The 72089-nt window shown below is 43.2% G+C and overlaps 3 protein-coding genes across 4 annotated transcripts in view; 1 reads left to right on the top strand and 2 right to left on the bottom strand.

Moving 5' to 3' along the window:
- Nucleotides 1-2187, bottom strand: part of LOC138947697 (beta-1,3-galactosyltransferase 1-like) — a 54201-nt gene extending 52014 nt beyond the window's left edge. Inside the window, exon 1 of the mRNA XM_070319226.1 lies at nucleotides 1891-2187. The gene's annotated coding sequence lies outside the window, so the exon portion shown is untranslated. The remainder of the gene's footprint in view (nucleotides 1-1890) is intronic.
- Nucleotides 2188-13104: 10917 nt separating this feature from the next.
- Nucleotides 13105-48143, bottom strand: LOC138947705 (tetraspanin-13-like). Of its 2 annotated transcripts, XM_070319239.1 has the most exons (6): nucleotides 48013-48143; nucleotides 45148-45315; nucleotides 41666-41884; nucleotides 31859-32023; nucleotides 28965-29086; nucleotides 13105-15491 (listed from the first exon to the last, which is right to left on the bottom strand). In XM_070319239.1, exons 1-5 carry the CDS (start codon nucleotides 48073-48075, stop codon nucleotides 29012-29014), a joined length of 690 nt encoding a protein of 229 aa, XP_070175340.1. In that variant the 5' UTR covers nucleotides 48076-48143; the 3' UTR covers nucleotides 13105-15491; nucleotides 28965-29011. The 2 variants fall into 2 exon arrangements, with proteins under 2 accessions (XP_070175340.1, XP_070175339.1); XM_070319238.1 differs by lacking the exon at nucleotides 28965-29086.
- A 2237-nt stretch (nucleotides 48144-50380) lies between these two features.
- Nucleotides 50381-68467, top strand: LOC138947700 (mitochondrial glutathione transporter SLC25A40-like). The gene is made up of 9 exons (XM_070319231.1): nucleotides 50381-50582; nucleotides 52381-52571; nucleotides 54380-54447; nucleotides 55359-55486; nucleotides 59793-59966; nucleotides 61424-61533; nucleotides 63118-63199; nucleotides 64166-64243; nucleotides 65858-68467. Exons 1-9 carry the CDS (start codon nucleotides 50477-50479, stop codon nucleotides 66001-66003), a joined length of 1083 nt encoding a protein of 360 aa, XP_070175332.1. The 5' UTR covers nucleotides 50381-50476; the 3' UTR covers nucleotides 66004-68467.
- Nucleotides 68468-72089: the final 3622 nt, after the last annotated feature.

Genomic DNA, 72089 nt, shown 5'->3' with positions numbered 1-72089 from the left:
AGTCCAACCTGCCCTGGCAACCAGTTACAAACACAAAGAACCAACACTAAGACAGTCCAACCTGCCCTGGCAACCAGTTACAAACACAAAGAACCAACACTAAGACAGTCCAACCTGCCCTGGCAACCAGTTACAAACACAAAGAACCAACACTAAGACAGTCCAACCTGCCCTGGCAACCAGTTACAAACACAAAGAACCAACACTAAGACAGTCCAACCTGCCCTGGCAACCAGTTACAAACACAAAGAACCAACACTAAGACAGTCCAACCTGCCCTGGCAACCACCTGCCCTGGCAACCACCTGCCCACAACAACCACCCAAACAGATCTTCAACAAGTTCTTCTCCTTCTACATAATTCACCTTTCCATAGTGAGCACCTGTCTGTAACAGCCACTTTTGGTCATTCCTGTGGGTGGTTGTTAATGTTATAGACCAGTTCGACTGTACCTTTTAAGAGTAATCTAATCAACCATAACTGACAGCTTGTAGGCCTACCAGGGCTACCTACGCAAAACCTTCCTAGCTCTTCTTCGCTCAGTCATCCCCCTTATTAACTTCTAGGCCAAAGCAAATGTCTCAGTTTCAGTTTCATAGAGGTAGTACTGCATGTTTCAAAACATTTCACAACTAATCTGAAAACTATCCCAAGTACTATTGAAACAAAAATCAATGGAATAAAATAATTAGACTGACCATGCAAGATTGTCACAATAGCATTCAGACTAATTGTTATCATGGCCCTTCTGTTGCCACCATTGCTGAAATAGCTCACAAGATACAGAGCTAGAGTTGTGAAAACATTATAATTTGTAGAGACCAGATGGCCTGTGCAGCATTGCAGTAACACATATATATGTTAGCTTGTGTGAGCTAGTGTTTATCTCTGTTATAACTTATCATGAGTATCTGTCTACTTGAGTATGTGCGTGTTTATGTGTGTGAACTATCATTTTGCCTATGGGTGTGTGTGTGTCTCAGTGACTATAGTCATTCATGTTTTATCTCTCTGTCTTAATGAGTGTCTGTCCACTTGAGTTTGGGCTTGTGCGTCTGTGAACTATCATTGTGTGTATGTGTGTTTGTGTGTGACTCAGTTATTGGCTGCCCCTTAAAAATATGAGTGTGTTATCTGTGTATGTGTGTGTGTGTCTCAGTTCTTGACTGTCCCTAAAAAACATGTCTGTGTTATCATTGTATGTGTGTGTGACTAGTGTGTGTGTAATATTGATTGTCTGTCTATTTGAGTATGTGTGTGTGTGACTTGTGTGTGTGTAATATTGATTGTCTGTCTATTTGAGTATGTGTGTGTGTGACTACTGTATAGTGTTTATCTCTCTGTCATACTGAGAGAGAGAGAGAGAGAGAGAGAGAGAGAGAGAGAGAGAGAGAGAGAGAGAGAGAGAAGAGAGAGAGGGTGGAGGGAAGGAGGGAGACAGACATTCAGAGACAGAGTTTGCTATCAGTTTAATTAACTGAAGAAGAGGACCCCCCCCCACACACACACACACACACAGACTGTGTTTTCGATTTTCACTCCATGTATTTTCGATAAATAGTTTCTTTCTTTTTTTGTTCTTCACTGCGCCTGAACAGTCACTCGGTTGTTAGCGAAAGCACAGACCACACTGTTAGCAAAACTGACAGACAACATACCGGTATATGTCATCACTCGGAAATTAAACCTCGCTTCCATCTTCAACACCACGGCAATCCCCATCTATTTTTAGAATCCAATACCTCACACTCCGCTCCCGGCATTGTGCAGTACAGCAAGGCTGACCGTGCCAGTGTTTATAACGTTCCCACTGGACAGTGTGTTAGTTCCTTGGCATTCAGTTTCAGAGAGGAAAGATGTGAAAGCGAAATGAAGGAAAAGTCACTCACCAAGTCAGTCGAATGGCGGTCAGGTCAGTGTAGTGTACGGAACACGCCCACTGTGAAGAACGTTGACAGTCCTCTTGGCGGTCACAACCACAGAGGTCACAACAGACAAATACTCACTCCACACTAATTAGTTATTAGGCATGAATGTCGACTTCAAACTTGATAATTTCTATTAGACATGGATGTCGACTCTGTGATTTTATCTGGGTGTCCAGATCACACACAACAAAACTGAAAAGACGACAAACGCCGATTCTTATCAACAGTAGTGTCCGTATGTACTGACAATGAGATAGTGTGGAGGCCAACGCTGTTTCACTGTTGTGAGAAGCTTGTGAAATTACGTTTTTTGTCCTCCGACTTGGCCACGGCCAAAGCTCGGCGACCGACGCACGTCGGTCCAAGCCACAGGCGCGAGAAATGTTCATTGCAATTTGTCTCAGGCGGATAGGTTTTTGCTTCTGTGCAGTTTCAGTGCTGTGTTTTTTTTAAGTGATGTATGTTTTGTTTTAGTAAAATGTTCTGTTCAATTGTTTGTTTGTATATATGTACAAACAAGTCGCGTAAGGCGAAGTTACTACATTTAGTCAAGCTGTGGAACTCACAGAATGAAATTGAACGTAGTCCGCCGCTAGTGCAAAAGGCAGTAAAAGTGACAAGCCTGTTTGGCGCGGTAGCGGTTGCTCTGTCAATTTGATTGAAAAATGAGGGTGTGACAGTGCCGCCTTAACTTTTACAAAAAGCCGGATATGACGTCATCAAAGACATTTATCGAAAAAATGAAAAAATATCCAGGAATATCATACCCAGGAACTTTCATGTCAAATTTCATAAAGATCGGTCCAGTAGTTTACTCTCAATCGCTCTACACACACACATGCACACACTGACACACACACACACACACACACACACATACACCACGACCCTCGTCTCGATTCCCCCTCTATGTTAAAACTAAATGTAAAAAGGCTGTTTGCGCCATTTGCCGATCAGCGCGATCTAAGATGGCGCAGAACCATATGACGATCCGCAGAAACTGAGCGCGCACCCATCTCGACGGATGGGCCAAGCCGTTTTGGACGGCAATCGATCGTCGGGTATAGAACCAACCAGAACCAATTACCAATCAGATGCGGCTTCATGTTATTTGCGACCTGCGGAAGTTGTTCAAAATAGCGAGAATAATATGTTGACTTACTTCTCATTCAATATTGACGTCATGCTTTCGCAGAAATGAGTTCAGAATTTTTATCCGATAAAAGTTTTTCGCGTTTTAGGAGTGTTGACTTCTTCTCATAGAACATGCTTACGTACGTATTTTTGAAGGTGCGACGCACTAGTTACGCTGAACTGCGCTCAGAATAATTCACGCTGATTGTTCGTGGCAACGATTGTTACTGAATTAAAAGTGACACTTTTTGAACTGCGCTCAAAGAGTTGAATTGCAGTTACGTTTACACGTAGCCCTGAATCTTTACATCATTGATACTCTCTTTGTGTACACTGCATAGAGGGGGGCGATGCTTTACCACGTGCACCGGGAATGGGCTTTTTGGACGTAACGTGCATGGGAATGGGGAAATTCTCGTAGCGTGTACCGTGCACAGAGGTCCGGCGTGCACCGTGCATGGAGCAAGTTTTTCGTAACGTGCACCGTTGATCACCGTGCATGGCACTTTTGGCCTCAACGTGCACGTGCACAGACCCCCCCCCCCCCCCCCCCCATGGTGACCCTCTGCATAGATCATGGATCGTCACACAGAGTTATGCAAGGATCAACTTGAGACAATTTTGTCTTCAAAATGATCGCTGGTCCTCACCAAAGAAAAGTACTCTGCCACAGTGGCACACTTCTTCTTCTTCTTCTTCGTTCATGGGCTTAGACTCCCACGTTCACTCATGTTTTTAGCACGAGTGGATTTTTACGTGTATGACCGTTTTTTTACCCCGCCATTCAGGCAGCCATACGCCGATTTCGGGGGAGGCATGCTGGGTATTTTTGTGTTTCTATAACCCACCGAACTCTGACATGGATTACAGGATCTTTTCCGTGCGCACTTGGTCTCGTGCTTGCGTGTACACACGAAGGGGGTTAAGTCACAAGCAGGTCTGCACATAAGTTGACCTGGGAGATCGGAAAAATCTCCACTCTTAACCCACCAGGCGGCAGCGACCGGGATTCGAACTCACGACCTCCCGATTAGGAGGCCGACGTCTTACCACCACGCCACTGCGCCCGTCAGTGGCACACTTGAAGAACCCTCGTGATCCTGTTGATGCGCATTTCAAACACTGGGTCAAAACAAAGGAATTTGGCATAGTTGATATTCCAGCACTTCAACTCCAACTCGTTGATGCACTTGTTGTCCCGAATCCAGCTGCATCAAAAATAGAGGGAGCCGCACTCGTCATCTGCGCGTTGTTCATGCCGACAAGTTATATGATGTTACCAAACAGGTGCATATGTTGATGAGCTGAAACATGCCGGCTACAAGAAAGTCATGGAATTTGTACAGCGCCATTACTACGGAATCACGCGTGCTTATATACAGACATTTTGTAAGACGTATCCCACCTGCCACGGCCACAGATCACCATGCAAGCCTCCGTCAGTTGCAGCCAATCATTGAAGGACCTTTCATGGCAAGAATTCATAGACATGCGACACAGCCCAGATGGAACCTACCACTACATAGCCCACTTCATGGATCACTTCACCAAGTTCCATATTTTATTTCCATTGGCTACCAAATCAGCAGACGAAGTATCAAAGATGTTTGCTGAACGAGTTTTGGCCTACTTGGGTTCACCACGCATATTCCACACTGACAATGGCCGGGAGTTCGTGAACCAGGTGATGCATGCCCTCCTGAAGGTGTGGAACAGAGATGTGACCTTTGACATACATGTATCTTGAAAACACACACACACAATGTAACCTCACACTCACATACAATTATAACACAACATGACCATAGCATGTTTGAAGTGTTAGGAGACAGACGCACAACACAAAACCATGTTTTCGACAAAAACACCATCTCAAAACGTCGGGGAGATGAAGCGCGGTGCGTGTTTTCACATAACTATCGGTCAGTGTCAGCTTGACCCGTCCAGCTACCGCCCTGTGTTCGGGTTAAACAACACGCCGGTGTGACGTTTTCATCTTTCGCCGTGTTGATATTTCGCTTCTAGGCCTCGTTGATGTAGTATAAACTCTACACTGAACAAATAAAACACCCTTCGATAGTACTGATGAGCGACCTTGTGTACCTTACATTCATGGGGCCAAATTTGTCCAACCAATTTGTTTTATTTAACTTAGAAATTTGATTCATCCTAAAAAGTGTAACCACTCAGTACACGTTTTTGAAGAATTCGATTTTTGGGGTGAAATCTTATAAATTTTACCACCAATTTTCTTCACATGCTTTTCGTCCATAAATAATTTCACTTCTTAATTTAACCAGGAAACAACATTTCAGTCTTGAGTATATGTTGAGGGGGAAATATGTACACAGGCGAAAGATGAAATCGTGACACCGGGCTGGCAGTGCCCACTGATACGGTCAGTGTCAGCTTGACCTGTCCAGCTACCACGCTGTATTTGGGTTTGTAAACAACACGGCTGGCAGCGCCCACTGATATTATTGCCACTCTTCAATCGCGACAGGCTCCATAGACTCTAGTTAGGATTCATGGGTCCGATACTACCCTGAATCGGTACCACATCTGAGTCGGCCATTTTTTTCTATCTCCGTGGTGCCGGAAACCGCGTCACGTGAGTTGATCGTCCGCGTTCATTGGCTGACTACCAAAACGTGTTTTCAGATTTTAGAGCATGCTCTGAAACCCAAAACACGATGCGAAAACACGAAAGTGTTTTCTGAAACGCGTTTTGGGGGATGTCACACAGGAAACACGCTGTTTTGTGTTTGTTTTGAAAGAAAACAACTGTTTTGTGTTGTGCGTCTGACATGGCCGTACTCTCTTTATGAAAAGGAACATAAATCTTAATGTTCTTGGGAGATTGGATGAACTAATATGTTATTTATTATGCCACACTAGCACTTGCCTGACCTGAGTGTTAAATTTATCTGTTCACGAAAGGGCTTATCTTGCACTCGTCAGCTTTACCTGCTTAAAACTTTTACTCAACATTTTTAAAAATGCAGCTACAGTACCATTGTGACTGTGATTTGGCAAATCAATTATCATGGGGAATAAGTCTAACACAGACAGGGAGAGGTAAACAGTGTGTTGTTCTGGTTTATCTGTTTGACAACCATAAATCTAACAGGACTTGTGATGAACCAGCGAGTATTGGAAAGAACCTTTGTATAACCAAGAGAAGTAGACTTCACAGCACAGCAATGTGTCTATTATTTTGGTCAATGACAAAAAGCAAAACTGCCTGAAACGATCAAATGTGTGGTCAGGACGGATACTCACATCACAACACATCGGACAAAGATTGTAAGACTTTTTGTGTGTATGGTGCTGTGCATGTTATGTTTTAATGTTGAAATGCTAAATGTGCTGTACACAATTAGGAACACACCCACACACACACAAACAACGCATAAACTTCATGAATATTCAGTGAATCATGGAAGGAATATTTTATTGCACAATGAAATAAAACAGAAACAAAACTCCCCCCTGCTGTAACCAAAAAGGACAGATCAAAGTTGTGTGATGTTACATGTACACTCATTTAATACTGTACATCCTGTAAACAGATTTTATCTTCCATTTCTTTCTTTCTTTATTTGGTGTTTAACGTCGTTTTCAATCACGAAGGTTATATCGCGACGGTGGAAGGGGGAAGATGGGATAGAGCCCCTTGTTAATTGTTTCTTGTTCACAAAAGCACTAATCAAAAATTTGCTCCAGGGGCTTGCAACGTAGTACAATATATTACCTTACTGGGAGAATGCAAGTTTCCAGTACAAAGGACTTAACATTTCTTACGTACTGCTTGACTAAAATCTTTACAAAAATTGACTATATTCTATACAAGAAACACTTAACAAGGGTAAAAGGAGAAACAGAATCCGTCAGTCACCTCTTACGACATGCTGGGGAGCATCGGGCAAATTCTTTCTCGTCCCAACCAATATGGGACTCCCCCTAACCCGCGGGGGGTTTATCTTCCATTAAAGTTCCAGAAAAGTGTATCAGAAAAACAAAAATAATCACGTTTAAAATAAGCAGAAGTAACCCAAACCACCAGCGCAAAAAAAAAAAAGTTAACATTTATTCAGAGACTATACAACAGTGCTGTGATACACAAGGTTGAACAAAAACAAGCTTAAACTTTCCCTGCATGCAAATAATGTACACAAAAAAGAACACAATGGGACTATCACAGAATTGTACAATTAAGCAAACATATTTCAGACTTCTTTTCAGGCAAACCCTTAACCTCCTAACCATGGTTACATCTGGCACTATCTTCCATGTTTTGAAATGCAGAAATAAAAGTGTTGGTCATTGTACATCAGTGCTGGTCAATAATATGAAAACACCACTTCTACAAAAAACTATAGCTGCCAACCTAAGGTCTTGAAAAATCCTGAGAGAGAATTGAATAAAACAGTGAAGCCTGGTAGAGGGGGGTTCCAAAAATAAGGGAAAATTTGAAGCAAAATGGTGCAGTCTAGTGAAGGATGAGTCTTGTATATGAATCCAACCAAGAGACTCACGCCTACAGGCGCTTGAGAAAACATGCTTTTTAGACAAGTATGCAAGAACTTTTGGATATCTGGAAGTCACTGCAATAATTGGGAACATTGGGACTGGAAATAAAAATAGGAAAGTCTGGATTAAGCTTAGGAAATTCTGGACTAAAGCATAAACGTTTTAACAAACTCGACAAAACAAAAGCTATGACCAGCGTGCGAGTCTCCCTGAGTATAAACAAGTCGCGTAAGGCGAAAATAAACATTTAGTCAAGTAGCTGTCGAACTCACAGAATGAAACTGAACGCAATGCAACGCAGCAAGACCGTATACTCGTAGCATCGTCAGTCCACCGCTCATGGCAAAGGCAGTGAAATTGACAAGAAGAGCGGGGTAGTAGTTGCGCTGAGAAGGATAGCACGCTTTTCTGTACCTCTCTTCGTTTTAACTTTCTGAGCGTGTTTTTAATCCAAACATATCATATCTATATGTTTTTGGAATCAGGAACCGACAAGGAATAAGATGAAAGTGCTTTTAAATTGATTTCGAAAATTTAATTTTGATCATAATTTTTATATTTTTAATTTTCAGAGCTTGTTTTTAATCCAAATATAACATATTTATATGTTTTGGGAATCAGAAAATGATGGAGAATAAGATGAACGTAAATTTGGATCGTTTTATAAAAAAAATATTTTTTTTACAATTTTCAGATTTTTAATGACCAAAGTCATTAATTAATTTTTAAGCCACCAAGCTGAAATGCAATACCGAAGTCCGGGCTTCGTCGGAGATTACTTGACCAAAATTTCAACCAATTTGGTTGAAAAATGAGAGCGTGACAGTGCCGCCTCAACTTTCACGAAAAGCCGGATATGACGTCATCAAAGACATTTATCAAAAAAATGAAAAAAATGTCTGAGGATATCATACCCAGGAACTCTCATGTCAAATTTCATAAAGATCGGTCCAGTAGTTTAGTCTGAATCGCTCTACACACACACACAGACAGACAGACAGACACACATACACCACGACCCTCGTCTCGATTCCCCCCTCTATGTTAAAACATTTAGTCAAAACTTGACTAAATGTAAAAAAGCTGATATATATAAACAATAGTTTAGCTCTGTTGCTATGTGTACGTTAGGGTTGCTATGTGTACGTTAGGTGTAGAAAAAAGTGAACACACAACAAAAAATTATAAAACCAGAGAAGAATACTGGAAATAACTTAGAAGCCTACTGTTGTAAAAAAAGCGTGTGTGTGTGGGGGAGGGGGTGGGGTCTTATCTTGGTGTGATTTGCTACTCTGTCACCTTGGAATAAGACAATGATGAAACTTGTGCTGGAACCAGGCTGACCAAGGGATAACAATTATGGTTCTACCCAAAACCCAACGCATACCAGTGATATTTCTGTTTTCATAACAAAGGGTGTAACTGTATCCTGAATCTGTCTCAGATCTTTCTTTCTTTATTTGGTGTTTAACGTCGTTTTCAACCACGAAGGTTATATCTTTCTTTATTTGGTGTTTAACGTCGTTTTCAACCACGAAGGTTATATCGCGACGGGGAAAGGGGGGGAGATGGGATAGAGCCACTTGTTAATTGTTTCTTGTTCACAAAAGCACTAATAAAAAAATTGCTCCAGGGGCTTGCAACGTAGTACAATATATTACCTTACTGGGAGAATGCAAGTTTCCAGTACAAAGGACTTAACATTTCTTACATACTGCTTGACTAAAATCTTTACAAACATTGACTATATTCTATACAAGAAACACTTAACAAGGGGAAAAGGAGAAACAGAATCCGTTAGTCGCCTCTTACGACATGCTGGGGAGCATCGGGTAAATTCTTCCCCCTAACCCGCGGGGGGTATCTGTCTCAGATATACATGTACATGGGTGCAACCTGGAAAATTCCAAAAACCGGCAAAAGTTGGGGTCCAGCTTTTTTAGTATTTAAAATGCCAAAAAAAACCTCTCCTGGAACAAAAACATTGGCAGCCGATGAAACCAAAAACCGGCTGCCGGCGTGTAGCGCAGAGTTGCACCCATGCATGTACGATAATGTCTTATACTGAAAAGAAGACCAAACATTTTGTATTTCTGATTTGAAAACATTCCTTTGAGGCTTATTTTGGCAAATGGTCAGTCTTGATCTCAAACACAATGAGCAGTTGTTTTGAACAACAAAAAGAAGTAACGGCTGCATTTCTTCAATAAGAACTCACAAGAAATAATATACCACCAACACTACTACATACATTGTATATAGCTATCAGCGAAATTGTACTCCACCCCTTCCTTCGCCAGAAGTGTCTTTATAAAAAAATAAAACGAAATAAAAAAGCAAAATATACCCAGCTCACTAAACCAAAACAGCAGAATGATCATCAACAGACTGTCAACCTTACAAAGTCCTTCAAGAAACTGGCACCACTACAAAGCATTGTTACACAAAAACAGTTTATCTTTCATGAAAAATAGTCAGCTCCACAATCGCCTGTAGGTTATACCAAACAAAACAAAGCCAAAACAAAACCAAGTAGAAAGCAAGAGCAGTATTCCTTTGTTCGCTCTCTGTAGCTAGAAGGCTCCTGTAATTAAATAAAGATTTTTATAATGGGGGGTAACTAAACAAGGCTTAAGAGTTCCTTGACGTCACTGTCCGCTAGGTGAGATACCCTTCTTGCAGATACCAGTAAGTGTGTGCAGCCCACCCCAATCATAAACCATGGTTCTGTCTCCATTGGTCAGCACCGTCTATCTGCATGGCTATAACTTTCATGCATGATTCATAATTGTGGAAGACAATACGACAAAACTACTCTTCATGCCCCGTTTCCTTTTCTCTTCATCATATGGAAAAAAATCGACTTTCCTGCAAAGTGCAATACTTCTGCAAATAAGCTCTATTTCTCAGATAAGTACTAGCATATCTGTTGCAAAATGAACAAGGTAAAAAACAATCTTCACAAAAACATGGTCATGACACTGCACCCGAACCCAAACAAATATTTATCATCTAACCCTAGAATTGAAGTCAACCACAGGGAAAATTCAATCTTACATTTGAACTGTTCTTCAATGAGACTGCCCTGGGTGAATATCCCAGACATTCAAGTTTAAACCTAACCATCAACATAGCAAAAAAATTTAGTTACAGTACAAATCCCTCCAGCAGTAGAAGCCAGTATACACATTATTCACTGATCGTCAAGAGCGTCTTACCAATTCAATTTAGGAATGTGTTATGTGGATTTCATGAAACTTATAATAAAATGATGTCATGCAAAAAATAAAAGCATATCAATCAATCAATCAATCAATAACAAAAATACTAATGAATTAATAAATAAGAAAAAGAAAAAATTACAGAAATATATTGAAAATAAACGTCCGGGAGGAGCACATCTATGTGGGATGATTGTCTGAAAAACTAAAAACTTAAACGCAGAGACAACGACAGAAACTAGAGGATGAAACATTTATATATATATATATACACTAAACTTTTAACAAAGAAATCATAACGATGAATACACAAGGAATCTGCGTGTGTCTTCAGCACTAGCTACATACTATTCCTGAAGTGAGAGTTGCACACTCAGATGGTACAAACGGCATGACAGGTACTTACAATGTCACAAATAAGTGGAGAAAACATAAAACAGCAGTGTACCTATCAATAATTTCAGAGGACCTAAACACTAGTGCAAAGTTTCTGCCAGCACACTTTCTCCACACCACTTGTTCTATCGATATGTTGTGCACAGTTCTGAAATCTTTCGCCAGTAGACAATGCTTGGAAATAACTCTGTCAGAGTTTTCATATGCTGAGGAAGAGTTGAAGTCCTTGTAGGTGTGGCGAGCTGAGCTATATACTTCTTCTTCTTCAGCGTTCATGGGCTAAAACTCCCACATACACTTTCTTTTTTTTGCACGAGTGGGTTTTACATACGTGTATTACCAATTTTACCCTGCCATTTAAGCAACCATACGCCGCTTTTGAGGGAAGCATGCTGGATATTTTCATGTTTCTATAACCCACCGAACTCTGACATGGATTACAGAATCTTTTCTGTGCGCATTTGGTCTTGTGCTTGCGTGTACACACAAAGGGGGATAAGGCACTAGCAGGTCTGCACAATAGTTGACCTGGGAGATTGGACAAATCTAAAACCTCAACTCACCAGGAGGGGTCGGGATTCGAACTCACGACCTTCCAATTGGGAGGCCGATGTCTTATCCACTAGGCCACTGCGGCCGTCTGAAATACCAGCAGTTGCCTTCACAGTAAATGACAATGAGCTCCCATCTGTGTGTTTTCCACAGACAAGCGGATGACATTGAGCCATCACTGCATAACCATGTACCGCTTTTCTCTTCTTTTCTAAACATGAAAATAAGAGCTCATTATTGAATTATACACTGTATCTTCACTGATTATTCCCACTGAGCTTTACATAGCTCAGATTGCCTCAACTTCAAGGAAGACTACTCTACAACAGCCCATGAAAACCTTGACAGAGTTATATTCTTCAAAGGCATCCAAGGGCAGGAGGATCCTTTCTTACTACCACACATCTCTATAAGGTCACTGGGCGTAAACAAAGCCACATATTGATAAGGAAATCAAATGTACATAAAAAGTGGAATGTTTGAATAAACAAGGATGTGAAAATAATTGATAAATCAGAACATTACACACCTGTTGCCACTCCTATTTTATTTTCTACTGATCTGAGTACACACAATCAATAAAATAATCAAATGCAAAAAGTGTTGTGAAAACTTCAACAGATGATTTCTTTCCCCTGCAGTAAATCAACTCCACGGTGAAATCAGACAGAGGGTGTTTCTCCAATCTTCACAAATTGGGTCAATAGAAGACAAAAGTTACACAAAAAGTGAAAAGGGATTTTTTTAAATACTTCTGCTTTGATAAGAACACTCCAGTTGGCCGCTGTCAGCGTGAGTTCGTCCCCACGTTCGGCGAGAGATTTATTTCTCAGAGTCAACTTTGTGTGCAGACTCTCCTCGGTGTCCGAACACCCCCGTGTGTACACGCAAGCACAAGACCAAGTGCGCACGAAAAAGATCCTGTAATCCATGTCAGAGTTCGGTGGGTTATAGAAACACGAAAATACCCAGCATGCTTCCTCCGAAAAACGGCGTATGGCTGCCTAAATGGCGGGGTAAAAAACGGTCATACACGTAAAATTCCACTCGTGCAATAAACAGGAGTGTACGTGGGAGTTTCAGCCCACGAACGCAGAAGAAGAAAAGAACACTGCTGCAGAGTCCAGATCATGTTGAAAAGGAAAATACAAATTGGTTAAAAAAACAAGAACTGCAAGACCATTGTTACACTGTAATAGCTGTACATCAATAATGTCATGAGATTGCTAAATGTTACTGTTACTTTGAAATGCATGTCAAGAGATTGGTGTCCTAAATTATTAATTTTTTGTACACATCAGATCTCAAATAATAAAGGGCAGGAAAAAATGACAAAAAGTCGCACAACTTCTGAACATTTTCTCCAACCGAACAAGTTCTTTCTCGTGATGAAAGCAATCAAAGTTGATGAAAAATATAGATCTCGATACCTGAACACCATAGGTGGCAGGCTCAATGGGACTGCTAAAATGCTACTGACATTTGTAGTAAAAAAACAAGTCGCGTAAGGCGAAGTTACTACATTTAGTCAAGCTGTGGAACTCACAGAATGAAACTGAACGTAGTCCGCCGCTAGTGCAAAAGGCAGTGAAAGTGACGAGCCTGTTTGGCGCGGTAGCGATTGCGCTGTGCTTCATAGCACGCTTTACTGTACCTCTCTTCGTTTTAACTTTCTGAGCGTGTTTTTAATCCAAACATATCATATCTATATTTTTTTGGAATCAGGAACCGACAAGGAATAAGATGAAACTGTTTTTAAAACGATTTCTGAAATTTAATTTTGATCATAATTTTTATATTTTTAATTTTCAGAGCTTGTTTTTAATCCAAATATAACATATGTATATGTTTTTGGAATCAGAAAATGACGAAGAATAAGATGAAATTGTTTTTGGATCGTTTAATAAAAAAATAATTTTAATTACAAGTTTCCGATTTTTAATGACCAAACTCACTCATTAGTTTTTAAGCCACCAAGCTGAAATGCAATACCAAAACCCGGGCTTCGTCGAAGATTGCTTTGCCAAAATTTCAATCAATTTGATTGAAAAATGAGGGTGTGACAGTGCCGCCTCAACTTTTACAAAAAGCCGGATATGACGTCATCAAAGGTATTTATCGAAAAAATGAAAAAAACGTCCGGGGATATCATACCCAGGAACTCTCATGTCAAATTTCATAAAGATCGGCCCATTAGTTTAGTCTGAATCGCTCTACACACACAGACAGACAGACAGACAGACAGACAGACAGACAGACAGACAGACAGACATACACCACGACCCTCGTCTCGATTCCCCCCTCTATGTTAAAACATTTAGTCAAAACTTGACTAAATGTAAAAAGAAGAACAAAGTGTACAAATACAATTCAACAAAATGCAGAGTAATAAATGAAAAATTGGAGCCTCTTTCTTACTGGTTTTCGTCTACTCGCATGCACCATCCACAAGGTAACTGATTATGCTGACTAAAATGATTAACATCAAGTATTCCCTGCCAACCCGCTCCCTCAGACAACAAGCACACCAACGGAGTGTCCCAATCCTTCAAACCACTGCAGCTGTTACATAGAAACCTATGTTCTTTGACAGCGTCACTTACACAAGTGCAGCAACTAGACCAACAAACACCACTGCGTTACAACTGAACCACCGAGTCATACCTGTAAGCAGCAGGCTCAGCTTTTACTTCTCTGTAAAAACTTGGAGTAAAAGGGCTGTGAACAGTTAGAATTATTCCATATTACAATGCAAGTGACAGAAGAGCCTGTGGTACTGAGAGTGAAAGACCAAGATCATAGACAAAGGGAGAGCACTTGCACCAGAAGTACTTCAACATAATTGCACTCTTCAAACGTTCCCTCAAGTTACATGTCAAAACGGCAGTAAACAGCTAGAATTAGTCCACACCAAAATGCAACTGACAGAAGAAGGTGATTATTTTTGGCGAAATACTAAGATCAAAGACAAAGGGGTGGCACTCACCACAGAATTTGCAATAAAATTACATATGTGCATGTACTTTTGTTTTAAGCCCTTAAAAAGGTGAGAAAAGAGGCTCTAAAGGTAGGGAAAGGGATGAACCATTGTGGTAATGTTGTTTTTCCCAGGTGTGACACTAAACAAAAGCTAGCCCATAAACACTTGAATAGTTGTGGAAATAAGCATCTACTGAAAACCTCTCCCATTCCAGTTCAACGATTAACAAGACCACTTGCTGACTAACTTGAGATTAGAAATTCACAATTCCACCATGAAATATAAAACAAGTTTATGTTCTTAGGTGAGCACAGTTACAAGAAAATGACAAAGATCAGAGAAATAGCTCCAATTCTACAAAGATTCAAAGAGAGCATTGAAATTGATATTGACAGCAGAATCAGTCATACAAACAGATGTCTGAATGCTGTGAAATGTTTTGAGTTGAGAAAAAGTTACATAGCGAAGTCTGCTTATCTCCAATCTGGTGCACAGTGCCATGTCAAATGCTGATTTGTGTCCAGTTGCGTTGAAACTAGCCTGTATTTCCACCCCTTCACTCCCCTCCTGGTTTCTTGTTGCCATGGAAACCAAGGGCGCTCTTCCATTCTCGTGTCACTCCACTCATCACATTCTTTCTATCAATAAATACCCCTACAGTTGCTCCGATGTTACAAGAAAGCACTGGGGTTGGCAAAAGGATCCTTCTGGTTTCTATACCGCATTGCTAACCACACGCCAATTATCTGCACACAGAAAAAGAAGAGAATATTACAAATGTGCCAACATTTTCAGAGCTGTTTTTTACTGAAAGGGCTATGCATGCATGTGAAGCAATCTAACTAAAACTGCTCATCTAAATGCTACTAAATATGCAGACCTTGGAACCCCTGTTTTGTACTTAGATTCTACAAAAAACTTGGAGTATCTTCAGAAAAATGAGCATACTCCACACAGCATTTGAACATCCATGGTTCAAACATGCTTCACATGCGTCTGTCGCATCGATGATCAAGTTTACCAATACATTAAAATCAAATGCATATATCAATGTTTACTGACAAAAACTGTAATCATGTGTCAAAATACTGAATCGGCTTCGGAATGCGCTTGTGAAGAAAAGGAGTCTGGGAATTTTTCTCGCCATATTTTTTCACCACTGACAGTACTGATCGTATTCTAGACAATTATGCGTACAAAACACGGTTCTTTCTTTATTTGGTGTTTAACGTCGTTTTCAACCACGAAGGTTATATCGCGACGGGACAAAACACGGTGAAATCATATGGGTTCCCAGGTCTGAATATGCATTCATCCTCAAAAGTCCAGCATTTGATACATATACAAGTGGTATTTCTCTCATAAGACCTCAACAAAGCTTAGGAAATCAGATCTTAAAAGGGAGGGAGTCTTAAACGTGGGGTAAATTTATAGAGGTTATGAACAGAAATTGTGTGAAAGCATGAGGGTCACTAAAGGGGGATTCCGCTATGTACTTCCACAGTAAAACCAAGCGACAAAAATGTAGAGTTTGGAAAATAGTCTGCATGCCCACTCAGAGTACTTTAGATTTATGCAACTACAGTTCCCAGCTATAAACACACAGAGCAGTTCACTATTTAACTACACTTCATAGATCAGGATCACAAAACACAATGCTATGTAAAGAAAATGTTTCGGCTAAACCAGAAAAAAAAGGGTTCACAATTAAAACTACACTGCAAGAAAAAGAATCCCATTAATAAGATAGAATGACGAGTAATGAAGATTCTGCAATATACCTAAGCATAGTCTTTGTTCCACCTCATTAATCTGTCTCATCACAATAACTTTCAGCCTTCTGTTTCAACAGGTGTTCATAATTCAAACTGAAATTCTTTCTTTTTAAGCATCACAGCCTCAAACAATCTTCTTTTTTTCTCTCACAGTATTCAAATGCGCATTAATTTGGAAGAACTGTACATTGTTCACTACAATTCGAAGTGCCCAACGAAACACTACACTATTGACTAAAGAAAACAAAAAAGGCGTTATATATTTCTTTGCTGAAAAAACAGGACAAGGTAAAAATCATGTGCAATAAATTGTCAGTGCCCTTCACCCGGTAACGCCTTTAAATTATGATATTTTCTGTTCACATGTATTACAAGACAAAAAATTTGATGCAATATTTTTAACACAAGAAGGTAACGTTGTGAACTTAGTCCTCTGGGATATGAACCCACATGCAAAACAATCCAAAGAAAAAAAAGAAAGAATGAACGAAAAGATAAGGAAACTAAGGAAATCGAAACTAATGAAATGAAAATAAGGAAACAAAAATCGAACATTTTAGTAGTAAATTTTCATTTGATTAATATACTTACCCAACTCACATATAGCAATTTACTTCAGTCTAGTGCTAGAACGCTGTATCGCATCACCTTGGTAACAAGGGAGGCAACTCTAAAACAAGTCACGTAAGTCACGTTACAACATTTAGTCAAGCTGTCGAACTAACAGAATGAAACTGAACTCACTGCATTTTTACAACAAGAGCGTATACTCGTAGCATCGTCAGTCCACCGCTCGATGCACAGGCAGTGAAATTGACAAGAAGAGCGGGGTAGTAGTTGCGCTGAGAAGGATAGCACGCTTTTCTTTATCTCTATTCTTTTTAACTTTCTGAGCGTGTTTTTAATCCAAACATATCACATCTATATGTTTTTGGAATCAGGAACCCACAAGGAATAAGATGAAATTGTTTTTAAATCGATTTCGGAAATTTTATTTTAATAATAATTTTTATATTTTAATTTTCAGAGCTTGTTTTTAATCCGAATATAACATATTTATATGTTTTTGGAATCAGAAAATGATGAAGAATAAGATAAACGTAAATTTGGATCGTTTTAAATTTTTTTAATTTTTATATTTTATTTACAATTCAGATTTTTAATGACCAAAGTCATTAATTAATTTTTAAGCCACCAAGCTGAAATGCAATACCGAAGTCCGGCCTTCGTCGAAGATTGCTGGGCCAAAATTTCAATCAATTTGATTGAAAAATGAGGGTGTGACAGTGCCGCCTCAACTTTTACAAAAAGCCGGATATGACGTCATCAAGATGAAAAATATGCAAAAATGCTCACCCCAAACACAAAGTAAAAGAAGAGGGACGTGCAAGGAAAACCAAGGTGAAGTCTGACCCAAGGAAAAGTCAGACGAAAGGCTGAAAAGCCTAAGCGAAGCAAAACACCTCCGTAGCCACGGAGCGCTGAGTAGAGAATGATTACAATATGGCGGCAAGGTCAGGAAGTCACGTGACTACAGCGTTCTAGCACTAGACTGAAGTAAATTGCTATATGTGAGTTGGTTTAAGATATGTAATTTAATGGAGACAAACAATCTTGTACCCTGCCATACTTAATAATTTTTTCTCTAAAATGGAGCAAAATCATGTGATCTGTCTGAATATGCACACTCTAAAGATTTCAAATGTTGAGATGGTATGGCAGGCGTTTCTATCACAACCAACCATTATTTATTTTATTTTTTCAAAAATGAAAAGGAAGAAAAAGTCACAGACACAAACACACATTCTCTCTCTCAGTCCAACCTTAAAGCAAAGCAGGCAACCAAGTGTGTGTTTAAAAAAAAAATCTCCAGACAGTGTAAATTTTCATTTATAGACAAAGTTAAAAAACAAAGGAATACTGTACTCACCGATACAAGAACGAGACAAGACGGTACGAATTTTCGCTTATGGAAGCTTCATCAGGAAAAACAAGAACACAAAAGACAACAAAAAGCAGACGCAACACGGAACGAACAAGGTTTGAAAGAAAATGGAGGGGAAACACGCAAAAAAGGGAAGGAACTTCAGGAACGGAAATGAATGAAAGGGGAGAGAAGTGGTTGGATGATGTTTTTGTTGTCTTTTGTGTTCTTGTTTTTCCTGATGAAGCTTCCATAAGCGAAAATTCGTACCGTCTTGTCTCGTTCTTGTATCAGTGAGTACAGTATTCCTTTGTTTTTTAACTTTGTTCATCTTACCACAGTCACTTCGTTGTTTAGATTTATAGACAAATTCAATTTCAGATATTTATCTCAAGCCATCTTTCTAACTGTAAATCAATTTGCATAGGAATGTTTGCTGGAGGGTACATGTAATAAAGAAACCAGTCACCGTGCAAAAATGAGAAAAGAAGGAAACAACAAGTCGCGTAAGGCAAAATAACAACATTTAGTCAAGCTGTCGAACTCACAGAATGAAACTGAATGCACTGCTTTTTTCACCAAGACCACATACTCGTAGTTTCGTCAGTCCACCGTTTGTGGCAAAGGCAGTGAAATCGACAAGCCATGCAGAATAGTGCGGTAGTGGTCGCGCTGAGCAGCATGACACGCTTTTCTGTATGACTATTCTTATTAGCTTACTGAGTTTGTTTTTAATCCAAACATATCATATCTATATGTTTTTGGAATCAGGGACCGACAAGGAATAAGATGAAATTGTTTTTAAATCGATTTCTGCCAAACGGTTGTGTGACGTGTCTAGTGTGTTGGCGAAGTGTCTTGTGCTTGTCACTTCTCGCTTTCAGCCCTCACCGCTGGCTAGCACCGTCTGTCCTTTTTAGGACAATGCGAAAAGAGAGCAGAATGCGTCAGTCTCTCCTGCCAGTACAATAACCTCTCCACAACAAGCCCTATGTAGTGCCTCCATCGCGGCGACAGGCGTAAACTGGGTACCGCAAGGCCCCAGGCTAGACTACAAGGACTCGGAGGAGGTTGGCCCCTAGACGTGCGGCATGCGGGCCCACCGGTGTGTGGAAACGCCCAGGTGCCCACGAACCAACCTCCAGCTATGGGTCAAATAGCCGGGCAGGATAGGCTCGTCAACCCTGGCAGGCAGCTATCCTAAGAGAAGACCACTCTGAATTCAAAACGAGGGTAGAGGAGGCTCATCATCCATGGAAGGAAACTCGTCTAGGAGAAGGAAAACTCCGAAATGAAACCCACGCAGTCCCTCGAAGACGGAACGGCACTGGCCTTTTTTAGGCGGGGAGCAGACCGGGTGCCTACGCTATCCTCGACAAATGGTTGTGTCATCAACGAATCAACGTGATGGTGTCGTCTTCATGGATCGCAGCCAGGTGAAGACGGTGCCGGGCCCTCAGCCTCAAAGGGGCCCACCCAATGCGACTGGCGACTCCCACCCATCTGACGTGGCCGGGGATGGGCGGAGTAGAGCTACCGGCTACCAGATCAAAGTCATGCAGATTTCGGACAATTAAGTTTAATCATAATTTTCATATTTTTAATTTTCTGAGCTTGTTTGTAATCCAAATATAACATCTATATATATATACGACTTGTGTCTGTGTGTGTGTGTGTGTGTCTGTCTGTGCGCGATGCACGGCCAAAGTTCTCGATGGATCTGCTTCAAATTTGGTGGGCTTATTCAGAGAGACCCCGGACACAACCTCATCGATGAGATATTTCAACACGTGCTCTCAGCGCGCAGCGCTGAACCGATTTTGGTTCCACCTCAGCTACCCGGGCCCCCATACAGACACACCAAAGCCGCTAGACCACATCACAACGCCAAAGTTCTCGGTGGATCTTTTTGAAATTTGGACACCGTATTCAGCTACACCCCGGACACAACCTCATCGACTGAGATATTTCAACACGTGCTCTCAGCGCTGAACCGATTTTGGTTTTTCTGTTCATTTCACCATTCCCAGTAACTCTTCCTTATCTTCTCCAGTGTTTTGCGTTTATCTCCCTTCCTTCGTGTGGCTTCAATCCATATTCCCGTTACTGACTACGTTACTATTTTTAGAATGTCACTGCGCTGTCCAGAACGCTTCCCTTGCACCCGTAAGTTGTTCTTACTGTCAAAGTGAAAAGGTCGAATCAATTTATAGCCACGCGAAAAATACACTGTCACCTATCTCTATATATTTATAGATATAGATATACATATATATATACGGCTTCTGTGTGTGTGTGTGTGTGTTTGTGTGTGTGTGTGGGCAACACCTGTGGATTGTAGAGTTCTGTTTGTGATGTGGTCTGGCGGCATTGGTGTGTGTCTATATATGTTCAGGCCTTCCTTCCAGAAGCCATAACAGTTATTCTCAATCCCGTTTGAGTGGACTTCGGCTTCACATATGATTGTGGTGTTTCGGCACTCAGTTACATTTGGCGTCGTCGACAGCGATGGGACTCGACATGAGATATTTCAACACGTGCTCTCAGCGCGCAGCGCTGAACCGATTTGGGTTTTTCTCTTTATTTTCTCCAGTGTTTTCAGCGTTTATCTCCCTTCCTTCGTGTGGCGTCAATCCATATTCCCGTTACTACGTTACTATTTTTAGAATGTCACTGCGCTGTCCAGAACGCTTCCCTTGCACCCGTAAGTTGTTCTTACTGTCAAAGTGAAAAGGTCGAATCAATTTATAGCCACGCGAAAAATACACTGTCATCTATCTCTATATATTTATAAATATAGATATACATATATATATATACGCCTTCTCTGTGTGTGTGTGTGTGTGTGTGTGGGCAACACCTGTGGATTGTAGAGTTCTGTTTGTGATGGGGTCTAGCGGCTTTTGTCTGTCTGTATGTTCTGGCATTTGAGAAGCCACAACAGATAATATAGGGCTAAGAAATAAGCTCTGAAATTCTCAATCCCGTTTGACAGGACTTCGCCTTCAAAGGTGATTGTGGTGAACCGCCACGCTGTCTGTTTCTATCTCGCGATTCACCTCGGCGAAGCCGGGTATTCCTCTAGGATGTACTATGTTTTTGGAATCAGAAAATGACGAAGAATAAGATGAAATTATTTTTGGATCGTTTAATAAAAAAATAATTTTAATTACAAGTTTCCGATTTTTAATGACCAAACTCATTCATTAGTTTTTAAGCCACCAAGCTGAAATGCAATACCAAAGTCCGGCCTTCGTCGAAGATTGCTTTGCCAAAATTTCAATCAATTTGATTGAAAAATGAGGGTGTGACAGTGCCGCCTCAACTTTTACAAAAAGCCGGATATGACGTCATCAAAGGTATTTATCGAAAAAATGAAAAAAACGTCCGGGGATATCATTCCCAGGAACTCTCATGTCAAATTTCATAAAGATCGGTCCAGTAGTTTAGTCTGAATCGCTCTACACACACACACGCACAGACAGACAGACAGACACACACATACACCACGACCCTCGTCTCGATTCCCCCTCTATGTTAAAACATTTAGTCAAAACTTGACTAAATGTAAAAAGGAAGATCTGCGGCCTTTGTAAACTACAGGAAGCTTAAAAACCCATTTCAACGTGAATGTTCACTTGGAACCTGTGTTAACATTTGCCTCCTGTGTATTAACAATGCTAAGGTGCACAAAAATGTATTCATAATTCACGATCCCAGCTGCATATTTTTTATTCTGCTGTCAAACTTTAAGTACACATTTTATCTAGCTACACCCAGTGCTTAGTAATCAAAAACAAATTTAACTAAGACTTATCTTACCCTGAAATACCGGAGCCGGCTACTCGTTTTTAAAAAAATTTGTTTCTTAATCCTTTTAGAAACTACAGTGCTGGTTACATGGAAGCTACTTTAGTGCTGACAAGTCCTGTTGTTTTATTCAGAACTGTGAAAATCGAAAATTTTAATTAATATACTTACTTAACTCACATATATAGCAATTAACTTCAGTTTGATGCTTAGACATTGACATACTGACCCTGGTAACAGGGGGAGGTAACTCCCAAATAAAAACAAAGTCTTGTTGTCAAGGTAATGGTAGTTACCTCCCCTTACCGGCAGCCTGCACATGCGCGGGACACACTACCGGTATAATCACTGAAAACACTACCTTCAAAACATTAATAACGTTTGTGGGGTAGGTAGGGAGGGTATTTACTATTTGAGTTGAGTAAGTATATTAATTAAATGAAAATTTATTTTTTAAATTTTCGATTAAATAACATATTCTTACGTCAACTCACATATGGCAGATTGCTACTTAAGGTGGCGGGAAACTCACGTTAATTTCTGGTAAGAATCTGGCCTGCTGCAACCATGGCTGGTAAGCAACTACTACCATCCTGGCGGGTACTGGAGATGTCCCAGACGTCTTCAGACATCTTCAGACGTCCAATACGCGGCTCTGAGTACGTCAACGATCCTGCCGGATCGCAGAACCGCCAAAGAAGCGGCCCAAGCTAGGAGAACGTAGAGGAAGAACTGAACGCCCCCCCCCCCCCCCCCCCCCGTCTGTCTGCCACCACTCATAAGCTTGCTTTATGAGTGTGAAAGCCCATCTAGCCAGCGTTGTTTTTGCGATATCTTTGCTTCTTGCTGTGTTTAACGAAATGAACAAAAGTTTTTGGTCTGGCGCTCTAATAGGAGCCGTGCGAGACAGGTATGTTCGAAGTACTCGGACCGGGCAGTTCACAATACCTGGGTCACCATGTGGCGGAACAGAGCTAAGTGGCTGAATAGAGACGGCTGATCTGGTTTTTGATTTTTCGCGATAAATGATGAACAAAAACGTAGAGTAACAGAGCCGTCCGTCTCTTTCAAAAGTGATATCTTGCGCGAGACCCGAAAAAGCATGGACTTCGCTGCCCCTTCGCGCGGAAGCGAGCAAAATGAGCATGAGAGCCTTCCTTGTTAAATTGGGAAGACTTGCGTCTCGTAATGGTTCGAAGGTTCTAGACCTTAGGAACTCTAAAACGAGCAATAAATCCCAAGCTGGGACTAAGTTCTAGTGACAGCTGAACTGAGGGCAGAACCCGTTATCACGCTAGCGATGACGCCTCCCAAAGAGATGGAGCGTCCAAGCTGTTTGAGCGTGACTGAAATAGCAGAACGTCGTACTCAAAGAGTCAACGCAGAACGGCCCTGAGATGACAACCACGCAAGGTGATTGGCCACCTCCATAGAACGGGGAGATAGGGGATTAACCCCGTTTATCCCACACCACTGGTTCCAAGAAGACCAGTGCGAAGCATATACAGAAGCTGTAGAGCTCCTGTGCGCTTTCTGGACCAGATCAAGCGTGAGATCTGAAGCTCCAGAATGCTTCAATGATCGCCTAACAGTCTCCATGCGTGCAGGGAAAGGATCTGAGGGTCCTTGTGCAGAACCCCTGTCCTTGGCTGCAGAAGTTCTCCTCTTTTTAGACCGAGAGGGATGGGAGATCTGGAAACCAATGCTGGCTTGGCCAGAAAGGCGCTACCAGAATCAGGCAAGGTCGCTCTAGATCGGCCTTCCTTAGGACTTTGCCGAGTAGAGGGAAGGGGGGGGAAGCGTAAGCTTTCATCCCTGTCCACTCTATTTCCATGGCATTGATTTGCCATGCCTCCGGGTCCGGATACGGAGACACGAACATTGGAAGACGCCGAGAGAAGCGTGTGGCACACAGATCTATGCACGGTTTCTCCACCTGCGCCCAGAGGCACAAAAGCGCCTGATGGGAGATCGTCCATTCTGTGTGTAGGACTTGTGACGATCGACTGAGAGAGTCGGCCAGCACATTCAAACGGCCTGGCAGATATTTTGCTGAGATCGCAATTCTCTGTTGAAAGGCCCAAGAAATGATCTCGCACGCCTTGTTGGACAGGATAAGAGATCGCGTGCCTCCCTGCTTGTTCAGGTAAGCTGCAACTGTCGTGTTGTCGGTGTGGACTAACACGTGTTTGCCCTGGAGAGATGAAACAAACTCCAGAAGACCCAGCCAAACAGCTTCTAACTCGAGAACGTTGATGTGAAACAACTTCTGAGTTGGGTTCCAAAGACCCGAAGATGTCCGTCCTTCGAGATGGGCTCCCCAACCCTGAAGAGAAGCATCCGTAAACAGGTGCATCTCTGGAGGAGGGAACGAAATGGGGACGCCCTGAGTCAGCCAGGACGTGTGCAGCCACTGTTTCGTTGTCTCTTGAAACCAGCCGTGAATGGGGACTGACATGTTCCAACCTTGAGAGGCTGGATCCCATGCAGAGTTCAGTGAAACCTGGAAAGGGCGTTTGTGAACTCTGCCCAAAGGGATTAGGGTGGACATCGATTCCATTTGGCCCAGAATCGATGCCAGAACCCTGACTGGCGCGTGACGGAGGTCTGACAAAGATCTGACCAGATCTTGTAGTTTGTCTATTCACCGTTAAGCGGGACACACGGTCCAAACGCGGGTGTTGAACACCATGCCCAGGTAGGTGAACCTTTGAGAGGGAGTCAAATCGGACTTCCCTTGGTTGACTGAAAAGCCTAGGTCCTTTGCTAGCTGCAGAACTACCTGGGTGTGCTGTCGGCAAAGGGACTCTAGTTGATTCAGAATCAACCAGTCGTCGAGATGCACTCTGAGACGAACCCCCTGCCGACGCACTAGTGCGCAAAACTGGCGCACTACCATGGTGAAAATCCAAGGCGCAAGAGAGAGCCCAAAAGGCAGCGCCTTGAACTGAAACACCCTGTCGCCCCAGAGGAAACACAACCATTTCTGGTCAGACCTGTGCATCAGAATGTGGAAGTATGCATCCGTCAGATCGTTGGAGGTCACCCAGTCCGAAGGACGAAGTGCCTCTCTGACAGATGCAGGTGTCTCCATCTTGAACGTTATTTTCCATAGAAAGACGTTCAGTGGAGACAAGTTCAACATCGGTCGCCATCCCCCTGATGCTTTTGGAATGACAAAAAGTCTTCCGTAAAACCCCAGGGAATGGTGATCGACGATCTCCTCTACAGCTTGTTTCTGTAGTAGAAGACAAATCTCCGCCTGGATGGCAGAGCATGCTTCCAGATCTGCGGGGTACCTGAAGTTGGACGGGGCTCTGGTCAGGGGAGCATTGTCCCCTAACCCGAGCAGTCAGAACCCCGACCGAACCACTTCCGAAATCCAGCGATTGTCTGTCCAAGACAACCATGCTCGTAAGGCCCTGGAGAGGCCGCCCGCTACCAAAGGGGTAGGGGCCAAGGGAATGGCTGGATCGGGGATAATTCATTGGGGGTTGGGCTTTCGCCCAGATCCCCTCTTGCCAAATGAAGGTTTCTTCGGTGTGCGACCATCATCCCTATTCGACTGTTTCGCCTTCTGGTTAGAGTTGTTAGAAATCGAAGAAGGCGCTGGGTCTCTACGATTCTGACTCTGTTTGACAGCAAGCTCCGAAAGCTTGACAAAGTGTAGGTCTTTAGCCTCTTGCGACTCTCTTTTGAGAGTAAGGCTTGTTCTACAAAAGGTGAGAGTCGCAGAGATTCTACTGTAGATTTCTCTGTGAGTCTTTATCCTTTGTAGAGCCTCACACCGCCAAAAGACCGTCTCAGCGTACAGTTTGGCTGAAGTAGTCATTTGTTCGGCTGTGACTTTTGCTAGAGCAGCGAAAAGAATCACGACGTCCTCCTCTACCGCATCGTCTCGGAACCGAAAAGGCTCCAGGGAAGATGAGATAGCCCGAGAAAGCGCTCTGATCAAGGTCTTAGACACAGAGGAGAGTTCGAGTGAGTACCTGCCGGTCTCCTCGACTCCCAAAAGGCCCTGTTCCGTGCAAGTCGAAACCCTCTCTTTCTGATATCCATCCTTCCGCAAGTTCGCCAATTCCGGCGTGACCGGAAGAGGCGCTCGCGGAAGTGAGAAAGTGGCAATCAGATTTTTCGTCTTTCCAAAAAAACGCCGTTTGCGTTGAAGGTTAGACGTAAGGAGAGAACTCTGTTGCGACGAAGCAAGCCATGGCTGTGCTGAAGAAGGAGCATTGTCGTGTGCCGTCAACAATGGAACGTGAGGTCCGGCGTCGTTGCCGATCACGCGAGCCATTTCATAGGCAACTGAAGGTGATTCCAGGAAACGAAATCTGGAATCAGCTCCTTTGTCACCGAAGAAATCTCCAACCGCGGAAGAGTTATCCCGATCTTCGTCATCTTCTACCCCGGCATAAAACCAGAGTTATCATTCCCGGGACAATCATTGGCCAAAGCCGAAAAAGATTGTCCCCAGGTACCGGAACCGCATGCCAAAGCACTGTGCGGAACCGATAAGGAAGGAGCGCTACCATAAGCTGGAACCGCCGAAGTGGAACCAGCAGTAGCCGGAAACCCCCGTGCGGCAGCAACCGGAAACACCGAAGTGTTGTGACCGGAAGCCATCGCGTACAGCCCCTCACCATCCGGGACAGCCAAAGCGGAACCGGAAGTGAGAGACGGGGGGCACCGCTGCCACCAACGACCTGGAACCCCGAAGGGTTGACGTCGGAAGTTGCTGACAGTAAGGAAGAAGTGCTACGATTACCTGGAACGCCCGAAGACGAACCAGAAGTAGCCGGAAACCCCCGTGCAGCAGCACCCGAAAACACCGAAGTGCTGTGAGCGGATGCTAATGCGTACAATCCTTCACTCGCCGGAACAGACAAAGCGGAACCGGAAGTGAAGGAAAGGGTACCGTTGTCACCAACCACCTGGAACCCCGGAGGATTGACACCGGAAGTTGCTGACAAACCTCTAAAATCCTGAACCGCCGAAGCGGAAGCGGAAACCGAAGGGCGAGGACTGACAAGGTCGGCTGACGTAATGGTCGCCGAAGGTTGAATCTTGGAAAGTGAAGCCGCGTCACCGACGCTGAGAGGAAGGGAAGCCGTGGTAGAACAGGCTACTCCCCTCTCGAAGGCCAACATGTCTCTCATCTGATCTTTAAAAGTTGAGAACAGAAAATATCTCCTCCCTGGAAACGCTATGGCTGTCCTGCAAAGTAGGGACAGGAGAAAGCACAGGGGGTAACGGACACGGAGGGTCAATGTCGACCCGCAAAGATTCGGTACTCTCAGGATTGAACACCTTCACGACATGTTTTACACAAGGAGAAGAAGCCTTCTCTTTCGAATGAGTTTTACTCTTTGACTTGGACTTCAAAATAGTCGAACTGCCCGGCGGAGAAACGACAGATGCCTGTCTGGCAGAGCTTCTGCTCTTGTCTGCCATTGTGAAAACAGAACAAACTCCGTGAAAAACAACGGAGAGAAAATTTTCACAAGTGAACAGTTAACAAAAAACAACAGTTGTAAACAAGAAAGATCTCACCAACAGCTTAGCAAGAGGTCGCAAGTGAACGTAGGGTCAATGGCCTTCCTAACAGGTGGCCAAAGGCTGAAAAGCCTAGAAGAAGTACAAGCACGTCTGAACACAACCGTGTTGAAGAAGGGAATGATTATACCGGTAGTGTGTCCCGCGCATGTGCGGGCTGCCGGTAAGGGGAGGTAACTACCATTACCTTGACAACAAGACTTGTTTTTGTTTGGGAGTTACCTCCCCCTGTTACCAGGGTCAGTACTTCAATGTCTAAGCATCAAACTAAAGTTAATTGCTATATATGTGAGTTGACGTAAGAATATGTTATTTAATCGTCTCTGCACTGGTGGTTGCCATTTTAAGTTTCCCAAACAGGAGCACATGTATACAGTGATACCTACAATGATTGGACACCCATGGGACCTGCCAAAAGTGACCCTATATTACAGAAGGCCTTTCACGACATGTATTATACGTTATTTGCGTTTTTGACCAAAATATGACATTTTACACAGATCGAGACAGTCATTGTTCTCCGAGACCGCGCTAAACGCAAATAACATTTATGTATCGATCGAATTCCTTTCAGGTACTATGACTTTGTTGTTGTTTTGACGATTGAACGAGCACACACACACATGCAATCAAACACATAAGCTTCATATTTGGGCGTTTCAGGTTGACCGAAACTTCAAAGGAACTACAAAACACACGTCATGTACTGACTTTGTTGTTGTTTTGACATTGAACAGCACACACACATGCAATCAAACACATGACGTGTGTTTTGTAGTTCCTTTGAAGTTTCGGTCAACCTGAAACGCCCAAATATGAAGTTTTGTAGGCCTCTGACGTCACATGGCTCAAAGAAGGGAAATCCAATGTCCAATCGATACATATATTTATATTTGAGTCAAGATAATACACAAAGGGACTACAGAGGGTGCTCTTTCTTGGGAGGTGTCCTCTCACCAGAGGGGCCTCCTATCACAGGTACCACTTTACTTTATCACCACATCCTGATCCAAGCAAACAGAGGAGAGAGGGCCCACAACCAGGAAACTATAAAAGCTGATGATAACAGTTTGCTCATGCACAGGAAATCAGCATCCATATTTCCGCATCCAAGCTTTAGGCTGTTGGAAGTCTGAAAGAAAGTGGCATACAAGTACCTCTCGTCATGCTAGACGCTACACCATTCATAACAAAAGTCAGGAGGTTAGAGAAAAGCGCTGGGGTTAGCGCTAGGGTCTTTCTGGTTACGAAAGCGGATTGTGACCCACACTCCGACAACCTGCAATTCAAGAGGCAGATTTCCGTTATGTGACAGCGCATCATACAAGGTTGCACAGCCAGGCATACATCCATGGTCTATTAAAGGGCAGAAAATATTGTACAACAGCTGGATCTGCTTATTTTCTTTTGAACGCATATGAGACTGTGCCAAAAGGTCAGGTGTCATGTCTACTGTCCCGAATGACACACGATTGCTGACATTTCACCATTGCCAACAGAATAAACAAATAAGAAATAGGTAGAAAATGAATGTGAAAACTGACTTTAATTGTTGATCAGTATTTTCTATACCACTAACAAATAATCTACTTGCACATAGCTGTTTGGCAAATGTATGTTGCATGGGACACACTGACATGAAAGTGGAAGATGTTTTTCCCTCTAGAGAAACTACATATCAAGTTACACTTTTTGTGCTCTTCCATTCCAGTTGGCAATCAATTGTTAACGCATGTTATTAGAAAAAATAGAACGAAAACAGATTAGATAGAATGAAAAATGTACTGGTGATGTCATTTGGGACATACTGACATGAAAACGTCACCTTTTGGCACAGTCTCTAATATATATGAGTTGTTCTTTGCTACTGGTTACAAGAATATATTGCAATCAAATTTGCTCACGCCGTCCCACATGCAACACAGGTTACCTTCACCTTCAATTTAAAGTAACTCCCCGCTAACTGAATTACCATCGAAACGCAGATAACGAACTGATTCGGAGATTACACGCCACACATTTATGATATTTTACACACACATTTCAACTGTGTTGTTTCGCGATAAACAGCCATAAACAAACAAACAAATGTGGCGCCGTCACGTCGCTTCGGAAGGAGAAACGCAGGTTACCAAGAGATTGTTTCCGATACCTTTCGGATTAAAATCATCGTTTTTCACGAATGAAGGCTCTTTGGCAGATCTGGCGAGTTGGAAACTGTCTATGAATGTTTCATTTAATGTCAAATGCGTACATTCTTGTTGATATTGTTACCTTTGGGCTCATAAATGAAGTCAATGGTCGTGTTTTCCTAAAGTGACTTTTGTCAGCATAGAACTTACTGTGCTTTGATCATTGACTGAGAAGAATCTTCCGATGACACTAGTTCATTTCACTACGCGACTGCAGATCTGCAAGGAAACTTATGGCAGGGGAAATAAGCTTAACTGAAGACGAATAAGCGGAGTAACTGTTCTTCATTTCTTTCTTTATTTGGTGTTTAACGTCGTTTTCAACCGTTCAAGGTTATATCGCGACGAGGAAAGGGGGGGGGGGATGGGATAGTGCCACTTGTTAATTGTTTCTAGTTCACAAAAGCACTAATCAAAAAATTGCTCCAGGGGCTTGCAACGTAGTACAATATATGACCTTACTGGGAGAATGCAAGTTTCCAGTACAAAGGACTTAACATTTCTTACATACTGCTTGACAACTGTTCTTCAACGGATTATTCTCACTGATCGAAATATTTAGATCTTGTCGTCTGCTAGTCTGCTAGTAAGTAGTCTTCGGTCGTGTGAAAGTCACATCTATTTCGACTGTGTGCATCGATCCGTGTAGTGAAATGTTGATCTTTGATGATTTGGCAACATAACTTCGCTACATGTGCTTTGAGTGTATCTCCCCCTTAACCATTTGAAAACATCTTTTAACAAGACCATGTTTTGACAGCCCAGACGGGGAGGATCCTCGATAGCTCACAAGGTATATAATGTTTTCCGTCATTTTTTAAAGAATCCTTTCAAATTTACCATTCCGAAAGTACCCTATGACACGACTCGAGTGGCAAAGAACATTCTCTGCAATTCCTGTCTCAGTCCGTGCAGATGTTTCGGGTCCTATCGTCATCATACAAACATACACACAGACACACAAGAACCAGCTTTAAAAGTTAGATTATGTAAGAACCATGTGAACCAGTGATTTTTTCTTATGTACATCAGATACTACTGTATTTCTGCTTTATGAAAAGCTATATTTCAAAAACAAAACTAGAGATTTGAATTTTCACCACTTTTCCCCCTTTCTGTCACCAGTACTGAAGAACAACTCTAATATATATATGTTGTACAGTGGAACCCCCCTTTTAGGACCTTGTTTTCTCATATTTTCTGTGCATAACCTCAGTAAATGTACCCCATTTTAAGACTCCCCCTTTTTTAAGACCCTATTGGGGCGAGGATGTAGCTCAGTCGGTAGCGCGCTTGATTTGTATCCAGTTGGCCGCTGTCAGCGTGAGTTCGTCCCCACGTTCGGCGAGAGATTTATTTCTCAGAGTCAACTTTGTGTGCAGACTCTCCTCGGTGTCTGAACACCCCCGTGTGTACACGCAAGCACAAGACCAAGTGCGCACGAAAAAGATCCTGTAATCCATGTCAGAGTTCGGTGGGTTATAGAAACACGAAAATACCCAGCATGCTTCCTCCGAAAGCGGCGTATAGCTGCCTAAATGGCGGGGTAAAAGCGGTCATACACGTAAAAGCCGTGGGAGTTTCAGCCCATGAAGGAAGAAACAAACAAACAAACAAGACCCTATTTTCTCAGATTTTTGAGGTTTTAAAAGGGGGGTTCCACAATAGTTCAATTTTGTCTTGGATAAATAACCATGCTTGAGCTTGATTATTTGAGCGCAGCAATTCTAAGCTTGGCGTAAAAGCGAAGCAATTTGTCTTAAAACGTAGGATGCTATGCTGAAAGCGTAGCAGTTGGCAGCTCTGCATACTCACAATTCACTCATTCATGACAATACAAATAAGTTTTAAAAAGTCACCTCTGTTAAGCTGAAGAAAAGGCCAACACCACCGGTAGCGGAGAAAGCGCTGTAGATGACAGGACGCATCTTGGCCAGACATGTATCACACGGGCACGGGCCTGTTCCGTTTGACTCCACCCTGCAGCATTGAGCTTCTGGGTTCTTGTCGCAACACGGAGCAACCTGGTAAACACAAACATTATGTTAACTCAATAGACTATTTTTGAAAATAACTGTCAGGATTTTCAGTGGTCTGGAAGAGTAAGAGCCCCATTACCTTGGACAAGCTTTTCACAACATCCGGAGCAGGTTCTACATTTCTGATCGGCAGCTTATCCTGCGATCGGGATGAACAACTAACTCTGATGTGTACGTTATGCAGCGCGCGCACAATAATTGATACCCTTTTCTGTTGAACATCAGCGTTTACGAGTTCATCGGAGTTAACAATTTGTTGCGGATCGGTCACAACGTGTTTTGATTAAGGTCACATGGATTTGGCATGAGGTGAAGTGAGTTCAGGAAAACACACATGCTTAGTGAACACTTCCAGTGACTAGCAAGCCATGGGAGGTAATTTGTGGCTCTGTGTTATCATATTTAGCGCATGCTGCATAGCATACACATCATAGTTGTTGGTCCCAATTGCAGGATAAAGCAGATTGGAAGTGTGGAACATGCTCCAGATGTTGTGAAAAGCTTGTCCAAGATAAAGGAGGGGCTCTTCCTCCACCAGACTGCTGAAAACCTGACGGAGTTATTTCCGGAAAACGTCGATTACTGATTACTGATTACCCTGGTCCCTCTGTTTCCAGGCCTGCACAAATCTGAAATTAGATAATGAGCCAGTGACCAATGAAAAAGAACAAAATCTACAGACTTGACCAAGAACAAAATCTACAGACTTGACCAATCAACAGACTTGACCAATCAACAGACTTGACCAATCAACAGACTTGACCAATCAACAGACTTGACCTATCAACAGACTTGACCAATCAACAGACTTGACCTATCAACAGACTTGACCAATCAACAGACTTGACCAATCAACAGACTTGACCTATCAACAGACTTGACCAATCAACAGACTTGACCAATCAACAGACTTGATCAATCTACAGACTTGACCAATCAACAGACTTGACCAATCAACAGACTTGATCAATCTACAGACTTGACCAATCAACAGACTTGACCAATCAACAGACTTGACCAATCAACAGACTTGACCAAGAACAAGTCCAATAAATGAAAGTCTCAACACAGAGAAAGTCTTCAAACAGAAAGTATTAACATGTTTTACGCATGCCTACAGACACTCCCTCTAACCCACTAACCCAACAGGGTTCCACACAACCCCAAAAGTCAAGGGTATTCATACCCTTTCAGGAAAAAAGTAAAGGGTTTTTATACCCCTTCCAGATTTTTCACAGGGAATGAGTGACAATCCATGAAATGTCATTTTTTCCCATATGATTGCCTGTCTGGTAGTTATTCACCTTTGCCATTTTGACGTTGTGACAATACATGTACATGTATATCATAGTGTATCAATGCATTCAAGTCTTTTTTTCTTTCTTTATTACTTCAATGGATACCTCTTTTTCTATTATGTCGCGAGTTTTCATGTAATTTTCTTTGGATTGTAAAATTAAAATGATGAACTGTCTGAATTGATGAATTTTTTTTGAAAGTTTACTCAGCTGTGCTTACATTCATTCAAGAACACAATCACAAAGACTGCAGCAAAAAGAGAAACAAAGAATTACAGAATGAAACCAACTGTATTAACTTCAAAAACCAGCATCATCATCATTATGACTTGTGATTTATTTATTTAATTAATTTATTTATTTGGTGTTTAACGTAGTTTTCAACCGTTCAAGGTTATATCGCGACGGGGAAAGGGAGGGGGGGGGGGGGGGGGGGGATGGGATAGAGCCACTTGTTAATTGTTTCTTGTTCACAAAAGCATTAATCAAAAAATTGCTCCAGGGGCTTGCAACGTAGTACAATATATGACCTGACTGGGAGACTTGTGATTAAATCCTATCAGTAAACAGCACAACTGACTAGAATAGACTGTCTTTGCACCTACTTCAATAAACCATCATCATCGAAAATTTTTAATTAAATTTTCATTTGATTAATATACTTACCCGAGTCACATATTAGCATTGACGCAGTCGAGATGCTAGGTAGACTGAAAAACGCTATCCCGTCTATAGTATAAGGGAAGCAACCCAAGCAAAAAAGTAGCAAGCTTGCTACCCTGGGTTGCCTCCCGTAGCGTGCATCACGCCACAGATCTCGTACCAAATACGAGACACCCTCATTCGACTTCTAGAATACAAAGAAACTAAAAGCGGGGAAGGTGGGAGGGAATTACCTATGTGACTCGGGTAAGTATATTAATCAAATGAAAATTTAATTAAAAATTTTCGATTAAATTACATATTCTTACTCCGAGTCACATATTAGCAGATAACTCCAACAAGGTGGTGGGTAAGATCAAAAAGTTCAAACTCACTCTAAAGTTCTGGAGAGACAAAAGCCAGCTGCCGCCAAGGAAGGAATGGGCCGAGACCCATCCTGACAGAGGGCAGCAATGTCTGCAGAACCTGATAAGACAAAATCCTAGCGCCAGAAGCTGTGCGCAGGACATCATCCAAACCCCATAGGCCAAAAAGGCCAAGGAGGAGGCCCAGGCCCTGGAAAAGAGCTCGGGCCGAGCCGAGGGAAAGATAGCATAAGCTATGACAAGGCGGAGGGCAAGAAAATCCCTTGCCAAGAAACTGGCCCACTGCCAAAGTCAGGAAAGGATCCCGTGAGAAAGCAACCACTGACTCACTCTAAACCCTTGCCAGGAACTGGCCCACTGCCAAAGGACAGAAACGGACCGAGAACCACCCTGATTGACAGCCGAGATGTCTCTCAGGCAAGAAATGCGAAAGACAACCTCAGAGAGCCAGTAAGCTGTGCCCAGCACTTCTTCCAATCTTCTGAACCGTAAAACAGTCCGGAAAAGGACCCCAGTCTTGGATAAACCCGACCAAGTAGAGGGAAGGACAAGCTGCCCCCCCCCCCCCCCCCCTTAAATGGAAGGAAATGCTAATGGCCTGGAAAAGATCCGTGCGTAAGGTTGTCGGCTAAGCCCTGAAAAGGACCGACCCTCACGGAGACCATAAGGCAAACATGCCAAAGTAAGAAAACTTTGGGATGGAGTGAGGCCCAAAGGCCGTTGAGAGAACAGTCAGCTCCGGAAGAGTGACCAAACTCCAAACCGGAAAGAGAGAGACGCCTGAGTATCAAGTACCAGGGTCCACCTCAATGAGCAAAACTCAAGGGAGACGGTCACCAGTCGTCCCATGCCCATCCCTGCGCAAGCAGAGAGAGGGGTAAAAAAGGGGGACGAAGCGACCTAAGGTAGTGCCTAAGCACCGCAAATGCGGACCCGCAGTGGCCAAATCCTAATGTGACCGGAGACCGGAAACAAAATGACAAAAGCCAGCGTGATCGCAGAGCAGACTGCTTGTAGGTAATTGAAAATGAATCAAAAAACCCGAAACAGAAAGGACGAAGCTGGTAAGAAAGACGGAAAACCGTGAAGCGAACCAGCCGTCAGCCTCCCGAGACCAGAGTTCTCAGTAATAGTCATAGTTGCAAGTGAAGAAGGGGTGACCAGGCCGGAAGCCCAACCCGGCAGAAATCGTCCCAACTCACATCATGCAAGCATGATGGAGAAGAGGAAGAGACGAAATCCGCAGTCACAAGAACCAATTGCCAAAGTCGCAACACGACAGGCAGGAGACTATAACACAGGCTAAGGCCGAGAGCCTTGCTGCCCGTAGGCCGGCCATCGCACCAAAGTACTCAAAGTACACAGGCACAGTAAGAAACCAAAAGTTTCGGCCGCCGAAAAAGATGCTGGCCTAGAGGCCAGCACCGAGAAAACTGGAACATTAGCTAGACCTCTGCCCAAAAGGGGAGGAGTAGCCAAAAAACCTGAGAAAAAGTGACAAGCCAAGAATGACTTCTCAAACATGCATTGCCCAGACAATGCACCCTCAGGAAAATCTGAATGTTACTTCCGAGGCCAACTCAAGTGAACCTTAAGTTTGGACGAAACACCAGAACGCGTCTGATCGCTAGAGAAAGACAAAGTCAGACTCGGCGAAAGACAAAGCTGGACCGAGCCCAGAAGCTCGTGGCAAGAGAAAACGGGGAAGCCCAAAGGCAGAAACCCCCCTTTAAACGGAAATCGACCTCTCAGCACCCATACGCTGGGAAAGAGAAAGAATGTCGAAGCCCGAAGCCACAAGCACAAGGAAAACAACAACCACAAACTCCAACGGATGAGATGGCTGTTGCTCCCGCCGAGGCTAAAACCCCGAAGCCCTAAGGCCGGCTGTTGTTTCAAAAACCCAGCGTACCTATGACGGCTGTGAAAGAAACAATCTCACCTGAGCTGAGGACGTAGGCCGCTTAGGCTGAGTCCGCTTAGGTATAGCCTGCTTAGGAGCGGCCTGCTTTTGCTGCTTTCAAATTGAAGCTCAAAAGAAGGGAACCGCTGTTCTCTGTTGGTCTCAATCCCCTGCTTCTGGCATGAGAGGCCAGGCTGCCGGAGAGAGACCGTCCACCAAGGATGACGAACTGAGAATGTTCCTTGTCGACTCCTCAGAAAACCGGGAGTGGGCAAGAAACAAGTCCCTTCCGCACGAGACCGCATGGAAATAGTGCAGAGGGGACAGCCTCATCTGTGCCTCGTCCACCCTTGTAAGTGTGGAGAGGAGTGAGACACTTCCTCCGCGTCCTGCCCTTTACTAAGGGGAAAGGGCGCCAAGGAATCTGCCAAAGCGCGAGAAAGCGCCCGCAGGAGAGTCTCGGAAATGGAACTGAGTTCCAAAAGTTGTCAGCCCCCTTCCTCAGAGAATAGGAGATTCTGCCCATAGAACGGCAGAACCGAATCCTTCCTCAACGGCTTCGTAAGAAGCGAAAGAAGTTCCGGCGTGACCGGAAACGGTGCACGCGGACGGGGAAAGGCCAACAGGCGGCTACGAGACGACCTTGGCCAAGGCAACTTCCTCTGGTCCGCTAAGGGCACGAAGGAGGAAGCCTGCGCAGGAGCGGCAAGGCATTCCGATGCCAGCTCCGAAGCTGAACCCTGAGGAACCAGCAACGAAACTGACGCCGGAGGCCACCCCCTGTCGAAGAGGGGGGCTCGGCGAAAAGGCAAAAAGGTGACAAGCTACAAAGGGCGATTCTTCGAACCAGAAGTAGCTGCTTCCTCTTTGCCAACCGAAGTCCTTCCTGTTGGCAATCGATTGTGCTCATTCCCTAACTGAGGGGAGGGTGAGAGGAATCAAAAACCAAGGAAAGTGGGAGAGAGGAGCTAGCGGCCACCACCGGAGTGTGTGGATGCTGCTGTCCCGACAGAGGCAAGAAGCCTGTATGCCCATAGGGCAAGCTTTGTTCGAAATTCACCGGTGACCAAACGGAAGCAGCGGGAACTGAACCGGAAAATCCGGGAGGAGCCGGAAGTGCGGCAGCAACAGCAGCGCTATGCCAAAGCTGGTGCTGAGCCACCTACGAGCTGAAGCTCGGAACCCAAAGGTAGGCCGTAGGCCAGAACCGGAAGTGACAGTAACCTGTGCACTACCCGCTTGACCTACCCTCCTGCCAAGGCCGGAAGCGAAGCTGCCGGAACTAACATTTCCAGCCGGAGCCGGAATAGAAGCTGTCGCGGACGACTGCTTACGTATAGCGCAGCTCAAGCAGGATGGGATCATTATTTGTCCACCTTCCAACGAGGCACTACTTCCGTGAACCGGAAGTGCCGCTGTCGCGTACGACTGCCGACGTAAGGCAAGGCTCGAACCGGGCGTGACAGTAGCCTGTGCACTAACCAGTGAACCTACACTTCCGGTCGGAACCGGAAGGACAGCTGTCGCGGGCGACCGCTGTCATAGGACAAGGCTCGAACCAGACGTGACAGTAGTCTGTGCACTAGCAAGTGAACCTCTACTTCCGGCCGGAGCTGGAAGCGGCTGCCGCGAACGACTGCTGACGTAAATTCGGAAGCTGGCCAGAGCCGCCGAAGGCAGCTGCTCCTCGTACACGGACCCGAAGTCCGAAACGCCACCTGAAGGGGACGGCTCATAGCCAAAAGAACCCGACAAATGACGCTGCGAGGGAAGGCCGTAAGCCGAACGCCCATCCTGTTGGCCATCGATGAAACTCGCACCCCTGACTAAGAGGAAGATGAGAGTCACCAACAACCGAAGGCAGCTGACGAGAGGAGCTAGCGGCCACCACCGAAGTGGGTGGCTGCTGCTGTCCCAACAGAGGCAAAAAGCCTGTATGCCCAGGAGAACCACCGTATTCGAAATTCACCGGCGACACAACGGAAGCAGCGGGAACCGAACCGGAAACTTTAAATAGGGAGGAGCTAGCAGTCACCACCGGAGTGGGTGGCTGCTGCTGACCCAACAGAGGCTGAAAGCCCGAATGCCCAGGAGGACGACCGAATTCGAAATCCACCGGCATCCCAACGGACGCAGCGTGAACCGAACCGGAAGAACCGGGAGGAGCTGTAAGAGCAGACGCCACCGCATAGCTATGCCATGGCTGTGGAGTCTGCCAGCTACAACCCGGGAGCCCTAGGCCGGAACCGGAAGTGACAGAGGACTGTGCACGACCGGCTGGACCCACACTTCCCGCCAAGGCAGGAAGGGCAGCTGCCGGAAACGGCTGCTGAAACTGGGCAAAGCTCAAACCGGAAGGGACCATGGTCTGTCCGCATACCAGTGAACCAACACTTCCGGCCTGAGCCGGAAGAGAAGCTGCCGCAAACGACTGCTTACGTAGTTCGTAGCTCAAACCGGCAGGGACCATGGTCTGTCCGCTGTCCAGTGAACCACTACTTCCGGCCGGAGCCGGAAGGGAAGCTGCCGCGAGCGACTGCTTACGTAATTCGTAGCGCACACCGGCAGGGACCATGGTCTGTCCGCTGTCCAATGAACCACTACTTCCGGCCGGAGCCGGAAGGGAAGCTGCCGCGAGCGACTGCTTACGTAAGTCGTAGCTCAAACCGGCAGGGACCATGGTCTGTCCGCTGTCCAGTGAACCACTACTTCCAGGAACTGGAAGTGCAGCTGCCGCGGACGGCTGCTGCGAGCACATACCTTGCGGCGACCGTATCCCAAAAGGGACCTGCTCAGGTGCACTCCCGCAAGCGGGAGTCACCGAGCGCCGGCCGAGAAGAGAAACGCCTGCAGGCTGGACAGGTGATCCGGAAACAACAGGAACACAGGAAGCCAACGACCGAGGGTCGCACACCCCCGGGAGGGAGGCAGAGCTGGAAACAGGGTCCGTCCGCGCCATCTCTGTACGCACGAGAGTCCGAAATTCTGGAATCAAAGAGGACAAAAGGCTAGTCACAAGAGTGCCAGCCTCCGGCACAGGTACCGGGGTTGAAACGGACGTGGTAGCGGTCAAGCCCGCCGCACGCGAGCCAGACGAAGTTTCCTCCGGCGCCGAAAAGGGCACCGAAAAAACGAAGTTAGTCTTCGGGTCAGAAACGTGAACCGTGGGGTTCCTAGCCGAAGAAGTAGAAGCCGAGGACTTAGGTTTGCCAGGGCCTTTGCCCTTACTCTCGGCCTTAGCCGCTCGCTTTTTCTCACTATCAGACATGATGTCACGCGAGAAAAACAAACTACTGAAAATACACAAGTCTCTAGGACGTAAAACTTCAGCAGAATAAACTAGCACAAGGTACAAGTTACAAGCAGGTAATAGTGCTACTGGTCGACGCTAAAAGTCCGAGCACGGACCCAAACTAACCAGCAAAAAACACCACGTGTATGCGAAAAATGGCGACCAAAATGGCGGCCACGGCAACAAACTACCGAGCAAAATTCACAAGTCCGCGGACGAGAAAATTCTCAGCAGAATGGCAATGCAAACAACAACAAAATGGAACAATCTCACCGCTAGAAACAGCTATGAGCAGACGGGGAGCCGAGGCTGGTGGGTGTCAAGCAGACAGCAAACAACAGCCTAGGAGCGAAATCAAGCACGACCTGTCTCTCTGGCTGAAAGATGTCGAATGAGGGTGTCTCGTATTTGGTACGAGATCTGTGGCGTGATGCACGCTACGGGAGGCAACCCAGGGTAGCAAGCTTGCTACTTTTTTGCTTGGGTTGCTTCCCTTATACTATAGACGGGATAGCGTTTTTCAGTCTACCTAGCATCTCGACTGCGTCAATGCTAATATGTGACTCGGAGTAAGAATATGTAATTTAATCACCATTTACAACAAGCAACAAGAATATCAAGACTGACTAGACTGTCCGAGATCCTCATGACCAATTTTGTCTGTTTGGGGTCGGGTTTTTGTTCTTTCGTTTTGCGAGGCATTTTTTTGAGCAGGCGACAGCACCGGATAGGCTAAAGCGAACAGTGCCATCGAGATGATCAGTTTAAAGATATCGCACAGTTTGAGGACAAGGGAGGCAACCTTTGCTTTACGGCGTGTCAGTGTCGACAGAGGAGTGGCACGAACACGGCGTGTACTTTAGTGGTCTCAGTAGACCAGGCGGCCTGCGTGCTGTTGCTTGTAAACTAGCAAAGGCTATTCCCTTTCAGCGTTTGACTCGTACGTTTTTTTTACCTCTTTGGAAGAAAACAGTTACGTATTTAAACCTCTTCAGAGAGCATCTCGTACGTGATTTGGAGGGTCAAAGAGTATTATACGCTTAATTCTACGTGATGTGGAACCCTGCCCAAGTTCAGCAGTAAATGGGTTGCATTTGAAAACAGACAAACACACACATAAAACTTGCTTAATTTAAGGCAAATATCAAACATTCAGTCAACCTGTTGGCCATGGACTGGGTGGCCGAGTGGTAACGCATTTGCGCTCGTAAGCGAGAGGTTGCGAGTTCGACCCTGGGTCAGGGCGTTAGCAATTTTCTCCCCCCTTTCCTAACCTAGGTGGTGGGTTCAAGTGCTAGTCTTTCGGATGAGACGAAAAACCGAGGTCCCTTCGTGTACACTACATTGGGGTGTGCACGTTAAAGATCCCACGATTGACAAAAGGGTCTTTCCTGGCAAAATTGTATAGGCATAGATAAAAACGTCCACCAAAATTTGTTTGTTTGTTTGTTTGTTTGCTTAACGCCCAGCCGACCACGAAGGGCCATATCAGGGCGGTGTCCACCAAAATACCATTTCACACGGTATAAATAAATCCCTGCGCCTCGAATATGTGGGCGATATAAATTGCAAAAAAATAAAAAAATAAAAAAAATAAAAAATAAAAATAAATCCCTGCGCTTAGAACTGTACCCACGGAATACGCGCGATATAAGCCTCATATTGATTGATTGATTGATAAAGATCGAAATCTGATCACGCTGGATCAGTTTTAAGCAAATATCAAACATTTAGTCAATCTGTTGGCCATAAAGATCGAAATCTGATCACACTGGATCAGTTTTAAGCAAATATCATACATTTAGTCAATCAGTTGGCCATAAAGATCGAAATCTGATCACTCTGGATCAGTTTTAAGCCAATATCAAACATTTAGTCAATCTGTTGGCCATAAAGATCAAAATCTGAGCACTCTGGATCAGTTTTAAGCAAATATCAAACATTTAGTCAATCTGTTGGCCATAAAGATCAAAATCTGAGCACTCTGGATCAGTTTTCTCCAAGACCAGTAAGTTATGGATTGGCTGAAACCTGTGGACCGAGACAGTGCCAACTAGTCTCGGCAAAACAATAAAACGGTAAGCCTAACTTGAAAGAAAGTCTTACTGTGATGCAAGGAGGATGACCCATGGTCTCATTGTAGAGAAGCTCGGGGTCTTGGAATCCACAGCAGTTGAACTGGTGCTGGACATCTCTGCGAGTATCATTGCTGGCAAGACGCCAACCCTGTTCTGCGAGTGCATCCTTCTGGTCAGCATTGACTGCCAGACAGGCACAGGCCAGGGCAAATTGCAGAAGAAACAGCAGGAACAGAATGATCATGTACTGACACAGGTTAAGGATCCTACAACCATTCTCAACAAACTCGCTACAATTTCTTAAACATTTAACAAATGGCAATGTATAGTTCCAAATGCCTAGGCTTTGTCCATTTAGTAGGAATATTGATGGTCAGACAACCTCCTATATATGTCAAAACTATCAGATGTTCAACCAAACAGGAGTCAGACCAAGGCCTAAGATCAGTGACCGAAGACGGAACCCTGAGAATATCAAAAGACTCAGTCCTGTTTGTGTTGGCCACATTTTTATCCACTGGAGATCTGTCCATGCTTTAAATGGGAGTGAGAGCATCCCTCTAGTAAGGCCAACAAAAAAAAATTAGTCTGTTTACATAGGCAAAAAAAATAGGGTCGGTAGGTCGGGATTTTTATTTCTATTTTTTTCTCTCCAAAAAACAATATTTTTAAGTTATTTTGTCCAAAAAAATCACCCCCCCCCCCCCCCTCCCCAAAATGGCAAAAAAAAGTCTGGGGTCGCGCGAGAAAAAATAGGGTCGGTCGGGATACCGTAAACAGACTTTTTTTGGGGGGGGGGGGGGGGGGGGGGGGGGGGGCAAAGCCAAAAATCAACAGTGCAAAATTAATTGTTCAGATTGACAGACACTAGTGACAGCAATAAACTGAATTCAGCAAAACAAGCCTGTTCTGCACAGAAAGCAAGCAGACTGGTGAATTTGTTGGTAGGTGTGTCTAAGCAGAAGGGTGATCTTATCGCATGCAAAGACCTATACATGTGCACTTCTAGAATCATGGGTGAAACCTATGAAAATCAAATTGACTGAACATTTTTTGAGGCAGGGGTCCAGGGGCCGATCAGGCCCTGGCGGGGTACGGGGCAGGGCCCCGTTAGGGGGTCCAGGGGGGCAACGCCCCCCGGCCGAAAACGAATTTTTGCAATACATTGTGATTTTGTGGCCTTTCCTGGCAAAAAAATACACTTTTTGTCACTATCATGCAGGTCAAAAAAATACCTTCAGATTCTAATGATATGGTAAAAAGGGTAAACAAAATCAAAACAATTCACAGAAGTAATCATTTTTCTTTTGTATCTTTTCACACTTGCATCTTCCAACACAACGACACAATTGATAACAATTAACATTGACAACAGCCAATTACTAAATGAAATAGAAACTGAACAACTGAAATAAAAGTTCGAAATATTTAATTATAAGAAGCAAACATTGCCAGACAGGCATTGAAATAAATGATGAAACAGAATGTCACACATGCAAACAGCATGATGTAGCACTGCACAAAGTAGCAACTAAGCAGTAGCATCTCTTATAGTGCAAAGTTCTCAAGGAAAAGCACTTGAGTTTCAAGCACCAAACTTATCACACACAGTTTTAGTTTCATGAACTCCAACCAGTCCCATCGCCATTTGTTGGCTAGACCAGCATCAATAAGATCTGTCCATGCGTTTTCCATCAAAACCGGCATCTTTGTCGCAGAAATCATGTCACCACTTCGTAATGCCTGCCAAAACGCGAGAACTTTTTTATATCGTGATGCAGAGCGAATCCGAAAGCGAAGAAACCTCACCTACGGGGTTTACCGCATAGCAGTTCGAAAACGCGTTCCGCTTAAAAAAAATTAATTTTTTAATTTATTTTTTTTTAATAAAAATTGCGGATTGACGGAATTTCCGTCAGACTTATTTTCAGATTGACGGATTTCAGTCAATTGACGGGCTACTTTCACCCATGTAGAATGGCTGAGATGGTGGTTAAAGCTCTAGAAATGTCAATCACTCAAAAAGAATGGGCCATAAAATAAACTACACTTTTAACTTGTCATAGAATAAGACGGACAGGCTGTGGGTCAAATGGTGATAGATGGGTTGCAGTGTTGTTCCTGGACACAGGTCAATAGGTCTGATAGACCTTTTTTTTTCTTTTTTTTTTCTTAACGCCCAGCCGACCACGAAGGGCCATATCAGGGCGGTGCTGCTTTGACATATAACGTGCGCCACACACAAGACAGAAGTCGCAGCACAGGCTTCATGTCTCACCCAGTCACATTATTCTGACACCGGACCAACCAGTCTAACCCCATAATGCCAGGCGGAGCAGCCACTAGATTGCCAATTATAAAGTCTTAAGTATGACCCGGCCAGGGTTTGAACCCAAGACCTCCCGATCACGGGGCGGACGTCTTACCACTAGGCCAACCGTGCCGGTCCTCTGATAGACCTGAATTCAAATCATATATTGTTGAAAATGACCTGGCTGCAAAAAACATTGTTGAGTCAGAAGACATCATGCGAGTCAAAACTATCAGACAGTCGACCAGCCCGGGGTCAAAACAATGCATTAGATGAAAAAAGCCTGCGTCAATGATTAAAGATAGATTCAGGATCTTTTTCGTGCGCACTTGGTTTTGTGCTCACCGAGGAGAGTCTGCACACAAAGTTGACTCTGAGAAATAAATCTCTCGCCGAACGTGGGGACGAACTCACGCTGACAGCGGCCAACTGGATACAAATCCAGCGCGCTACCGACTGAGCTACATCCCCGCCCCAGATGAATACAAACAGTGGCTGGTCCAGTTTAGTGAAATGACAGGACCAGCAAACATTACCGATAATCTGACTGCGTAGCAAATGCTTGACTTGCTTGTCGAAGAGACACTGCGTAGAAACTGACTCAAATTCAGCGCAAAGCAAGCCAGTGACAAGACGTAAAAAGTGTGCGTGTTCGGAAATGGCGACCTGTGGATCTAGTGGAGATCAAAGCTTTTCTCTGCTTGTTGTTGCTAACCGAACTATTAAAAAAATTGTCCCATGACATGCACTGGTCCACAAATATATTTATTTAGATACCAGGATCAGGAAGTTGGATGGTCAACATGATTACCTGATCAAAGGAGTTTCACCAGACATAGACTGGTTAGTTTCACAAAATTCCACGGACTAGCCAACACAACCCCTTTTCATTTTGTATTTATATTTATGCTAAGAAAATAATTGATGCATGCAAACAAAAATATTTTAATGTTAAATATAACCCCATCACAACCACAACTTTTCATGCTTATTAGTGCATTTTCAAAGAAGTTGTAAATGTTGAAAGTTAGTGGGTGTTATTCTTTCGCTTGGTAAGCAAAATAATGTGGCTACAGGGGAAGTAATGCTGGCTGGAATCTGGAGTGCTAAAGGTTAATCATGCTGAAGGTACAGTACACTATTAGCATAATTACTGGCTGTCAGTCAAGCATAATTAATACTTCAACAGCAAAGGATACAAAGAAGAGGAGCACTTGGTTATGCTTGGCCGCCCCGATAAGACCAATCAGCGAAATGATGAAGAGGAAAACTCCACAGGCAATCAAACTGCCCACCAGGGTAAGGCTCGTCACCACGGCAACCACGCGGCCATAGGCTGCTACACCGATCAAGATGAACGACACCAGCTGAAAGCAGTCAATAAGAGTCAAGATAAAATAGGTTTCTTTGCCAGTGAACAAAGTATGAATTACTGACTATCAGTATCAATAATAAATGAATAACTACCAGTACCATATATCTAAAATTCATTTAATTTAAAAAAAAAGGGTAGCTACATAACATACCCTTCCGATGTATGGACACCTCCCTTGAAAGGACACCTTTCATTGTCCCTTTGACTAAAACAATTACCTTTCATGAAAGACCATCTGATGGCTAGTCCCAAGGCACACCGTTCATTGTACTGCAGGTAACAAATTGTGTATAGTTTTTATGTACTGTACTGTTCATATCTGAATAGAAAAGGAGCAGGAATGTAGAACGGGAGAGGGTAGGCGGTTGGTGGTGCAAATATGTAAAGAAAACAAGCTGATTGTTGCAACTGCAAGTCTTAGTGATTTTTTGTTCTTGTACTTACATCTGAAGAAAAAAATGTGTCATCAAAAAGAGAAAATATCAAGATGGTACAGTCTCAACAGATATTCTCACACTAATTTAGTCATTAATAATAGAATCATTCAGTGATTTATAAAAAAATGAGGAAAAAGAAGAAGTCTGTAACTGAATTCAATAATGACTCAAATGAGATGTCATTTTACCCACACTCACTTCATCCAATTACAACCTTTCTTTACCAGATAAAACTACTTCTTTCAGTTTCACTAAACACTGTAGTGTAACAGGTTTTGGTTGCAATGTTAACTTTTCAGTCCTACTGTAATAGCAATAAATAACTGTTCTATAGTACTAGTATTATTAGTACCAGTTCGAAGTGAGAGACCATACTGTATACAGGGTAAACAGGCCATATGCTGAAAGAGTGTTGTGGAGAGGGCTAGATGAAGTTATGTCGTAGGCTTCGTCTTTGTGGCAGTTCTCACCAGCCCGTTAGTGTTAAAAATGCACTTATTCAGTTATACACTTGACCAATTCAATAGACAATATTAACCCTTACACTGGTGCAATTCCGTAACACATGTTAATAATAATAATAATAATGGTGATTTCCCACATAGCCACTGGTGAATTATTAACAGAGAGAAAAATAAAGAAAAACGGTCATAGGTTTTTGCATCCATGGGAGGTAATCGGAACCTACCAAACAGACTGAGCCAGTCGCGCAACATATGTCGTGACAACCAGGTGACAGTATACGTAAAGTAGCACGACATATGTCGCGACAACCAGCCTAAGGGTTAATAAGTTTTTCATGGTTTTGCGGTAAGTGGAAAGAGTTACCCAACCTTAACTAAGCTGAGGCAAACAGTGAAACACAATGCAAGCATTGCCTCTAATATGTGGAGATGTGACAGTTATATCTCCAGAAATTACCATTTTCCCCCATAGAAGGAATCTAATATCTAAATTTGTTAAAGGTGCTTTAAAAACAATTCAAGTTAAAAAAAATCAGAACGAATTCCAATCATTTGTCATTTCACTTTCTCTTGTATCAGAAGCGTCAACCACGCTAGGTGTGTCCGGGTGTGACAGTGCCGCCTCAATTTTCTAAATGAGGACAAGACAGTGACCTCAACTTTTACAAAACGTTGGATATGACGTCATCAGACATTTATTGAAAAAAAGTACAAATTGTCTCGGGATATATCATACCCATGCAGGAACTCTCGTTTCATGAAGATCGGTCAAGTAGTTTTTCTTGGAATCAATCTATACACACACACACATGTGCACCTAGTCTCGATTCCTAGTCTATGTTAAAACATTTAGTCAAAACTTGACTAAATGTAAAAAGGTGCAATCTAGTGTTATCTGAGCTTAGAATTTGCAACAGTGTATGACTATGACTCCTCCTACCAGTGTTTCATGTTATCAAATTGTTTGTAAATTGTGTGTGTCTGTGTGTGCTATGTTATACTTATAAACAAGGATGGCACAGTGGTACCTTATCTCCATGCCCCCTTTTATTTGCTAAAAGGAATTCTAATGTGTCAGTTTCACTTTCAGATCTGATGTGCCAATAATGTTGCATTAGTAAACCAAACCACACACAAACAAGGACGTAAAAAAACAGACAAAAGCTTATTTCTTTTGTTCTTTTACAGCCTTCACATTTATAATGAGAACACACTGTGTAAGTTTCAAACTTTCATACGTTATACTTACAGAACTTACAGTTTCCCTTTTTTTGTCTAAACACTAAACAGTCTGTTTCAAAAATAATTGGTCCTTCCATTTTCAGGTAAATATTTTCTTTTCAATTATGCTGTCACATATTACATTATCTTATTACTATTACTTAAGTAAGTGAATTTTCTAAAAAATAAACACATTTTCATTTCCCTAGCCTGAGGTTAGAAGAGCTAGATCATGCCAGTTTGTCCTCTTTTAACCCACAAGGGACAGGCAAAGCACTAAGACACTCAAAATTGTAGTCTGTATTTAATCTAGGATAATTTGTGATATGTGCACTGCATGAATGCATCATATAGTAAGACATCATAGTGTAGAACACATGATGTCCCCAGGGTGTAACGCAGCCACGTCACAGACATGACACATGTTGTGCCAACATACACACGCCGCTGTGTCATACTCAGACTTAGAGACCAGTGACACATGCTGTTTACGAAGCAACACGAATCTAGGTGAACAAAGAAATAACCCACAAAACGAGAAAGAAGGATTACAGAGACAGTACTCACGATGTATATAACGTTGAGCACAATAAGTGCATTTTTAGAGCAACTGAAGCCACCCAACGCCATGCTTTACAGTTCAAGATCACAAAATTATGCACAGCTAAACGATCGAAGTAGACATTCGTACATGAGCAGATAACTCTTGCCGATACGTTTAGTTTCGCACAGTAAAGTGCATAAGCTTGATCAAGTTCAATAAATCCGATTCTCGTAGTACTATTTTGTTGTAAACAACGAAAGCTGTACTGTATTTGAATGAGTAGTCGAGAACAAGAAAAAGATTCATTTTCTACAATTTAGTCGAAACTATGATGTTAGTCATTCCGGATGCTGGCTCGACCATCGAGAGAGGTAAAATCGAAAGTAAGAATGAGCAGCTCTGACACATGCATCAATGATTGTCAAATTGACATGTTCATTGCAAACAAATACTAAACAACAACAAGAAAGACCGCATAAATCCCTGCAGTTAAAATCATCTGTCATTGCCGCCACACCTGTAACGATGTCAGTTTACTGCCTCTGTCACTTTTCTGACTCGGTTTCTGATTTTTTAAGCTTTCAAGCTGAAATGCAATCCCTTAATCCAGACCAGGTCAAAGACTGTTTGACTAGAAAAATCAATGAATTTGAATAAAACATGTTGGTCTCAACTTTCTTTTTTACTAGCGGATATGATGTCTTCAAACACAATTATAACAAGTCGCGTAAGGTGAAAATAAAACATTTAGTCAAGTAGCTGTCGAACTCACAGAATGAAACTGAACGCAATGCAACGCAGCAAGACCGTATACTCGTAGCATCGTCAGTCCACCGCTCACGGCATAGGCAGTGAAATTGACAAGAAGAGCGGGTTAGTAGTTGCGCTGGGAAGGATAGCACGCTTTTCTGTACCTCTCTTCGTTTTAACTTTCTGAGCGTGTTTTTAATCCAAACATATCATATCTATATGTTTTTGGAATCAGGAACCGACAAGGAATAAGATGAAAGTGTTTTTAAATTGATTTGGAAAATTTAATTTTGATAATAATTTTTATATATTTAATTTTCAGAGCTTGTTTTTAATCCAAATATAACATCAGGCATGAAAACTGAAAAAAAAAGTTTCGCAGGCGCATAGTGCCAAGTTTCGCAGGTGCGAAGCGCCAAGACTTCTAGGGGGGTCCGGGGGCATGCCCCCCCGGAAATTTTTTTTTTCAAGGGTGCAATTAGGTGCAATCTGGGGCTATCTGATCCTTAAAATTGGATTCAAACATGCCCCCAAAACTATTTTACTATAGCTATAACTAGAAAAAAAAAAAAAAGGAAAAAAAAAAAAAGGAAAAATACGGGAAAAAAAAAAAAATACGGTTTATTTTTTTCAAAAAATACGGAAAATACGGAAAATATGGAGAATTTTCATGCCTGAACATATTTATATGTTTTTGGAATCAGCAAATGATGGAGAATAAGATAAACGTACATTTGGATCGTTTTATAAAAAACATATTATTTTTACAATTTTCAGATTTTTAATGACCAAAGTCATTAATTAATTTTTAAGCCACCACGCTGAAATGCAATACCGAAGTCCGGGCTTCGTCGAACATTACCCGACCAAAATTTCAACCAATTTGGTTGAAAAATGAGGGCGTGACAGTGCCGCCTCAACTTTCACGAAAAGCCGGATATGACGTCATCAAAGACATTTATCAAAAAAATGAAAAAAAAACGTTCGGGGATTTCATACCCAGGAACTCTCATGTCAAATTTCATAAAGATCGGTCCAGTAGTTTAGTCTGAATCGCTCTACACACACACACAGACACACACACAGATACACACACACACGCACATACACCACGACCCTCGTCTCGATTCCCCCCTCTACGTTAAAACATTTAGTCAAAACTTGACTAAATGTAAAAAGAACAATAACAGAATTTTAAAAGGGTCCGAAGAAGAAAAAAAGTGGGTATATCATCTGGAATATTTCACTTGTTTAATATTGCCAAAATGTATCTCTGCTGCTAAAAACTTTGCCTAATAATTAAGTTGGTTTGACCAGGGACCTATAATTATTTAGATGGTTTGACTAACAGAGGGCCGGACTAGGCTACCGGGGTTGCCAGTGGTGTTCCCTAGGGGGCGAAGCGCCCTGAAGCTGGTGGGTAGGTCATATTCAGAGATAGGAAAATGGTCGCTCCTTGCATGAAACGGCATAAAATAAACAATAATAAAAAATGTTTTAAATAAGTGAGGTACATGTTTAGGCTGGGGGGGGGGGGGGGGGGGGTTGCGCAACCCCCATAGCCGGAATGCGTCGCACAAAACATGACTGCGAAAGAAAAACTAGAGTTGCTCCCCTTCGTTCTCATCTTCACAACTTTCGGTACGAATAGTCTGACCCTTTCGTAAGTTGACGCTGGAGCTGTGGAACATGACCTGAAGATGTAATCGTTCTTAATACTTTCACAAGGATCAGAACATGCCGCAGACTGAGGCAGCATGCCCCAGGCACAGGGGAGTGATGATCACTCCAGTGCAACAGATGGTATCGTCGTGTACTGGGGCCATTTTGACGTCTGTTCTGGGTATGTTTGTCCTTCTCACGTGTTTCTAATTCTATAGACTTGTCAACAGACAGAGAGCTGCGCGATGACATGACGCAATTTTTAAGACGCTTTTTGTTTGATGCTGGAATATGACAGTCTAGAATACGCGGAACACAAGCTTTCACAGGCGAAGTTCTTTTCTTTGATCACGAGATTTACTACTGATCTGACCCAAAATTGACATTATTAGGACACACGTGTGCATAGATTGTAAGGCACATCCCACCCGCAAGACGTCTTTTTACAGCTTCAGAACACAGTCGCTCGTCCGACCCATGCATCGGTGATGTTATTGGGTCTGCACACAGCATATACAAACATACACACGTACAAGCACACACAGGCAGTCCTGAGTTATCTTTAATGCAGATCTAAGTGCAAGATATTACAGTTGGGTACAAAAAATCAGAAACTTGTGTATAATATGAGAAAACCTGGCAGCGTGGACAGGGTTGATCTGGAAAGCTCAAGTGCAGAAAAGGACCTTGGAGTCAATGTAGACAGTGAATTGAAATTCTCAAAGCACGTGGAAACACAAGTCAACAAAGCAAACAGAATCCTGGGTCTCATTAGACGGTCTTTGAGCATTTGGACGCAGAAACGCTAAGACTTCTCTTTGTTGCACTTGTACGGCCTCATCTGGAGTTTGCAAATGTGGTGTGGAGTCCCTGACTCGAGAAATATAAAAATTTGATTGAAAGTGTATTAAGAAGAGCCACGAAGTGTATTCCAGGGTTGAAGACCTTGAGTTATGAAGAGCGTTTGAGAGTTTTGAAAGTTCAAAGCATGTGCTATAGGCGTATCCGGGGAGACATGATTGAAGCATACAAATTCGTGCATGGATACTACGATTGCAAGAACCCACTGGAGCTGAATAGCCTTTGTAATATCCGTGGACATCAGTTCAAGCTCAAGAAGAAACAATGCAGAACAGCTCTCCGACAATCTTTCTTCACGAACAGAATCATAGACACGTGGAACTCCTTGGACAAGAATGTGGTAGAAGCGCCGACAATGAACAGTTTCAAAAATCGCTTGGACAATGCACTGAAAGATTATATGTATAGCCCAAATGTCAGTATGCCTCTCACTACACCAGCCAAGAAAAAGTTGATAGAATAGGCCACGGTCAAAAGATCGTGTAGGTTACCTAGCCCAAAGTTAGGCTAGGATAGCAACTGATCAAAAGATCAGACAAAGGCTTAACAGCCTGAGTACCAGTCTGATAACATAACATAACAATAACATAACAATTGGGAGCATCTTGTTACTCCCCCGCCTCGTTACTGCCCCGGCTTGGTACTAACCCTAACCCTGAGGGGGAGTAACGAGCCGGGGGAGTAACGAGCTGATCCCAGTTAATTTACATATTATTAAGGAAATCATGCTCCCTTTGAAAACCAGTTAAAACTTAAATTGGCACTGATTCACATGTATTGAAAAATCTTCAAAAGTCAACTTGTGATATTCATTCAGTGTGTTACATTATTTACCCTTGATATAGATTAGGAGTATACCAGGCACATTTTGTCAAGTCAGGGATAAGAAAAATGGTATGATATGCCAATATGATTGTGTTACATGTAATTACAGCGCTGTATAGTACGTGTAACTCACTATTAGAAAACTGAGGGCACGTACTCCTCCAAGTCCAACCTAACGGCAGAGAATCTTTTTGTTGTGTCTGAGATAGGAGAAATTGTATTCCCTTCCCAATGCCATTGTTCCCATTGAATGAGAGTTATGTTTTGATCATAACTATTAGTATTACTTGCAGTGACACCTTTGGATGTTGTGAAGATTCGACTGCAAGCACAGAAGAAGCCAAGTGCTTTCAGTCGAGGTAAATGCTTCCTGTACTGCAATGGGTTGATGGATCACATGTGTGCGTGCCTCAACGGATCGACCCAGGTCACACAGCAGACATGGTACAAAAAGCCTCTGCCTGCACCCTTTTCTGGCACCATGGTGAGTCAGACCAACTCAGTTCAGAATTGACCCCTCCCCCCTTTAACACTATTGTGACTAGCACTGCCACGGCGTTTACGTCCTGCCTGCCCAAGCTTGCCACCAAGAAACTTCCCAAAAATCAGTAACTGTAAAGAAATCTGTCTAGCAAGCTTGAATTAAGTCCAATCACCACCACATTTTGTGTACTAATTCAAAAATGGATGCCCAGTTCAGTCGTGCTATTTATAAGTTTGTCACGCGATTTGTTTTAGCAAAGGGGGGTGAAAGGGGGATAATTTGTGTTTTTTAACGTTTTTTTGTGTGTGTTTTATTTTCTACTGCTTTTTTTAAAAGTTATTTTTTAACAGAAAGTATTATAAATAATGTTATAACCAAACAAGGTGTAAAACCTATGAATTAGCTGAAATATTGTTAACATTGTACACAGAAATAAGGAGACGGTACAAAGAAAAAAACAAGCAAATCACGCATTCACTCACAGCATCCTGACTCAAATGAAACAAAACTGTAGATCTAACACTCACCAAATGATGTCTAGGTAATCCATATTGAATATAAGTCACATTTTCACAACAAAGTACCAACTGTACACCTATGAACAATTCCAAAAGGATTTGAAGGCTCCAGCCATCCATTGTTATCAGTGCTGCCACGCCCCCATAGCTCCTGCACGATTCCGAGATACATGTTCGTCTAGCAGTATCACCGCCAACCACGTGTAGTTTGCCGACTCGTACTAGCAACAACGGGACTGTTTCTTCCTCACTTTCACTGCTTGTATCGCTTTCGTGAGGCGAAAACGATACGTCCGAATCATGCTCTACGGGATCCTCTAGGTCCAACATCCGGAGAATCTCCTCCCGAGACAAGGCTCGCCTTTGATTCATTTTTTTTCCTCAAAAACGCACACAAATCAGGCGGATTTGCAAATGGCAGAAGGGGACGCCAAGTGTATCAAGGGAAACAACTCAATTTATTTGCAAGCTTCAAAAACCGGGAAGCAATCACGAGTCGTGTACCCTCTATGGCTGGTACTGAAAAATGCGCGTCCCGTCCATGGGCGTGTCAGCGCTGGTACTGATTTATCAGTGTCCCGTCGCGAAAGTGTTAAGACAAAGTGGGAGAAAGTCAGGTTTTAAAAGAGAGGGAATCTTAAAATGGAAGTAATTAGAATCTTCTGACATTACCAACAGAACATCTGGAAAAAAGATCGGGGGGGGGGGGGGGGGGTGGGTTCCACTGTTCACACACACACACACACACACACACACACGTTTATTTCAGTAATTGTGTGGTATTGTGATAGTTTTTAATTATTTTATGTTGTGATATTCAATGGGCCAGGAACATATAGCTTGGTAGGCTCAGTGGTTTACAAAAAAACACCCGAACAACAACAGTTTTTCACTCAGACGCTGTCAGTGCGAGTTTGACCTCTGGTTTTGGCAAGGGGATTATGCTATGACAGGACAATGCTTTCTAGACAGCTTTTTTACCACGTAGTAATGTACTCCCTGTATCTCAAATTAAGTTGTGGGTAAATTGGAATATATATATATATTATTTCATGAAATGGTCTCTTTACACTATAGCACAGCATTATGAACAATGTGATCCCTGATGATATATTAATAAAAAGTGCCTGTACTGAAAAGTGGAGTAATTTAGAGTTCTTCTGTTTTCAGACTTCGAGAAGTCAGACTAAAAATATGTGCAAAGATTAATGCTTTGTATTCTGAGCATTTCTTCTGTAAATGAAAAAAAGGAGAACTTGTTAGAATTGTGCATGAAATGTCTTCTTGCAGGATGCTTTCATGAAAATCATTCGGTATGAGGGTGTTTCATCTCTGTGGAGTGGACTTCCACCTACTTTGTGAGTATCCCGTCTTGAGCAGTGCTCCTATTGTTTACTGTCTTTTGTATATTAACAGTGCTATGTTTTTGGCTAGTCTGACACATTCTTACAGATATATATACAACTGTATATATATATCCGACGTGCTTACAAAATGCAAGCAGTCTCTTTTGAGACAGATTTGATTTTGAGCAAATAGAAATGCAAGCGGTACTCTTTGAGTGAAAAATTTTATGTCAGTTGCATTTATGGCTTGTACGTTCATTGGACAATGTTGAAATCAAATTGAATAAAACCTCCTATGTCGCGATGGCAATAGATTGCATGACAACATTTTGAAGATCTTCAAATGGTATGATGCCCACAAGATCCCATGAAAGGTGATTTTTGTGAGATTTGCATGCTTATGCAAAGATTACACAATAGATAATGTTTGCAAATGGAAATTAATTTAAAGCTAAAAAAAACCTCAGACTTCTGAAAAAATGAAAAGTGACTTTTAAATTGTTTGATTGCATAACTGACAGATGCACATTTGGAACAGTAATTACGCGTTCAAAGTAAAGTGTGTGTGTCTGTGGGTGCGTGTGCCCATGCGTGTTTGTGTGTGTGTGCATGTGTGTGTCTCTGTCTATATCTGCAACCTAGGCAACTGTAAAATGTATTGCATTTTTGTTTCCTTGTTCATCAAAGTTTGATCTGAAATAATACGTTCTTAATCTCATACAGCACTGTAACCTTGCACTTGCAGGAAGTAGGGGTGGGGGTGACCAGTGTCATTATTATGGCAATGGTGTGCATGCATGTGTGCTTGTGTATGAGTCTTTGTGTGTGTCTGTGTAACTGTAAAAGGTTTGTATGTTTTTTTCTTTGCGCATTCAAGTAGTACCTTCTTCTTTATAGATGTACCGTTGTGTGTTTTTGTGCAGAGTGATGGCTGTACCGGCCACAGTGGTGTACTTCACATGCTATGAGCAGCTGAAGGCCGCCATGCAGTATAATGAGTGCTGTTCCTATGACTGGTGGAAGCCTATGACTGCTGGGGCTATTGCCAGAGGTTTGTTTCTGCACCTCATTTATCTGGATTGGAGTGTCATGGTCTGTGTTGTTTCAATGAAACTTCAGCTGGTTCAAATTCCAACTAGTTAAGGCGAAGTGCGCCACTGAAATTTAGAGTGATTGGACTTAAACAGCCATTTTGAGTTGTTAGCAGTTTTGCACCTTTCAATCTGTCTACTTTCATGACATGCATATGATTACACTATACAAATTCATCAAAGTCTCTAAAAATATATTTCATTGCACCAACCCGTCGAATTTTTCTGTCTTTTCATTCACTCTTCCGATAAAAATTACGATTTTTAACTCTTGACAACAGACATTTCTGCTCGCCCAACGCGGAAACGTCTAATACCGTTTGAACAGCAGTTCTCTCCCCTGTGTCATTCGGTGGTTATTTTCGGTTAAATATGGATTCTCCTGGGGAAACCCCCCTATTTTCCAAACAAGCAAACCACAGACACTTTCCATGTAAGGGGGTATGACGTAAATACCTGGCCACGATTGGTCAGATAGGCTCGCGTGGCTTTTCGCGTTCTAAAAGTCGTCTGCTCACCACGTTTAGTTTTCGACTGAGTTTGCTTAGAAAAATGGCTCGTGTGAAAAGATTAACGCTCCGAAAAACACATAATGAAGGCAAGCATATGAGAAGACAACAACTGAAGAGTTGCAGAGACAAGAGAACAACTAAAACACAATCGGTGACAAAGCGCACAAAATCTGGATCGACCGCTGTGGCATGCAGATCAAATTCTGCGTCAGGACTGAGAGTGTGTTCTTGCCTGTTTGACGCGAACACAATTCAAGACGAACACATAGGCCTACACAGCAGCCACCGCGTCAAAAGCGACAGGTCCAGAGGCTTCCCAAACAAGGAGATGTTTTGTTGATTTGGAAACCTTTGATGGTATTGACTTGTAAACAAACTTTGTTGTCCGCAATGTAGGCCTAAACAGCCAACGCTGTCACCATGCCCAGACTCAAAACAGGGACACGGCCTTGCAGTGTACGCGCATGTCTCTTGTTCAACGTGTGAGGAAGTTGTTCCAGGTACCGCTGGATACCTTGCTTCCAAAGAAAGCGGTCAAACGGATTATGGTCTCATCAGGCAAGCCGTTTATTCGTCCTTGGTATGTGGGCTAGGTGCTCAACAATTTAACAAATTTTGTGAAAGTTTAGATTTGGTAGGCGTGCATCACAAAACCTTCCAGAAGAAAGCTGATAAACTCTATCAACGACTTCTTCTTCTTCTTCTTGTTGCCGCTACACGTGGAGACCAGTCCAATTGAGAAATGTAGTGGTCTATCAACGACTTGATGTAGATCTACTGGAGGAGAAAGTATTCAGTGAGGCGTTCTTGACATCAGTGTAAGCTACGACGGATCATGGCTGACCATGGGGCACTCGTCCCACATTGGAATAGGGTGTGTTGTAGTCTAGACGTGCTGACTGGAATTTGCTTAGACGCTCATGTTATGTGCAACTACTGTCATGTTTGCCAGACAACTGGAAACAAACTTCTCCAGGAGAAACCCCTGGAGTATGCTGCCTGGCTGGTAAAACAACTGGACATCTGTGACAAGAATTTTGCAGGTGAGTGCGTAGATCTAAACAGTATGTGTGCGTTTGTGAAGACGGTTGTTGAAATGGGATGATAGTATGTTGTGTTTGAATTTTACATAGATCTGTAAGTTTTTGTGAATATGTGTGTCAGTGTTTTTGTGTGCGCTGTCTATGTGTACCGTACGTGTACATGTGTGTGTTTGTGCGTGTTTGTGTATTTGTGTGTGTTTGGGTACTAATCCATGCATAGTAATACATGTACTGAACAAAAACAATGATAGCGTCTATGTTAGTAGATCTGTGGCTGATTGCCTTGTGTGTGTGTGTGTGTGTGTGTGTGTGTGTTTGGGTATTGATCCATATCCATGCATAGTAATACATGTACTGAACAAAAACAATAATAGCGTCTACGTTGGTAGATATGTGGCTGATTGCCTTGTGTGTGTGTGTGTGTGTGTGTGTGTGTGAGAGAGTGTGTGTTTGTGCATGCATGTGCGTGCGTGTGTGTGTTTGGGTATTGATCCATGCATAGTAATACATGTACTGAACAAAAACAATAATAGCGTCTATGTTGGTAGATATGTGGCTGATTGCCTTGTGTGTGTGGGTGTGTGTGTTTGTGCATGTATGTGCGTGTGTGTTTGGGTATTGTTCCATGCATAGTAATACATGTACTGAACAAAAGCAATAATAGCGTCTATGTTGGTAGATATGTGGCTGATTGCCTTTTGTGTGTGTGTGTGTTTGTTTGTGTGTTTGCTATTCAGTGGCTGACTTTGGTTTTATTTTTAGGTTCCAGTGGCATCATGGAAGTCGAGGCGGCTCGGGTTCTGTGGGGCAGGTCAGTGTCGCAGCACAATCTGCGATACACAGTTATACTGTCAGACGGTGACACAAAAACCTTCCAGGAACTTTCCAAAATAAAGCTTTATGGAGATCAAGTAACCATCAAAAAAGAAGAGTACATCAATCACGTTTCCAAGCGTCTTGGGACAGCGCTTCGCAACCTGGTGACAGACTGCCGCAAGAAAGGAATCACTTTGGGAGGGCGAGGGTATGGTCAGCTGACTCTGAATACAATCAAGAAGTTGACGATATATTACAATCGGGCAATTAGGGGGGGGGGGGGGGGAGGGGGAGTAAGACAGTTGCAGACATGAAACGGGCAGTGATGGTATCTCTGCGTCACGGCTACTTAACAGATGACAAGCCACAGCATGACTTGTGCTCCCATGGTGCCGCGTCATGGTGCTTCTACCAGGCCGCCCTTGCGCAGAACAAGCCCTCAGGACCACACGCAAAACTCGTCCATACACCTCTCAACTTCAAGAAGCTGAATCCTCCTCTAGAACCAGTTTACCAGAGACTGACGGAAGATCAACTGCTTCAGAGATGTGTGTCAGGAAAAACCCAAAACTCTAATGAGTGTCTCCACAGCAGCGTTTGGGTTCGCTGCCCCAAGGACAAATTTGCATGCAAAAATCGCGTACGGTTTGCAGTCGTCACAGGGGCTAGGGAATTCAATTTTGGACCAGCGGCTGCTCTCAACACTGCACAGTTCTACGGCTTTCCAACAGGCTGTAACATGAAAAGATTAAACAAGGTTAGGGAGTGTAAGAGGGTTCTTGGCAGCCTCAGGTTCAAGAAAGATCAGCTAAACAAGAGACGCGACACTGTGCTTACAGCTAAACTCAAAAGACAGGATGAGCTCATCAGACTAGAAGGGGGTGCAGCATATGCTGCTGGGCAGTTTTAGGTAAGCCTGTAGTTACCAGGTGTCTGTGAAAAGTACCTGAACTATGTTAACATTGATTTGGGGTGAATAAAAGAGCTTTGAAATGTTCTCGGCCTTGTTTCTCTGTTCAGCGTTTTTGCATGACCTGCTTTCTAGGAAACTATTTTTCTTCAATCCATCTGTTCAGAATGCAATGAAACTTAAGGGACATGCTTATCAGAGGACAACCTGTGGAATGACAACAGGAATTTTCTTTAAATTAATAAATAACTGTTCAGGCGGGTCATATTTACTAAAATTGTGCTGAAAAACATGATAATTCATCTAAAAACAATATTTTATTAGAACTATTCATCCTAGAAAAAATCCCTGTTGTCATTCCACAACTATAGACTCCTACATGCAAAAAATCACATTCCTATGATTGAAGGGGAAGCTAAAAAACGTGTTCCTAGCAACCCATTTTGGCAGTTGGAGATTGTCGTTTCCATGGTAACGGACAGTGACGGTACTGAAAACGTTATCCGTTTTGAAATCGTATATGCCTTACCACTTCATAAGTATATAACATTAGCCTATGGTAGAAGTAAATACAAATTTAGATTTTAGTGGCTCCCTTTGCCTTAAGATTAAAAACTGAACTTTTTTGCTAAGTTTTAATGAGTGTCATCTGAGGCTTTTTCGGGTGAGCCTAACCTTGTTGTGATCCCAGACACTTTGTTTGACTTCCAACATGCCTGCTTTTCTAATTCTTTTCAGGTTTTAAAGACGGCTTTACTTTAACCCTCAAATTAACTGGGCGAAGTCGACTACGCGAAGCATACTCCGCAAAGCTGGCCGTACCAAGCTTTAGCACCAAGTTTTCGATGAAAAGTCTTCAGCAAAGTCAACTTCGGGCTCAATTTAAGGACCTCCTTTAGGCTTGTGTGAGTGATCTTGTTTAAGGTATTTTGGGTATGTCACTATCGATGCAGAGGTGCTAAGCATGACCTGTATGTTGAAACAGTGTGGGCAGCCTCCCTCATCAGCCCCGTTGAGCTGGTACGCACCAAGATGCAGTCAGCACAACTGACATACCAGGCCGTGGGGCAAGCCATCAACAACACCATCAAGACTCAAGGGGTCTTCTCACTCTGGAGAGGACTGGGCCCCACTCTGCTGAGGGATGTGCCATTCTCTGGTGAGTCAGTTTGCCTGATATAGTGCTCCTACCCCCTCGACTTCCACCCAACCACCACACACACTCCACATTCTTTCAGATATTTTTACGCATACGAAATGCATCCTTTTCAAGCAGTCTCTTGCCAGACCGCTTTGCTTTGAAGAATTGAAAAGTTGTTATTTTGCCTGAAACAGTCCCCCCCCTCCCCCACACCACACACGTAAACACACCATCCTTTCAAGACCTTCCAAAATATGAGAAAAACTTGTCTAGAAAAGAAAAAGAAAGTCTTATAATGTTGTGCTGTGTTTCTACAGCTCTAACTGCATGGCTGAGCTATGAGACAATGAAAGTTGGGGTGAATTCATGGTTCTCATCCCTGAAACTAACCAAGGCGTTATGTTCCCTTTGGTCCACAGCTCTGTACTGGCTGAGCTATGAAAGCTGAGTTGAATGCATCAGACCTGGGAACCCCTGTTTTGCACTTTGAGTATTCTCAAACAAACTTGGTGTATTTTCAAAAAAATGAGCGTACTCCACACAGCGTTTGCACATCCATGATTAAAACATGCCTCATGCGCGTCCGTCACACCGTTAATTAAGTTTACCTATACATTTAAAACAAATGCTTTTTTCAATTTTTACTGACAAAAACTGTACTGTATTTGACAGACTACAAGCCGCGACTTTAAAAAAAAAAATCGCATTGCGGCTTATAAAAAGATGTGGCTAAAACGTTACCTAAACTTGAATAGCATTCACCTAATGGAAGTCGCCGCGGATTTTCATTTCACTATACCAGTACTTTATTAGCTCTCTACTCAAGACTCGGCGCTTTTCTCTTTCATTCGCGAATCTTCGTTTGTCAACAAGTCGTCGTGACAAGCGTACAGAGAAACACCGGATGTATCAGGATCTCGCGCGCGCGAGATTCCGTTTTTTTGTGTCTCGCGATAGTTGGAGGAGCAAGAGCCGCCATGTTGTGTTTTCGTCTGCTCGAAATGTGCGCAAAAGTCGTAAATCATCCCAAAAAAGCTTATTCCGGGCGGGACTACATGTGTGTGTTGGTTAGAAATTGTGTGTGTGTGTGTGTGTGTGTGATATTTTTCTTCAAACTTTTTCACTTTTCTTCTTTGTTTCACTTGTTTATTCTCAGAGCCGATTTCGCCAAATACCGTACTTTCGTTTGTCTGGTTGTTTTGATTGATTGACAAGATCCGATTATATTTTTTTTGACAGCGGCTAATATAGTGACGTAATCATGTGCCAAAATACTGGATCGGCTTCAGGATGGGCTTGTGAAGAAAAGTAGTCTAGGAATTTTTCTCGTCGTATTTTTTTCCCACTGACCGTACTGAGCGTATTCTCGACAATCATGCGTACAAAATACGGCGAAATCGTATGGGTTCCCAGGTCTGATGCATGGTTCTTATCCCTAAAACTAACAAAGGCATTATGTTCCCTTTGGTCCACAGCTCTGTACTGGCTGAGCTACGAGACCATGAAAGCTGAGGTGCTGAGAACTACAGGCTCGCCGGAGTTATCTTTCTCCGAGAGTTTTGTGGCGGGCGCTGGTGCAGGCACAGTAAGTACTGGGCTTGCTTTTAAGACTTCTCTACTTATATGCATGTCATGTACAGCGTCTTTCCTACACATGAAGTATAGGGCGGGGATGTAGCTCAGTCGGTAGCGCGCTGGATTTGTATCCAGTTGGCCGCTGTCAGCGTGAGTTCGTCCCCACGTTCGTCGAGAGATTTATTTCTCAGAGTCAACTTTGTGTGCAAACTCTCCTCGGTGTCCGAACACCCCCGTGTGTACACGCAAGCACAAGACCCAAGTGCGCACGAAAAAGAACCTGTAATCCATGTCAGAGTTCGGTGGGTTATAGAAACACGAAAATACCCAGCATGCTTCCTCCGAAACGGCGTATGGCTGGCTAAATGGCGGGGTAAAAAACGGTCATACACGTAAAATTCCACTCGTGCAAAAAACACGAGTGTACGTGGGAGTTTCAGCCCACGAACGCAGAAGAAGAAGAAGAAGGATTATTTTGCTTAAAGTTTGTGTGATGCACAATAAATGAATTTCTCATTCAAGATAATAAAGTTTCCTGTGTCAATGGCGATGTCCCCCAGAGTGTTCTGGCTGACATACAGTATAAGTACATGTGCCCTGGGTTTATTCCTCAGTGCTGACACATATTTCTCTGCTTTTGGTATGTTGCGAGTCACGGTCTCGTTTTTGGCTTTGATTGATTGATAGAGAGGCAGACTTATTGATAGAGTGGCAGACTTATTGATAGATAGAGAGGCAGGCTTATTGATAGAGAGGCAGGCTTATTGATAGAGAGGTAGGCTTATTGATAGAGAGGCAGACTTATTGATAGAGAGGCAGGCTTATTGATAGAGAGGCAGGTTATGGATAGAGAGGCAGGCTTATTGATAGAGAGGCAGGCTGAGGCTTATTGATAGAGAGGCAGACTTATTGATAGAGAGGCAGGCTTATTGATAGAGAGGCAGGCTTATTGATAGAGAGGCAGACTTATTGATAGAGAGGCAGGCTTATTGATAGAGAGGCAGGCTTATTGATAGAGAGGCAGGCTTATTGATAGAGGCAGGCTGAGGCTTATTGATAGAGAGGCAGGTTATGGATAGAGAGGCAGGCTTATTGATAGAGAGGCAGACTTATTGATAGAGAGGCAGGCTGAGGCTTATTGATAGAGAGGCAGGTTATGGATAGAGAGGCAGGCTTATTGATAGAGAGGCAGGCTTATTGATAGAGAGGCAGGCTGAGGCTTATTGATAGAGAGGCAGGTTATGGATAGAGAGGCAGGCTTATTGATAGAGAGGCAGACTTATTGATAGAGAGGCAGGCTTATTGATAGAGAGGCAGGCTGAGGCTTATTGATAGAGAGGCAGGCTTATTGATAGAGAGGCAGGTTATGGATAGAGAGGCAGACTTATTGATAGAGTGGCAGACTTATTGATAGATAGAGAGGCAGGCTTATTGATAGAGAGGCAGGCTGACTCGGTGTCTGCGTGCCCATGTCTATGTCTGTGTTTGCATTTTCGTTTTCATTAAACAAATTGCTGATCAGAAATTGAGCTTACCCTTTGCTATCATCAGACTTCGTAAGCCTTGTAGCTAACAATTTGTTTGATATGTGCAGGTGGCAGCCATTCTGACTTTGCCGTTTGACGTGATCAAAACCCATCGCCAGGTGGAATTGGGAGAGCAGGTCATCACAGGAGGTTAGTCTGCAATCATTCGTTTCTTCACCTAGGATGTATACTACCCGTCATAAAAACCTGGCAGATAAGTTCAAGTGAAGATCTATGTGATGAGGCCGTTTATGTAAAACAAGTAATATGACTGAAAAGGCCATCCATTCCCCTACCATATTCAACAAACAGGTTGATTTTTGGCTCACGTAAGTGTAGCCTATGCGATGCTAACTTTTGTCTGTCTGTGCGTGCGTGCGTATGTATGTGTGTATGTCTGTGGTAGAAACTTTAACATTTGAAGACGTCATATTACATTGACGTCACATTATGACGTACGAGGGTTAGACGTCACGCGATGGAATTACTGAAAGTCTCGGTGATTGTTATTTTGAGCGGGCCGAGACTATTTGGCAGTCAAGTCCATGTAAGTAGGCTACATGCAGACAGACAGATCTAGATCTAGTGTCTCGCTTTCTTGCACAGTTTCACCTATGCTCTTTCTGTGTGTGTGTGTGTGTGTGTGTGTGTGTGTGTGTGTACTGTGTGTGTGTGTGTGTGTGTGTGTGTCACTGTGTGTGTGTATGTGTGACGGAGTGATTGAGTTTGTGTTACTGTTTGTCGATTTCTTACGTGAGCCTTGAAGGCTTCGCCTCTTGTTACATAAGATAGTGTCTACACAGTGGAACATACAACACAGACACGCCCAAAAATCAAATGCGCAAAAGCAAGGTTCCTGTATTGAGATCAACAACAACAAATCAGAAAAGCTCAAACGAAACAAGTTTTGCTTGTCATTGGAATTCGAAAGAACCTTCAAATTGTATCCAAAACAGCCCAGTTTTGTTTCCCTATCTTGGCTAACATTGATGTTATGGCATGCTGAATGGTATATGTGTCATCCTTCTCAGAAGGCATAAAGGGTGTTTTTTGAAGCTGTAGCATAAATGTATGTAATGTATTAGGATAACATTTTGTTTTGTTTTTGTTCTCTAGGGAAAAAAGTCTCCACGTCAACACTGTTTCTGATAAAGAAACTCTACCTGACTCAAGGATTTCACGCACTTTTTACAGGTAAGCACGTTTGTTAAACCCAAGAGTAAGGAATTTTCATGATACTTGCTGTTCTAAGGAAGCTGGCCCGTGAAATTGAATCCCAGAACTTAATATTACGTAGTTCATTTTATGGTGTTTGACAGGGTAAGAAGACAGAAGGTCTCATTACTAAGTTGCGATTGCAAATATTATACATTACCGTATTTGACGGATTACAAGACGCACCGTTTTATAAGCCGCACCCCTGACATTTAACAAAAAAATTGGGACGAGCCACGTATAGGCCGCGTCACTATATTAGCCGCCGTCGAAAAAAATATAATCAGATCGTGTCAATCAATCAAAACAACCAGGCAAACGAAAGTACGGTATTTGGCGAAATCGGCTCCGAGAATAAACAAGTGAAACAAAGAAGAAAAGTGAAAAAGTTTGAAGAAAAATATCACACACACAATTTGTAACCAACACACACATGTAGTCCCGCCCGGAATAAGCTTTTTTGGGATGATTTACGACTTTTGCGCACATTTCGAGCAGACGAAAACACAACATGGCGGCTCTCGCTCCTCCAAATATCGTGAGACATAAAAAAACGAAATCTCGCGCGCGCGAGAACCTGATACATCCGGTATTTCTCTGTACGCTATCTTGTCACCACGACTTGTTGACAAACGAAGATTCGCGAAAGAAAGAGAAAAGCGCCGAGTCTTGAGTAGAGAGCTAATAAAGTACCAGTAATAGCTAATCGAGCGAAATGAAAATCCGCTGCGACTTCCATTAGGTGAATGCTATTCAAGTTTAGGCAACGTTTTAGCCGCGTCTTTTTATAAGCCGCAATGCGATTTTTTTTTTTTAAAGTCGCGGCTTGTAGTCCGTCAAATACGGTATTTGCATTTTTGACCAAAATGTGGCATTTAGCACTGATTGAAACAACCACTGTTTATTAGACCACACAAGTTGAACAACGACTGTTTTGATCTGTCAAATGCATGGGTGTTACTCTTCCGGCTTTTGCCGGATTTCCGGTTTTTGCAAAAATCTGAAGCCGGAAATTCCGGTTTTCCGGGTTTTCAAAACAAAAAAAAAGAGAAAAAAGCTTCGTTTCGCTAAGTTGAAATAACGAGCAGCGGTTCCGATCCGACTTTTGACACCGGTTCGCGTGCTTTCTTGGTTCGCTCCCTTGGATTTGCCGCCATCTTGCTTATTATGATTTGGTTTCGTCGGTGTCCAGAAACTTTCTTTCAAACTTGAGCATTTTGGACCCCTGCCTTTCAGGTTTTTTGATTTTTCCCAGTAACACCCATGCAAATGTCCTACTTTATGAAAAGAAAATGCAATGAACATACATGTGTTGATCCTTTTTATTTCGAATTCGTCTTATATTTAAAAATTGAGCGCACTCTACGTTTGCAGTCTTGAACAGCCGTCTAGATTTGCGATTTAGTTGGCCTTTAGCTGAGATCACATGGCTCAAAGAAGGGAAATCCACTGTTCTGTCGATACATTAATGTTTGTAACAATTGGTTTCATGGACAATGCTGCAGTAGGTACAAATGTGTGTGTGTGTGTATTTTTCCCTGCTTCTGATAAAAATAAGACCAGAACTGACCAATGAAACTTTGACTGTTTCAGGTTTGGCGCCACGCATCATTAAGGTGGCTCCAGCCTGTGCCATCATGATCAGTTCCTATGAGTTTTTCAAGACGCTCTTCTACAACAGGAATTTGCAGCAGGCGCAGGACTTAGAGGTCGAATGTGACATCACCCTGCAGCCTTGAGAATTCCAGAGTTTTCCAGTCAGTCTATCACAGTTCATAAACAGACTTTGACATACAAGCCATACCAAAAACGCTGTACCAAAAGTGGCGATAGCTTGGTCGTAAATAACAACGGAGGGGATCGAAGCTACTCGTTCAATTATTGCTCTATCTGTTGTACAAATTGCTATTTTTGTGTAAGTACGATTCTTGGCCGTCATTGACTGCTAGTCATTTGGTTATGCCATCCTGTCAAACCAAGTCTAAAACACAGCGATTGCATCATATTTGTTCCTGCCATTTTCAAATCCGCTATCCTCCGACCTCTTCTCAAGAAACCTTCCTTGGATCCTGAAAATCTGAAGAACTACAGACCAGTGTCTAATCTCTCATTTCTCTCCAAAATAACAGAAAAAATCGTACTCTCCCAGCTTTTGGACCATCTTGAAGCCAACCACCTTCTCTACTGCAATCAATCTGCCTATCGCTCTGGACACTCGACGGAAACCGCTCTACTGAAAATTAGCAACGACATACTGACTGCACTCGACAACAACGACGTCTGCCTTCTCTCTCTGCTGGACCTGAGCGCGGCATTTGACACTATTGATCATGCCGTGCTCTTGTCCCGCCTTCAAAACTCTTTTGGCATTTCTCAGTCTGTCCTTTCTTGGTTTCAGTCCTATCTCACCGATCGCTACCAGTCTGTCTCTGTGAACGGCCTATCTTCTTCTGCTTCTCCTCTACAGTACGGTGTGCCCCAGGGCTCCGTCCTGGGGCCTATTTTGTTCGTCCTTTACACCCAACCCATCCCTTCAATTGCCGCTCACCACTTTCTCTCTCACCACAGCTTCTCCGACGACAACCAACTCTATCTCTCTGGACCTATCTCTGACCTCCCTCGCCTCATTGCCTCCACCCAGTCTTGTATCACCGACCTCAAGGCGTGGATGGACCTGAATAAGCTGAAGCTTAATGAGGAGAAAACCGAAATGATTCTTGTCTCTCCTAAAAAACATCTCAATCATCCTTCTCTTCCCTCGTCTGTCGATCTCAATGGTTCTTCTATTGCTCTTTCTCCTGCTGTCCGCAACCTAGGTGTCACTCTTGACCAGTCCCTGTCCTTCCATCAGCATGTTGCCAATGTCTGTCGCACTTGCTTCTTTGAAATCCGCCGCATCTCCTCCATCCGTCATCTCCTCACTGAGGATGCCACTAAAACTCTGCTCTGCGCCTTTGTCCTATCCCGACTCGATTATTGCAATTCCATTCTATCTGGCTCTCCCAACTACATCATCGAAAAGCTTCAGCGTGTTCAGAATCATGCCGCCCGCCTCATCTTTCGTTCTTCCAAGCATGACCACATCACCCCTCTTCTTCAAACCCTACACTGGCTGCCTGTTCAACAGAGGATTCAGTTCAAGATCTCCACACTCTGCTTCAGAAACTTTGATCTATCGTCCCCTAGCTATCTTTCTGACCTTCTTGATGTCTACTCCCCCTCTCGCTCCCTAAGATCCTCCGCAGACACCCGCCTTTTTAGGATACCATCAGCACGCACCAAAACATATGGCCAGCGCACCTTCTCCTACCAGGCCCCATCCATCTGGAACCAACTCCCGCATTCACTCAGGCACTCCACATCTATGCAATCATTCAAAACCTCACTCAAAACACACCTCTTCCCTCACTAGTCCGTTAATGACCACACATCACCCTCTCCTGCTGGTCCTTGATCTGTCTCTTTCTTTCTCCTTCTTCTTCCCTTTCCAGCTCTATTCTTCTTCTCTCAACAAACTTTATGTATCCAATACTTTATTTATTTATTTACGACTGTTTTTCCGTCTAGAATGCATGTGCCTGTAGTTGGTATGAGTGAGTGCGTCGCGTTCTCGCTGTGCGCCTGTCTGCGAGTGTATGAGTCCTTGTCGATTTGTGTTTCGTATAATGTTCACTATGTATTTTATATTTTGTAAGCGCCTAGGGCTATATTTAGATTAGGCGCACAAATGTTCATAATAATAATAATAATAATTTGTTAAGAAGAAATATTAGGCAGTGTGCAGAACCCGTTGCCGATTTTGTTTTGTGTAAAATACCGTAAATGTCTGGTTTACGCAAACTCTGTCATCAAAGACTTGTCCTTTTCCTTTTTGCTGACCATGGTGAGTAAGATGGGTGCCATTTTAGGTCTCTTGGCGGAATTGCTATAGAGGGGTAGATTTTATTGACTACTGACTTTAATTCTCGCAGTGGTTAGTGAAATACTTTCCACTACAGGGCTGCATTATATGCTTTATTTGTCTTCCATTTGAAAAGTGCACTAGCAACACAGTTTAACAAGGATAGTTAAAAGCTTGAAAATGGCTTTTATTTAACTCATTGTCTCCCAGGTACGGATATATTCGTACCCACTCATATGGCTCTATCTGACCAGGTATGGATATATCCGCTCAGACTGTTAGCTTCAGTTGCTTCCTGTAACGTCCATCTAACGCCTGATGCACGTTACAGGAAGCAACTGATGGACGTTACAGGAAGCAACTGAAGCTAACGCCTGCATTCCAGCGTGTTGATACACAGTTACTACACAGTTACTACAATTCTGAGTGACCTGGTGCAGCACAGCTGGTCTCGGATAAAAAAAAAACACCTTGGTCAACATAGGTGGGGTAGAAAGTGTTAATAGACTGCTACCTTGACTGTGTTAGCTGTTGTGTTTAGATAATTTTTGCTGTTACCAGATCTGTTGAAGCATTTTTATGCTAGTATCTCTTGCAATCTCATGTGTTGTTTTAGCCATGAAATAGAATGGTAAAGTTAAGTGGTCACATTGCATGCACTGTTAAAGGCATGGTCTTTCTCAAGTAAACATTTCTTGTCTCAGATCTGTCCATGGTTTTACTTCTGATCAAATTAGCCCACCTTTTGAACACATTCAAAAAATCAAATGCCTGGTAGGGTGGTAATTTTTGATAAATTCATTTTCCATTCTTCCCTGGAAGTAGCCAGGTACAGTGGAACCTGCCCTTGCTAACAACCACCTGCCCATTACAACCACCACCTCTTGCTAACAACCACCTGCCCATTACAACCACCACCTCTTGCTAACAACCACCTGCCCATTACAACCACCACCTCTTGCTAACAAGCACCTGCCCATTACAACCACCCAAAAGGATCCTGATGTTTTTCCCCCTATATAATGCACCTTTCCATAGCGACCACCTGTCTATAACTTACAAATTTGTCAAATACTTTTGGTCCGTCAGTTGTGTGGTCTTTATAAACAGGTTGGACTCGAGTTGATTTTGTGTGTATGTCCAAGTGGAGGGATGGTCTTGTAAACACCTGGATAGATCAGAGATGCAGACCTCAATTGTTTACACGTGAAGGGCTGTGCCTTGAAGGAAGAAGATTTGGATGTTGCTTGATTCCTTGTATACCTTGGTCTTTCTTCTTCATGTCTTCAAGATATTTTTGTATGTCTTGAGTATAAAATCTGCAAAGTGTGAGTGGCCTTCCAACTTGCATTGATTTTGTTGCATTTAAGGCATGTTGTGTCACGCGGGCGATGTTTTATGGGATAACACACTTGTTTGTAACACCTGTATTCTCTGAAATGTATGCCAGGTGTTTGAGTGGGAGTTGTTGATTAGTAAACATAGTGTATCAGATTTTATTCACATGTACATACATAACTTTTCTCATGCCTAAAACAAATGCTTTGTGGGATGTATATGTGCTGTAAATAAGGTTAATTTTTGAAATGTAGGATTTGTATTACAGACCATCATGCTTTGAATATTATTTGGGGGGATGAATTAATTTCAGGCAGAACATACGCAAGATTCAATGGATTGATTCTTCTTGAAGCCAGGCTTTCGTGTAAACTCGACTTTCCACAGGGAAGTTGCATATCCTGATTGTTGATGTTTGTAATTGCTGTGCTGTTGTACATGTACATGATTATTCAATTGAATGCCTTTGACTCTGGAATGAGAGATGTAAATAATTAATACTGATGAGTGTGTTCCCAGTCATATGTGTGGCATGCAAAGACTACAAATTATGAAGAAGGAAACAAAAATATTGTACAGCAGTCCCTGCAATGTACGGCCCCCGGCGTGAGCGGACACCTGACATGTACGGACACATTTGCTCGGCACGGAGTGTTTTCCTTCTATATTTGCCCCCCCTTAAACGGACACCTGCAAAACGTGGACGCGGACACTCATTTTCGGTCCCAACAGCAGGTCATACCTCCAATGTACGGACAGACCATCGTCAAATTTTCACCACAACAAAATCGATAACAGAGCAGTCCGGCTCTTGGTACAAAGATCACAGCCGCAATGGCGTGACGACAGTCACTGGTAACTTGAGTGCACCTGTACCCATCAGGAGGGGAGGTAGTTTTGGTCAGGAGTGGAGTACATGCGAAGATGCCAACATGAAACTGCACTGTGCTCTTTATTCTTGTCTGTTGGACGTAAACAACAGAAACCACAGTCGATGAAGGTCCTGAGCGAAAGAGAGTGAAAAACCGGCCACAGTTCTCAGCATCGTGTGTCTGTGTGTAACCTCTTTCATTGACAAGATACTCTTGTTTCCCCTCAGCCTTGACCAGTGAGTCGGTTGCCTAATCTGTGAACCCTTCAGTTGTCTTGCATTGTCAAAAGTTACGACACAGTCAACTGGTTTTGCTCTGAGTGAACAGTTGGAGCTGACCTCTCTGGCCACAGCCCCAAACAGTACATGGCTGGAGGGAGTGAGAGAGAGAGGGAGGGGGGGGGGGGTGGAGGGGTAGCTGGCTAAACTACTCTGTGGGGTGTCCGGTGTCACTGCATGTCAGCAGGAAGAGCATTGGAGAGAAATAGAGAGGTGTACTCTTCCACACAATTTCCAAGCATCAGTTGTCACGGCTTGGGGTAGGCATTAGTGAGGGAGAGTGGGAGCTGTGTTATGTACAGTGTATTACCGACTGAAGAGTGAAAAGTCACTGCCATGCCACATGATCGGCATGCAGTCAATAAAGCCAGACAAGATGAATATAAATTACATGATTATGACATGCAGCTCTTTCTGTTGCTATTTATTCAAACTGGTTTTCAAGCTTATTCTTGCAAAGCATCTGCACACGCTCCTCTGTGCTGTGTTTGTGTGGCTGCTTTCGTATGTCAGTGCATGGTGAGTGTGTTCACTGCCTTGAGGATTTATTTTATCTCTTCTTTTCAACACTTTTCATACAAATCATTTTTACAGACCATCGTCAAATTTTCACCACAACAAAATTGATAACAGAGCAGTCCGGCTCTTGGTACAAAGATCACAGCCGCAATGGCGTGTGTCGTCACTGGTAACTTGAGTGCACCGGTACCCATCAGGAGGGGAGGTAGTTTTGGTCAGGAGTGGAGTACATGCGAAGATGCCAACATGAAACTGCACTGTGCTCTTTATTCTTGTCTGTTGGACGTAAACAACAGAAACCACAGTCGATGAAGGTCCTGAGCGAAAGAGAGTGAAAAACCGGCCACAGTTCTCAGCATCGTGTGTCTGTGTGTAACCTCTTTCATTGACAAGATACTCTTGTTTCCCCTCAGCCTTGACCAGTGAGTCGGTTGCCTAATCTGTGAACCCTTCAGTTGGTAATTGTCAAAAGTTACGACAGTCAACTGGTTTTGCTCTGAGTGAACAGTTGGAGCTGACCTCTCTGGCCACAGCCCCAAACAGTACATGGCTGGAGGGAGTGAGAGAGAGAGGGAGGGGGGGGGGGGGTGGAGGGGTAGCTGGCTAAACTACTCTGTGGGGTGTCCGGTGTCACTGCATGTCAGCAGGAAGAGCATTGGAGAGAAATAGAGAGGTGTACTCTTCCACACAATTTCCAAGCATCAGTTGTCACGGCTTGGGGTAGGCATTAGTGAGGGAGAGTGGGAGCTGTGTTATGTACAGTGTATTACCGACTGAAGAGTGAAAAGTCACTGCCATGCCACATGATCGGCATGCAGTCAATAAAGCCAGACAAGATGAATATAAATTACATGATTATGACATGCAGCTCTATCTGTTGCTATTTATTCAAACTGGTTTTCAAGCTTATTCTTGCA

The sequence above is a fragment of the Littorina saxatilis genome, linkage group LG14 (genome assembly GCF_037325665.1).
Source record: "Littorina saxatilis isolate snail1 linkage group LG14, US_GU_Lsax_2.0, whole genome shotgun sequence".
NCBI classification, from domain to species: Eukaryota; Metazoa; Mollusca; class Gastropoda; order Littorinimorpha; family Littorinidae; genus Littorina; species Littorina saxatilis.
Note: the sequence above shows the minus strand (reverse complement) of the source record. Positions and strands in the feature narration are given on the sequence as shown.

Coding starts and splice junctions, on each gene's coding strand:
- LOC138947700 (XM_070319231.1), top strand. CDS start 50,477: ATGCCGCAGACTGAGGCAGCATGCCCCAGGCACAGGGGAGTGATGATC. Junction 50,583..52,380: donor CATTTTGACGTCTGTTCTGG/GTATGTTTGTCC, acceptor TATTACTTGCAG/TGACACCTTTGGATGTTGTG. Junction 61,534..63,117: donor CGGGCGCTGGTGCAGGCACA/GTAAGTACTGGG, acceptor TGATATGTGCAG/GTGGCAGCCATTCTGACTTT.
- LOC138947705 (XM_070319239.1), bottom strand. CDS start 48,075: ATGGCGTTGGGTGGCTTCAGTTGCTCTAAAAATGCACTTATTGTGCTC. Junction 45,316..48,012: donor TGCTCAACGTTATATACATC/GTGAGTACTGTC, acceptor GACTGCTTTCAG/CTGGTGTCGTTCATCTTGAT. Junction 41,885..45,147: donor ACCAAGTGCTCCTCTTCTTT/GTATCCTTTGCT, acceptor AACCTGTGTCAG/TACATGATCATTCTGTTCCT.